This window comes from Tamandua tetradactyla, chromosome 17 (genome assembly GCF_023851605.1).
Source record: "Tamandua tetradactyla isolate mTamTet1 chromosome 17, mTamTet1.pri, whole genome shotgun sequence".
Lineage (NCBI taxonomy): Eukaryota > Metazoa > Chordata > Mammalia > Pilosa > Myrmecophagidae > Tamandua > Tamandua tetradactyla.
Window position 1 is genome coordinate 39,124,846 of NC_135343.1, and position 72,089 is coordinate 39,196,934.

Genomic DNA, 72,089 nt, shown 5'->3' on the forward strand with positions numbered 1-72,089 from the left:
CTAGACTCTACTCTTGCCTCAGGCTGGGCCTGGTTCCAAAGGTAATTAATCAACAAGGAGAATTTCTTTGTCCCCTTGTCCTTTGGTCTGTGGTATGAAAAATGTTATTTCAGCCGAGGAATTGCGATCACTTAGCATTCCCTCTGCATTTGGTCTCTGATATTGTTGTAAGATAGCGGAAAAGGTTTTCCATTTGATTTCTTGATTAATTAAAGTCAGGCATGCTCTACTTTTGTATTATTCTAGTGAAACTATTCCACTTTCCTTGACCCTGTACTCTTGTATGAAATGTTTTTCATTAAGAAGCACTCATTTTTTTTTTTCAAAGTACGCTTTGCAAGGAAGGACCAACATGTCATAAAACAACTCAGGAGATGGCGACTTTAATCCTTTAAAACACACTAAATGTATCTGATGTATGTAATTTTGGCCATATAGAAAGTCAACAGGAGTTGACTTTTGGCCTTTTGAGATACTTATGGCCTATTTACTATATGAAGTTTATTCTACTAGGTGGTACGATAGGTCAGACATGGATTGTGTCCTCAGGAGCTTGTGGTTTACTGAGAAAATTGAAACACGTTAGCTGAAAGACATTGCTGTTTTTCTAAGAACATAATTTATATCCATCACTTATTCGACAAATGTTTATTGAACATCTACTATGAGAGTACAACAATGAATCAGCTAGCCAGGAGGCTTACTTCTGTGCTGAGTACTTTCTAGTGGTTTATAAACATGAAGCTGGGACCACAGACTAGGATGGCAGCATAATTTCATGTGTTGACCTATCCTCATAATGATTATATGTACACAATGGCAATTATACAAAAAGTTAAAAAACCCCATAAAAGTCATAGTTAGTCTTGAGAACAAGACAGACATTTTTGTAGATCAGAAATAGAATGATCCCCCTACTGGGCATCAGGTTGAGAAACAGGAAGTAGTGGCTGGGAGTTAGGTTCTAATCAGGACTAAACAGTACTCATTGGAAGATGGGAGGTTAGACTCAGGCTTACTGCTTAAAGCCAAATGCAGAGGAACAGTTATTTCTATCCCTATACCCACTTGTGAAAGAAGTGTAAAACACACACATACACACACACACAATCTGACAGCTGCTATAGGGGCTACAGCTTATAAAGACTTATAATCCTTGAAAAGAGAGGTGACTTAGACAGATCCTTGAGACCCGGAACTAAATTAAATACTTTTTGGCTGATGTTTGTATCTGTAAGATCCCAAATCACTGAGGAACAGGGGACTCAAGCTTTTTTCCAGACTGTGCATATAGGAGGCCAGATGCAGGCAAACACAGAGATGGGTGAGGTCAAAACAGGGGAATGAGAACAAAGCAATCATAAAAGTCATCTCACTTAAATGAGCCTGAGAAGCTAAAATTTAAGTCACATAAAGAAGCTGAAGGCTAAGGAGATAGTCACCAAAACCAACAATCAGAAAATTAATTCATTCAAATAAAATTTACTTTTTATTATAGTTGAAATAGATATTTAAGTAAATCTATTTAGAAAGTTCAAATTAATCAGGAAAGAATTAGGAGTCATAAAAAGAATATGATATTAGGTAAGAAGAATAAGCAGAAACAAAACCAGAAAGGTTGAATGCGAAAAAGAATCAATTCCAAAATTGGAAGTAAATCTTGGAAGTAAAAATATAATCATCAGAATAAAACACTCAGTAGATGAGGTAAACTCTTGACATGACCACTGAGGGGAGAATTAGTGTATTAGAGGTTAGTGCAGAAGTGTCATACAGAATGTAGCAAGGAGAAATAAAAGTTAAGAATATTTAAATAAAGCAATACAGTGAAAAGACATGAAAGATGGATTGATAAGCTTACCATGTGTGCTAGTTTGAATTATCTTCCTCAGAAAAAAAGCATGTTCTTAATTTTAATCCACTCCTGGGAATATGAACGCTTTGTGAGTAGGGCCTTATGAAAATGCTATTTTTAGTTAAGGTGAGGTCCAAGTGAATGAGATTGGGCCTTAATCCTGTTGCAGAACGCTTTATGAAGAGAAGGTCATGTGGGGGAGCAGAAGCTGTCCAGAAAAGAAAGGAGACACTGCCACATGCTTTGCATTGCCATGTGATGGGAAAACCAGGCCTCAAGGACTGTGGGCAGCCAGCCCCAGAGCACCACAGTGTTCAGGGAGAAACCATTGCCTTGCTGCCCCCTCGAATTTGGACTTCTCCTAACCTCAAAACCATGGGCCAATAAACTCATATTGTTAAGCCAAACCATTGTGCGGTATTTGTATAGCAGCTGGAAAACTAAGGCATCGTATATCTAATTAGAATTCCAGAGGATATGAATAAAAGATATAGTGGAGAAACAATAATTAAGACAATACTTTTTTCAGTATTGAATAAAGACAGTATAAATTTATAAGCATAATTCACATCTTGACATATCCTGGTCAATCTTCAGAACATCAAAGATTTAAAGAAAGTCTTAACAACCTTCTAGAAAGAAGAAAAGAGATTAAATTTAAAGGAGGTATAAATTTTCAGACTAATGGAACTGTCCTCATCAGGAAAATCAGGGGCCAGAGGATACTTATTATATTCAAAATGCTTGGGGCAAATAACTATCTGTCTATATTTTTGCATCCAGCTAAAATATCATTCAAAGTGAAGGCAAAAAAAAGCAATGTTCAGACATACAAAGACTAAGGAACTTTGATATTTCTAGAACTATTGAAAGTTGTACTTTAGCAAGACAAAAAATGAGCCGGAGGGAAGACATAGGATGGAAACATTAGTTAATACAGAAATTGATAAAATATACTGGTAGATTTACTTAGCTATTGATTAAACAAAGCCCTCATTTGTGTGTCTGTGTGTGTATTTAAAACAGGTCAAAGTAGATATTAGAGAAAAATTGATATGGAGGTTGTTTCAATGGGTAATTCAGCAAAGTGAAGTCTGTGGGTTTGGGAAGAGGATAGGAATTTGTTAGAAAGGTTTGTAGTAATAGGTGATCTGTTGGGATTAAAATCCAAACGAGACAAAGCCAAAATCCAAATATAAGAAGCATAAAAGAGCCACACTGAAAGGTGAAAAATTGAAGAATGGAATAAAAGTACATATGAGGTGAATACTAATGAAAAGAAATCTTGTATGATGATATTAATAACAAACAAAATAGAATTTAAGATAAAAGCACTAATCACTATAATAATGGAAATTGCATAATACTAAAGGAACAATCCATAAAGAAGTCATAACAATCACAATTTTTTATTTAGTAATATCGTCTCAAAATATATGAAGGAAAAGCTAACAGAATTACTAGAGAATTTTTGACAAATCTTTAATTATTGCGGGAAATTTTTACATTGTTTCATCACAAATGTACCTACTGAGTAGACAATGTTCACATGGATATAGAAAATTTGTACAAAAAGTTATACCCAACAAATAGGAAATATACATTATTTTCAAGTATACTTCAAATATCTACAAAAATTCTCTATGTTCGAGATAACGGAGGATCTCAGTAAATTTCAAAGAATATCATACAGATCATGTTCTCTGAAATTAAGTTAGAAATCATAGGAATGTAGTAAAACAGTAACAATGAAATTCACTTTTAATAACATGTTTCAAAGAGACAATCATAATGGCAGCAAACCAGAACAAGTGATCCTCTCTACAAGCAAGAAAAAACCCAGCAAAATTGAAGAAAGTAGTGGGAGTGATATAATAACGATGAGCATAAATTAATGAATTCGAAACAAAAGGGATTATCAACAAAATCAAACGAGCTCAATGGTACTTAAAAACCTCTGACAAGTCTCCTCCAGGGGAAAAAAGATAAAAAGGCATAAATAAATAATTACTATAGACGCCACAGAGATTTACAATGGTAAGACAATACTGTGAACAACATTATGGTAGCAAATTGTAGACATAGAAAAAAACGGATAGCTCTCAAGAGACATGTAAATGAAAAACTTTTAAAAAAGAAATAGAAGGGTGCATGAGTGGTTCAGTGGTAGAATGCTCGCCTTTCATGCAGGAGACCCCAGTTTGATTCCTGGACCATGCACCCCCTCCCCCCCAAAAAAGGAGAAATAGAAAACCTAAAAAAATCAGTAACCATCAAGAAATAGAAGGCTCAGATAGTGTCATAGGTGAGCTTTAGTATACTTTAAAGTTTTGAATCATCTTTTCTTGGTATGAACACTTCAGAGGATAAAAAGAGAGAGAATGCTACTGAATGCAATTGGGACTCATTCTTAGCAAAAGTGGACAAAGGTCTAACAAGAAAAGAAAATTGTAGGCCATTCTATAAAGGAATAAAGAAGCATATATATTTTTTCAAATTAAATTAAAAAATAATGCATCATGACTACGTTTTTTGCTTGCTATGAAAATAAATTAAAAACCTGAAAATCTATTAATATAGTATACCCTGTTGTCAGATAAAAGGAGAAAAGTCATTTTATCTGATCTATAGATATAGAAAAAGTATTCAGTTTATTCAATACTAATTTATAATAAGAGTTCTAAGAGAATTAGGAAAAGAAGGGATCCTCCTTAACCTCATAAAGTTCTTCAAAAAATTCACAGCTAAACTAATATTTAATGGTAAAACTAGAAATTTCTCCATCAAAGTTAAATACAAGACGACGTTGTACAGTAGCAATTATTTATTCCACTATTATGACATCTGTTAACATTGTACTGGAGTCATAGCCAACGCAATAAAACAGGAAAAAGAAAAATATATAAGAACTGAGAAGGAAGAAATAAAATAGTCTCATTTGCAGGGAACATGATTGCCTACAACAAAAATTCAAGAAAACATGCTGATAAATTTTCGAAACACTGAAGAGAGTTAAGCAAGTTGTAAAATCCCAAATCAATACGGGAAATCAATAGTGTTCCTAAACTCTATCCTTTCCTGAGCCTTCATAGCGCTAAACCATTATGATTTCTTTCAAAGGCAATGTAGAAGCAAAGTAAGGGTTTTTAACTTAAACAGGTACTGGAAAAGAGAGCTCCGGAATGAAGGGCAAAGGTCAAACCATCAGAAGTAGACATCTATTGCAGAGGTGCTCAAACAGTGGTACCAATTAGAAAACAGAGTAGCGAAAAGTTCCCAGTTACAAAAGTAACAGCATCGGTGAGTTAGGAATAAATATAGCAAAAAGTATGCAAGGCTTTTATGGAGAATTTAGACAAATGTTATTTAAGGATATAAAAGACGTGCATAAATGTAGAATTATACCATATTCCTGGCTGGGAAAGCTTAATATCATAAGGATCTTAATATATTCCAAACTTATCTATAAATTCAATGCTATTACAATAAAAATTTGGTCAGAATTTTTGTAGAACTTGATAATCTGATCCAAAATTTTCTGAAGAAGAGTTAAAGCCTAAGATTGGCAGACAGTTAAAAAATAAAAGAAAAAGAAGGTGGGGAGACATGGCCTATCAGTTATCAAGACTTATTATTAGCTTTAGTAATTAAGACAATGTGATATATGGACAAATACATCAATGGACTACAATGGAGACCAGAGAACAAATCCAAACATATATAGATACAACATTTGATGAAAGTGGTATTTTAAATCTTAGGTAAAATATTCAGCTACTGATGATAAGGCAAGAGGTTGTCCATATTGAAAAAAGTAACATTGACTCGCTACCTTATTCTGTGTAAAACAGTGGATAAAGCAGATCCTTAAAAACTTTAAAAAGTAAATATTTGACAATATATTTTGTAGTTTTGAGGTTTGGAAATGTCTCTTAAACTGGACACAAAAAGCATAAATCATAAAAGAAATACTTGTTAATTTAACATATATATGTATATATTTATATTTATAGATATATTTATAGATATTTTTATATCTATAGATACAAAATATAGATATATTTTATAGATATTTTTATTTATAGATGCAGTTATGTTTATAGATATATTTATAGATAAAGGCACACATGCACATGCATATATATATATGCGTATATATATGTATACACATACATGTGAATAAACTTCTAAACAATGACTTACACAATAAATAAATTGGAAAGAAAAGCCACAGACTGGATGGAGATATCTGCAAAGCTCAAAGCTGATGGAGAGTTGATATCCTTTGAAACAAAGAGGAGCAGAAGACCATGCAGCCCACTTCCCACCCCCACCCGATCTGGAGTCCTGGGTCTGATCTTGGCTTCATCACTTAATAACTGTGTGACCTTAGGTAAGTTATTTAATCTCTCTTGACCTCAGTTTTTTTTTTTTTTTCATTTTTAACCACTTGGATAACAGTTTTACCTACCAGAGAGGACTGTGGGCTTAAATGAGCATGTGGAGTTCTCAGAATAATGTCTTACACTTACTAGGCATTACAACATGATCCCAAATATATTAAGAAAGCCTATAAATTAGTGAGACTAGCAATCTAGTAGAAAAGTGATCAAAGGATATGAATTCATAATAGAGGAATTCTGAATGGCTGATAAACAAAAAGATGCTCATTGTCCTTGTAATGGGGAAAATGTAAACTAAAGCAATAGTGAGATACACTTGTACACCCAACAGGTTAAGGAAAATCTGGAAGTCTGACAGTACGAAGTGATTGCAAGGGTACGGAGTCATGGGAGCTCTTATACACTGCTGGTGGAAACATAAATTCTCAAAATTGGTGATATCTAGTAAATCTGAAAGCACATACTCGGTGCTTCTATTGCTAAGAATGCATTATAGAGAACCTTTTGCAAAGGTACAAAGGGCATTTATTGAAGTCTTGCATGTAAAAGTGAAGAAACTGGAATCAACCCTAATCAAGAGGGGGATGGATAAATGAGTTGTTACACAGACATCAAATACAATACGGAATTCTAAAACGATGTCGTGCTGCATTTATCACATGGATAAATCTCAAAACTTAAAGTTAGATTACAAAACAGCAAGTTAAAGAATAACAGATATGGTTTAGATATTAACTTACAACTTTAAAACAAGCAAAATAATGTTATGTATTATTTATGGCTATACACATAAACAGTAAAAGAAAGAAAAGTTGTGAGGATGATAGATACCAAATTCAAGATAATGGTTTTCTCTGAAGAGGGCTTCGGATATGGGTACACAAACAGTTTTAAGTACATCAGCAATATTTTATTTCTTTGAAAAAAACTAAAAAAATCTTAAATATGACAAAATGTAAATGTTCAAGTTGGGGGGTAAGAATTGTGTCATTGTTCTTTGAGTTTTTCTGTGTCTTTGAATTATTTCATAAAAGGAAAATACAAAGAAAAATATTTTAAATTCACCCAAAATGTATGTATACATGTCCATTTATTTTTTATTGATATGTATTATTCATTCATGTACTTTGTGATCATCCAAACTACATGTACATTTATTTTTAAAGATTTTTCTCTTTAAAAAATTTGTAGCATATTAACTAAAGTCTAAATGACACAGATTTGTTAGGGTCTGGTATCCTTGCACTAATATTGTGTTAAGCTCAAATATAACTTCACATAACTCAGAATGAAATCAACAACTAAGCTGTTTAGATATTTGCCCCCATATTTTGAGTTAATTAGGTTGATCACAAGGTAAAAGTAAATGTACTTATTTTCCTAGAATGCCCAGACCACAGGCCTGTGATGTTTCTTGTGTCTCTAGAGGAGATCAGGTTGACCAAAGGATTATAAACTTGCAGCATTTAATATTTCTATGTTGAAATATGGGAAAATAAGTATGAAGGGAGCTGGGGTAAGAGGAGGGGCTCAGGGAACTGGAGAAAGCTCAATGACAAGAACACAGCTCTCACCTGGGGAGGTGTGACGTTCTAGTTCCCACTTATGAATTGGGAAATGGACTGTGTGGTCTCAGTGGCCCCTCAGAGCTCTTAAATTCTATGTTTCCATACTCCAAGTACTCTTTTCTGAGTCATTTTCAAAAGGAGACATAATTTGGTACGATTAGATGCTCACCTCTAGTGGCGTGTTTACTGCTGAGTGTATTTACCTTCCCCCTGGAGCCTTCTCACACTTGGGTCTGTGGCTCACTGCACGCTCAATCCAGGGTGCATATTCAATTCATTCAACTAGATGCATAGGCAATTTGTCCTTGGGTGACCTTGGTGTTCTCATCATTTTTTTCTGTGGGACTGATCAGAGTTGGTGTGACCTTAACAAAAATGGCTTTCTAACTAATTTGGTTCTTAGTGAGCTAGTGTGTAAATTATGTGCATTTTTGAGAACTCGGTTCTATAAATAGACCTCAACCTATCTTAGAACCAAAGACATTTTAGTATAAATGGAGTATATATCTGAAAGTGTTAAAGCTGCTGCCCCTGTATAATAAACACTAAAAATAAAATCCATCTAACCTGATTTAGAATTACATTGGAAATGGGCCGACGTGCCACAAATTCTATATACATATATATACACTTTTGGATGATAGTGATGATGACCTTTTTGTGCTGAGCTATTAGAAGTAAATGGCATATAAGGTAATTAAAATAACAGAATTCTGGGAAATGGTGGACTGAGCGATTAAAAGCTGTGTTACATTCTTGTGGAAATCCATTGATCATAATTAGCACATAAAGCTAAATCAGAATGAATGGGGGGATTCTAAAGTACAAGCGTAATATTGTAGGTTATGGATAATGTCTTTTCTTTTTGTTTAATGGATATATGATTGGTTCTCAAATGCTTTTCAGTTTGGTAATGGAAATGGGTTTCCCTTAAAAGCCCTTCTCCTAAGCTTTTGTAACACCAAGACATTAACGCTTTCTTCAAACGCGATCTAGATGCAACGTACGTGCTGTCAGCTTAAACAGGTACTAGAATAGACAGCTCTGGGGTGAAGGGCAAGGGTCAAATCATCAGAAGTGGCCATCTATTGCAGAGATCATCAAACAGGCACACCGTCAATGGACTCAGGCGCGAATGTGAGAAATTAATCAGCTCAGCTCTCAGTGTTTAGCCAAGCTGATTATATATGCCCTGGAATGTGAGCATGTGATGACAGGCCTGAGATACTAAAGTAATAGGAGCTCATTCCCAACAAAGGCTGGGGAGACAGATCAATTTGCAATATTCTTTTCTGCACCCATGCAACAAAGCAGAAACATGAAAGCAGAACATTAAGGGATGCTCCCTATGAACTGGACAAATCAATAAACATCAGTGGTAAAGAAAAAAAGTTTCTCATTCTCTTGAGTACCCCGAGGGCTTTTCCATCTTGGGGAAGTGATGAGTGGAGGTGGCCTCTGTCACGTTGCTTTCACCTAGCCGGTGTCATCTCCTGCCATCTCAAGGTGAACGCGGCTAAGCATCGGCTAAAGGAGAGTTTTGTGGGGGTGTTCAAGGAAACGACTGTCTCATGTTAGAAAGACATGTGCTGTGCTGGCTGAGAGGCAGATGGCCAACCGAGTCTGTGGCCTTGGGGGCTCAAAGCCCAGTAAGATGGTAGGCACTCCACTCCCCCCATACTGAAAATACCGGTGAGTGTTTCCTACTGTCAAGATTGAAGGGCCAAATAGTAGTGAGGGTCCTTGTTATTTTCCTGAAATTGAGTCAGTGGAGGAGAGCTAGAAAAATAGCAGATAGAGACTAGCCAGGAAGTAATTTAGAGGTGGAAAAATATGCTTCGGTTTAACACAGTCTGTTATTAGTCTTGGCCTAAGGTGACAGAGACCTAGATTTCAGTGCACATGTGTGCACATGTGTGTGAGTACTGTGTGTGTGAGTGTGCATGAGTGTATGTGCATATATAAGGATGAGAAGAAATAGGACAAGCAAGAAAGGGACTCTCAGGATAAGCACTTTCTAAAACTTATGAGACTGTCAGACCAATTCTTTTCCCTCCTAAATCATTTCCTGTAAAACAAGGAGATGATTATCTGACTACTAGAGGAAAGCAGGGGTATTATATTTCATTTGGGGGGGAATGTAGATTTATGGCAGATGGAATGACTTTTTTTTTTTAAGCCAACAACCCAACAATGGCAGAGTTCATAGCATAAGTTAAAGCACTTGCCTGTGTTTTGAGCTTTAAGCTGATGGAATTTACGCGCATGGGTAGTGGTTTTGAGGGTTGTGCCATTGGAGGGACTCCTGCTTAAGGAGTACAGGGAGAGGGTGGTGGTGGGGGAAGAGCATCCTGTACCTGTTTAACAAAGTCTGTGCTTTACCAATTGTCGTCAGAAGTACTCTGCAATTAGAGACATCTGCTCATCAGGAAAGTGGGTAAAACTGGATTTTGCAAAGGCAGTGGAAATTCAGTCATTGGCCAGCAGTGACCCGGCATTGTTCTGTGTCAGACAGTGTGCTAAGTGCTAGGGTGAGACAATGGGCCGAGAGGCTCCTGGCTTCAGGACACTCACAGGCAGTGGTGAAGGCGGGCTAGGCAAGCACAACACTCCTTTATGAGGTGATATTTGCCTGTAGAGGCCACAACAGGTGCCCTGGGAGCAGAGGAGGAAGGTCTTTGGGGTGGTTATGGGAAGCTTCACACACAGGGAGTCTTCAGGAAGGAATCACCTGTGCAGCGGGGAAATTCTGGGGCTTGGGACCAGCACAAGCCTGGAAGAGCAGTGTGTGTCTGAGGGTCTGTAAGTGGCTTGGATAGCCCGGGTTTCAGGAGCAGAGATGACAGGTGGAATAGTGAAAGTGGCAAAGGCCTGCAGCCAGGGATGGGGTGAGTTCAGTTTCAGGCATTCTGAATTTTGAACAGAGAGGGAAATCTGCCACAAGAGAATTTAGAGGGGAGGCTACTTTGGTTGGGGGAAGTTAAGCTCTCTGACTAAAAGGAAAGGCATCCAGCCCTCAACTTTTTTAACTAGATGAAAGATTAAAAAAAAGTTACCTTTTAATAATGCTTCTACTCATAGTATGAGAACTGTAGAAATGTGCAGTCTTCTCCAGGTTTATGATTCTTTCTTCCCTCAGTAGCTCACTTCGCAGCAGAATTATGTCTACCGCTGTGGAACTGAGGTGGTCCATGAGACCATGGCCCAAGGTGCAACCTGGGAGAGCTAGAGTGGTCTAAAGTATGGACTGATGTCAGTGAGAGCAGGGGGCAGGTCCGTCCTGCATTGCTTTATTAGCACATTCTAGACTGTTCTCATGTTGTTGACAGCCACATTGCTCTGTCCACTGACCTTAAACCTGCAGAAGATAAAACTTCCAGATCTTTCTCATGCCAGTGGCAGGAAGCCATTTCTTGCTATACAACCCAAGCTTTGTGCTTTAAGAGTTTTACCCTTAATAAGTCTTAACCTTTCCTTTTCTGTGTATCTTTCCGATCTTGATTGTGTCCCACACAAATATGATAAGCCATATTTGTTTAAAAGTGTCTGACAATTAAAATATTTTTATTTTAATAAGTTTAGAAGTAAAAATGTAAAATGTTTTAAAACCCACAACATCCCTAACAAACTAATGTTCCTATTATCTCTCTTGTCTTCATTCCCATGCAGGAAACACTACAGATTTGTAACCAAAAATATACAAATATTCTGTCACGCTTTTAAAGTAACATAGCTGCACAATCTTCAAAATGATCATATAAAGCAGTTGTATAATATTCCATAAAGTGGTTATGCCATCATACTCTATACCATTTTTCTACTGTTGGACATAGGGTTGTTTCCTATATTTTATCAGTATAAAAACACTGTAACAGTAGTCATTTGTGCATATTTTCCATTTTCTCCTTTTCTGTATTTTCACAGGGTAAATTTCTAGTAAAAATTATAGGGGTCAAATCACTAGGTCAAAGATAAAGAGCATTTTTATGGTTGTTGAAATGCAGTGCGAAATTGCTTTATAAAACCTAATGCCACTTCTACCAGAAACGTGATAAACCTTCCAGTTCTACATCCTCATTAGTGATGGCAGATGCAAGACTAGTTATTGGTTATTGAATCAAGCATTACAAACCCAACTTAATGTGATGTGATTCCACCCTCATTTCTCCATTCAGTGTTATGAACAGAAGAATATTTGTGGGCCATGTAAAGACAGGGATTTTGCCTGCTACCATATTCCCAGCATATGTGCGTGGCAAAGGCTCAATAAATATGTGTTGAGTGAGCAAAATTTCCTCTGAGTCTCTGTAACATTTCTCTGATATGCCATTTGTTAACCTCATGAAAAAGTAAGAATTGTCATGGAAGGGGTTGTTTTATTGGTTAATCCTCTATCTAGGCTCCTAATGTTTACCATTTTCTTTCTTCAGGACCCTCTCAAAACCACTTAGCAGTGGATTTTATTTTTTATCATACTGTACTATAAATGAAATTGACTATTTAAAAATGAACACATCAACAGAATTAATTTAAAATGTAAATAAAAATGTTTCCATTTTTTTACATTATACATTACCCTACACTTATGCTTGGAAAAGAATATGTGAATACTTTTAGCAGTTTGTGCTTATTTTCCTGTATGCATTGTACATCATACACTTCTTAATAATGTACATTCATACATTGTACTTTCATGCATTTCTTAATAATGTACACTATAATGTACATTTCTTAACAATGTACATTATTAAGAAAATGTTTAATGAAGACCTATGATATACCAGTCACTTGGGATATTGTTTAGAGCAAAACAGTTTACCTATGAAGAATATAGTCTAATGGGGAAGGCAGACATTGAGCAATAGTAATGAAAATGCTAAATGGCATAAGTACAGTGTGCTAGAGGAGGGTGTTACAGGTTGACATAACTCCCCTAGGGAGAAGGTATTACAGGTTGACATAACTCTCTTTGTGGAGGAAATGAAATTTACTGAGTCCTACTGCATGACTAGGGTTGTCTAGTGGTGAGTGGACTGGTAGAGAAGAGCCATAAGGTTAAAGGTATCAGTATGTGCAAAGGTCCTGATGCCAGTGGCAACTACATGTGAGGAACCAAAAAACCAAATGAGGCCAAGTGTGGATGGGTTATGAAAGTGACACAAGTAGAGACAATGCAAAGGATTTTGGTTTCTCCCCGAAGGGCAACATGAAGCCACTGAGTTTGAAGCAGGGGAGTGACATGGTAGACCACAGGGAGAAAGCAATCTTCCATGTAGATCTTTGGTTTACACTGAACATTGATGGCAACATAAGGTAGTCCCTCTGTATTGCAAAATAGACATGAGTTGAATCAGTTCTGAGTTTGTTCTTGCCTTCTTATTCTTTTTCTTCAAACTAGTTCAATTTTGTCGCCACTATAAAGAGCTCCTGAGCTGGTGGTTTCCACATTCCCCATTTCAGAGATGGAGAAATTGACTTGGAAGGAGGAAGCTGGCTTTCTGTTATATTGGCTGGTAGACAACATCCTGTGATGTTGTAAAGCTAAGACCAGGCTGCATACTTTTTTGAAGAACCCAGTTCCATTTTGGATCTGGGTCTCACTTTCTCAGTGGCCATTCTTTGGGCCCCGGAAAGAGATTGCAATTACAAAGTGCAGTAGGAAGGGGGTTGGGGGGAGATGAAGGGTCCTGAGTATCTCCTTTCTCTGGTTCTCTAGAGATTTCTTCCAGTTGCACAGGATGGATTAATATTTATCCTCATGTCCAGCTAGTTTATTTACAAAGACCACCATAGAAGCCAACTATTTTGTTGACATATTTTTCTGGAAATCCTCCTTTCTCTTTTGGATGTATTTGTTCATGTAGTTGCTTTGATGGACTTGGCTGGCTGCTGTTTTATCCGAGATCTCCTTGATAATGCTAGGAGCCAGGTACATAACTATCAATTGAATCTAATAAATAGTTATGAATTAGAGGAACTGGTGAATTTTGTTTAACCTGCTTGTAACTGAATATATAGCCCTATATGAACAATGACGTAAACAACTCTTAATCCCCCTGCCCCCACCACTATTAGTTGATGCCTATAATGTGCCAGATTCTATGCTAGGTGCTAGCATATATTTTTCTCTAATCTTCCAACAATGTTGGAAGGTAGGTATTCATATTGTTGTCATCTACCATGTCAGTAGGGTCCAAGCAGCACACAGATGGCCCAGTCAAATTAGGATAATTCGAAAAGAGTTTCATAAAGAGACTGTAAAAGTGTGGTCAGGGTAAAGGAAGTCCTAAGCATAGAGTGCCTAGGGCAAGTACCAGCAGGGCGCCTTTGTTCCAAGGCTAAGACCAAAGGACAATGGGATGGAGAAGGCTGTTAAGAGACAGCTATCAACAGAGTTGAGTCACTCTGTTAGGCATGAGGTTGGTCCACAGCAATCCTGCAACCAGTGGAGCCAGGAGAATAAGTCTCCCAAAGCCACACTTCTCCCTCCTCAAGTCTCCTGCTTTGACCCCATTGGCCAAATGCTATGGAAAGTCAGAGGACAAGGGAGCTTACTCCAAAGCTCACATTCATGACTTTATCATCACCATTTTCTCTGCCTTACTGAGAACTCCAGGTCAAGATTCCTTTCTTTTTCATGATCCATACCTGTCCCCATGCCTTCACTTCCTTCCTTCGCCAGCTAGAATTCCTCACCTCATCACTGGAATTAATACCATACTTATACCACTAACACCTCTTCTGTTCTCTGATTCTGTTCTGGAAAAACTTGTTTTGGTAAAACCAGCAAAGCGTCTTCATAATGTTGTTTTGGGTTAACCATCCAACTGCTTCTTCCATGTTTAGGCTTGCGTAGCTGAACCTTGTAGGAGAAAACATACAATTGGACAAACTGATCTTATGGTAAAATCAGGACCACAAATCTCAAATGAGCTCTCATTTGTCTACCATTCCTATGCATTTCCTTAGTAGGAAAATGCTTGCTTTCTCTTCAATTTTCTATTTAACACCTTCTCTCCTCAAATCTCTATACTTTTTCTTCCAGTTTCACTTCCAGATAAGGAGCTTTCCTTGTGCTTTACTATGAAAATAAAATAAATTAGCTAAGAATTCCCCCTACTTTTCACTCTCCAAATCTACCAACCTATCTGTACCTGTACTCACACCCTCTACCTTCCCTTTTGTTTCAGTGACGTGTTCTGTGTATGTTAAAATCTGACCCATCCCCTTGTGTTCTAGATCCTAGAACATTTCTTTCTCAAGGCTTTGGACTGTAATTTTCTTCCTGCTTTTCTGTGTCATTGTTTTTATAAACTCTATAATTTCCATGAGCATCTAAATATGTTCTAGTATTTTCCATCTTAAAACACACATCCCCTTTGTGTTTATGCCTCATTTCTCTGCCAGCAAAATATCTTCATAGTGTTGTCAATAGTTGCCCTCTCTGCTTTCTCACCTCACTTTCTCTTCTATCTGTGCCTGATTTTACCTTTCCATGGAAACTGCTCTTGTCAAGATCACCAATGACTTTTATGTTTCCAAATGAAATTGTCAGTAGTTTGTCTTCACCTTACAGGTCTGCTCAGCAGCTTTTGATACAGTTGCCCACTCTTCTTTTTGAGACAACTCTTTTTTATCTTTTCCATGACAGCTACCCTCTGGTTTTGCTCCTGCCTCATTGGTGGCACGTTCCTACCCTCCTTTGCAAACTCCTTCTCCTCTGCTTGACCTCCAAAGGGTGACATGACATAGGCCCTTTGCTTCTCTCTCTCATCTTCATCTCAGCTATCATCATCACTATGCAAAATTGTTATTTCAACTCGGACTTTTCCTCTGAACTTCAATTGCTATATGACCTCTCCATTGGACAACTAATAGATACCTGTATGAGACACTGCTGGGAGGTGACCCAACTCATTTTGTCCTCCTGGACCACACCTAGACTGCACATTACAGTTCTCCTTACCAAGAGGTGTGGTCATGTGACAGATTTCTAGCCAGTGGTATGAACAGAAGTGATGTACACTATTTCTAGGTTTGGCCCATTAAAACCTCCCTCATGGATCTTGTTGGTTTATACAGGGTAGCGTGATGTCCTGATATATCCAAGAGTAATTTGGGCATAGGATAAAAAACTATTTGCAAAGTCCCCTTGGGCGACTGGGGAGAAAGGAGGAAATATTAAACTTCTCCATCTGAGGAAATCCTGATATTCTTGCAAGCAGTGTGGGGACAACCAATTCAATAGGCTGAGCCCTCGATCTTGGGGCTCGCTCCTATGAATTTTATTCCTGTATAGGAGAGGCTAAGCCTACTGATATTTGTATCTAAATGTCACCCCTGGAAAACCTCTTTTGTTGCTCAAATGTGGTGTCTGTCTCTAAGCAAACTTGACAGGTGAACTCACTGCCCTCCCCACTTTGTGGAACATGACTCCTAGGGGTGTAAATCTCCCTGGCAATGTGGGTCAGGACTCCCAGGGTGAGCCATGACCTGACATCACTGGAATGAGAAAGACTTCTTGACCAAAAAGGGGAAGAGAGAAATGAGACAAAATAAAGTCTCAGTGGCTGAGACATTTCAAACAGTGTGAGGAGCTTATCCTGGAGGCTATTCTTATGCATTAAATAGACGTTCCTTTTTAGTTTATGGTGTATTGGAGTGATTAGAAGGAAGTACCTGAAACTGTTGAACTGTGTTTCAATTATTTGATTCTTGAAGGAGACTGTATGATCATATAGCTTTTACAATGTGGCTATGTGATTGTGAAAACCTTGTGTCTGATGCTCCTTTTATCCAAGGCATAGATAGATGAGTGGGGGAAAAAAGATAAAATAAATAAATAATAGGGAGAGATAAAGTGTAAAAATTGGGTACAGTGAAATACTGTGGGTCAATAAGAGGGACAGGTAAGGGGTATGGGCTGTATGAGTTCTTTTTTTCTTTTTTTAAAGTGATGCAAATGTTCTAAAAATGATCATGGTGAAGAACACACAACTCTGTGATGATATTGTGAGCCACTGATTATATAATATGATTGGACTGTACATGTATGGATATTTTTCAATAAAAATATTTTTAAAATTATAAAAAACAAAACTTCCCTGGCCTTCTTTCTGCCCAAGAAGGCAAGTCTTCACCGTAGGGCTTTTGCTCTGGCTGGTCCTTAAAATGCTCTTCCTTGTTCCTCTCACAGTCATTCCATCTTGTCATTCAGGTCTCCCCCTAAATTTGACTTTCCCAGAGAGGCTTTCCTTGGTCACCCAATATTACAAAGACCCACAGTCATTCCCTATCCCAGTTCCCTGTTTTGTCTTTATTACGACACTTAGAACTATTTGATATTCTCTTGATAATGCATTTTATTACCTTCCCTCTCCCCACAGAGACCTTGTTTATCTTTTTCAACACTGTTTCCTTATTGCTCAGAATAGTATCTGGCAGCTAGTGCATGCTCAATATGTGGCTTAGAAGAGTTAAAACATTTACCCAAACTCACACAAGTTCAAACACAACCTCCTTGATTTATTCAAGGTTCATACATGACCTGTTGCCAAGTTGGGTACTGTTGATTATTATTATTTTTAAAGTTTAAAAATTTTGCAAAAGCAATGTTTTCATTGCAGAAAATTCAGACACGTTAAAAAATTATTAAAAATTAGCTGTAATATAACATCCCTGAACAAACCATCATTAATATTTTGGTGCATTTCTTTCTTGCTTCCTAATTATCTATACATGTTTTAAGCAAATTGGTATAATTCTCCCCACAGGGGAATATTGAACATGTCTTTCCATGTCATTGTATTAGTCTTGCTAACCAAGTTTCTTCTTAGAGGGCACCTTTAGCCCAACTTCAAGTTTCATGGTAGGTGTTTCTTTGGAAAGTTTCCTTGTGTCTGCCAAGTGGATGCATCTCTGAACAAGTTATCACACTTGGGCAGGTGTTGGTTGGTGTCAATTATCACTGCCACTGAACTGGGGTGGTGTTAAAAGTCAAACAATACTGTGCTCCCTGTAGTTAATTTTTTTTGTTGTTGTTCTTGATTCTGAAAAAAGCAAGAGACCTATTGCAGAATTCTGTGACCCAGCTGGTTCAATGGTGACTGGCTAATGTCTCCCCAAGCGACTGTAGCAGCTTGCAGATTGGCGGTAATGAAGCTGACCTCCATTACATAGCAAAGAAATAGGAATCTTAATAAAAACCTAAACAAGAGAGAGTCAAAATAAGGGCTGAATCCTTCTTGCCTTAGGTGCTGGCAAATTGCCACATTGTTACTGAAGCCTCCAAAGACAAGGCTTTCAGTTGTGACTCAGTTACAATTTACTTTTCAAATGGAACCTTTGTAACTAATATATGCTATAAGACCAGAGGAGCAGGAAAAAGGCAAATGATATCAAAATGAATGCCCTAGAGGTAAAAAAAATAGTTTAACTTTTTAGTGGTATGTCTCTGTGGATTGTAGGAGGCCATTGGACCAGAGACAAATTTGGCTCTGATTTTGGTCAAGGGGTCACCATTGTTCATCAATCATTTGATACTTGCTGAATCAACCTCTTAGCTTATGTTGCTATGTATTCAGACCCCACAGAGAAATCTTAGCCATAAACTTCTTCTGTAGTTCTGCAAAGGAATTTGCGATGATATGTGTTGTGTTAGGCTGAAAAATGGCCCCCTAAAGATGTCCACTTCCTAATACCTGGAACCTGTCAATGTGTTACCTACAAAGGGACTTTGTAGATGTGATTAAGGATCTTGAGATGGGGAGATTATCCTGCATTATGAGATGGGGAGATTATCCTTCTTCATCGGAGTGGATCCAATATAACAAGGTTTCTTATCAGAGGGAGGCAGGGGAATCATAGTCAAAGAGAGAAGATGTAAAGACAGAAGCAGAGTAAGAAAGAAGAGACAATGCTACACTGCTGTCTTTGGAGAAGGAGGAAGGAGTCATGAGTGAAAGAATATAGGCAGCGTCTAGAAGCTATAAAGGCAAGGAAATAGACTCTTGTCTAAAGTCTCCAGAATGAATGCAGCCTTGCAGACCCACTTAAGATTTCTGACCTCTAGTACCGTAAGATGACAAAACTGTGTTGTTTTAAGCCACTAAACTCATGGTCATTTGTTATATTAGCTGTAGGAAACTCAGGGCAACTTATAATTCAGGGACCCTCTAGGCCAGGATGGCATGTCAACTCTGATCAATTGGTAGGTGGTGCCTGTGGCTCTGGGTTGAGACTGATTCTAAGGCTGGGTCTGGATTCAATGGAAAATATTACCAGATCAATTAGCAATAATTACCATGGGTTCAGGATGTGTACCTGTGCATCAGACCAAAATCTTTCTGGGGTGAGTGGGAATACAGTCTGCCGAGCCCAACAGCTGAAGGTTCCATGCAACTCTAAAAGATGGGTTCCATACTGGACACTGACTCAAAGGAGAGGGCCAAAGGCTTTCAATGAACAATGCAATAGAAGTTTCTTGAAAGGAGAAAGTTGTTGGCTTCACTCACCAAATATTCTGATTTTCTAGAGTGGCTGGTTCTACTCATATCTAGTGATCCACTAATTTGTAGTTGATTTTGAGGTATCTGATGCCCTGTTAAGCCATTTCCCCATCAGTGGAAAAGCCAACTAAGCAAAAGCTATTGTGGGATAAAGTATGAAAAATTCCTCATTTTTTAAATCACAGAAGTTAGGAAATTTTTCTTTAAATATAGAGCCACAGAATGCTTAGTAAAACCAGGGATACATAATTCTCTTTTTAAACCTCCTATCATTTACTCTCAACTTTACCTCTTCCTTCCCAGTCCTTATCACCTCGGATAAGGGACCCAGATACACAGCACCCCTATTAAGGAGACCAGAGTCTCCCAGGAATAGCTGTAAATACCTGAAGATGAATCACATCTTGAGTTTTGAGGACTGTCTTGGTGAGTTAGAACCAAGACCTGTTGTTTGTTATTAACAGACTGGCTGCTGTTATCCATCCTCTCCTTTCCAAGGAACAACTACTATCTGTGAACTCACAGAGGACCCCCTTGGCAGCTGCAGGACATAATTACCACATGCCAGAATATCTTCTAGGCATTTGGATCTATGGCTACCTCTCTGGATTGCTCCCCTGCTAACTAATATGTTACCGGCTTGACACAATTGACAGCCGGCTGTGCCGGTGGCTAACAGACTGCCTCTGGGGCTGTCTCAAAATGAGGGTAATGATGGGCTAGATGAGCTCTCTGGGTTTCTCAGACATCACCTACCTGAGAGCAGAATGCATGCGAGGCCCTGGTGTGGTGACAAGGGGGGCTCAGCACACAGTCAGATGTACCAAATGGGCCAATTATTCTTCTAGGTGGATCGTGGGGATTGTTTTCCTAATTTTGAACGTAATTAAAACAAAGCAAAGCAAAACAAAGCTAAACCATTCCTGCAACCCTGAAAGGCCCAGGAGGGAAAGGATTCAGAAGTGAACAAAAGCTGCCTCTTCTCCTGGAGGGTAGTCTCTCTTCCGCTTGCTCCCCTGTGTTCCCACACATCATTAGGACAAGCCACAGGGCTGTGGGACTCTGACTGAAAGGACATTTAGTATTTATTCTGATCAATGCACAAGTTTTGCAGATAGGGATACAAAGGCCTGAATAAGGAAAAGGCTTTTTTTTTTTTGATACTCAAAACCAGAATCCTCTTTTCCTGCCTTCTAGCTGGGAAAGGAGAATAAGTTCTTGAGATACAGTTGACCACTCATTGGGTTGGGAGAGTCCCACCCAAATACTGAGCTTCTTATGGGCAGGATTTATGCTTGCTCATGTCTGCATCCCTAGCCCTGGTGTCTGGGCAATAGGAGGCGCTCAATGAACATTCGTTAATGAACGAATACATGATTAAATGAATGTTTCTCAGATACTTCAAGGAGGCAAGAAAGTTGAAAGTTTCACCAAATCTTTGAAGCCAAAATTGACTTCTTAAGCATGAGATCGGCTTTATCTTCATTGCCTTGTTTACTTTTTCTTGACCTTCATCAATCTCACAATTACATTAAAAACAGCTCACTTGAGCACAGACGTCTAAAGTTCTGATCATCTCTTTAAGACCGCACTATCCAGTGTGGTAGCCAGGAGCCACATGTGGTTATTGGATTCTCTAACTATGAGTTTGAATTGAGATATGCTCTAACTGTAGAATACATAGCAGTTTTTGCAGACAGTGTAAAAAAAAGAATGTAAAATATCTCATGAATAATTTTAAAAATATTGATTGCATGTTGAAATGATAGTGTTTTGGATATATCAGGTAAGTATGTTATTAAAATTAATTTCTTTAGGTTCTTTTTTACTTTTTCTAATATGGCTACTACAGAATTTTAAGTTATGGAGATGGCCCACACTTGTGGTTTGCAATATATATTTACACTGAACAGCACTGCTATAGAGCATTCGTTTATGTGTTTACTGGGCAAGTGGGCTCTAAGACCAGATTAAGCAGGCATTTATTTGGTATATTATCAAATAGTTAATGGCTTTTAAGGGTTTACTACTAGGTTTACTACTAGCATTCAGTGCTGACTTGCTTTTTAGCATCCTGAAGATGTGCCTTCTTAAGTCAGTCCCATTAGCAAATGTCACAGTATGCCGGAGCCTGCACTCAGAGAGGCAAAGTGACACGGAGCAGGATTGAAATCCAGGATAATGGGACTCCAGAGCCTGTGCTATGTACCTCTGATTATCAAACATGGTGTCCCAAGATGAAAGTGTGGTATGTTCTGGACTCAAGTAGGCCACAAACAACGAATTATCTTCATTAGATACTTTCAATGTTTGTGATCGGCTTCTTTTTTTTTTTTAAACATTTTTTATTGTGAAATATAACATATAGGCAGAAAAACAATAATTTTCGAAGTACAGTTAACAAGTAGTTATAGAGCAAATTTAAAAGTTTGGTAAGGATTACAATTCTACAACTTCAGGTATTTCTTTCTAGCTGTTTTAATATTCTAGAAATTAACAAGAAATATCAATATAGTGATTCAGTAATCACAATCATTTGTTAAATCCTATCATCTCTGTTACAACTCCCCCCTCTCATTTGATCCTTCTCCCAATCTGCAAGAATATTCAGGCAGTGACCGTTCTGATTTCTTTTTTTGTTAATTTTTAATTTTTTATTGATATTTATTATGTATTCACGTACCATGTAATCAGCCAAAGTGTACAATTAGTGGTTCACAATATCATCATATAGTATTGCCTTCATCATCACAGTTGACTTTCTTTTCTTTTTTTGTGAAAAATAGCATATATACAAAACAGCAATAAATTTCAAAACGTATTGCAACAATAGTTGTAGAACAGATTTCAGAGTTTGGTATGGCTTACAATTCCATGATTTTAGGTTTTTACTTCTAGCTACTCTAAGATACTGGAGATTAAAAGTATCGATATAATGATTCAGTAATCATTCTCATTTGTTAAACCTTACCTTCTCTGTACAACTCCACCATCACCTTTGATCTTTCTTCCACTCTTTAGGGGTATTTGGGCTATGCCCACTCTAGCTTTTTCATGTTAGAAGGGGCTGTCAATAATATGGGATGGGGGATGGAACTAACTGATGTTCTGGAAAGGCTGGCCCCTCTGCATCTCAGGACTTATCTGGTCCAGGGACCCATCTGGAGGTTGTCAGTTGCTGGAAAGTTACCCTAGTGCAGAGAACTTTTGTAGAATCTTATGTAACACCCTAGGTGTTCTCTAGGATTGGCAGGAATGGTATTAGGGGTTGGCAAGTTATGATAGTAGCAATGTCTAACTGAAGCTTGCATAAAAGTGACCTCTAGAGTAGCTTCTTGACTCTATTTTAACTCTGTTAGCTACTGATACCTTGGGCTCCTACAATGCTCCTACAAAAAGCCCTGGATCCATCCACTGCTTCTTTAAAGTTAAGAAGGTCCACAGTGAATCAGGGGACCTGAATATTTCGTCTTACACTCAATACATTTAATTATATCAAATAACTATTTTAAGGGACACAGTCCTTTGCTTAATTTTACATATTTTTCACCTAATTCCTCATAATGGGGTGCAAGACAGTTTTAAAAATGAAAAGGAGGGTGGTTCAAGGATAGCTCCATGGTAGAATTCTCACCTGCCATGCGGGAGACCCAGGTTCAATTTCCGGAGCCTGCCCATGCCAAAAAAAAAAAAAAAAAAAGAAAGGGAATGGAATGAGTTTTGTCCTGAGAATTGTATCTAAAAAGTTTTCAAAATCAGGACTGGGAAAACAGTGGTGTCAACGTGGGAATGTTTCTGGGTAATCTGGGGTTCACCTGTGCAGGGCAGCCTTGTATAGGCTATTTGACATGCCATGGCTGTTCTGAGAAAACAGAGGAGCCCTTTCAAGTTGATATTCCCACGTGGGATTAGGCAGAATTTGGTAAACTGTGGGCAACAGAGTGGCCTTGGTGTGTCTGACTCTGTGTTGCTTGGCTGGCTGGGATGTGCCATTGTCTCCTACTAATATTGCACACCAAACCTCATCAGCCCTTTCCGTGCTGCTCCTGACTGGAAGGAGAGGCAAGTGTGGCTGCTTCCAGGGGAGCCAAGCACTTGTCCCTACCCTTATTTCCAAGCAGAAGCAGCTTCTAGTAAAGGCAAACCATAGGTAGGACAGACCAGCCTCCTGGTTACTTCTCAGTGATGGTGGGTGTTTTAAACCCAGACAGGCTGAGAATTGATATCCCATCATTTTAACTTGCAAGACCATCCAATGGTAGGCCACTGGTGAATCCAGTAGAATTTCATATCACTTGCCATAAAGATGCTGTGAGTTTTGCACGTGTGCATAAAGAGAGAGGGAAAAAAGAGAGATGAAGAGATGAAGTTACAGGTCCCTGGGCCAGCTGTCAAAGGAAAAACCCTTGATGCCAGACACAGGAGCTAGGCCAATCTTTTTTGTTCTTTTAAAGTGAAGGTGCGTTTGAGTGGAGAAAATCCTATAGTACTGAATCGTATCATCAGGAGAGAGACAGAGACTTTGGAATATAAATGAGTGCTAGTGAGTTGTAGAATTAAGATTCTCCCTCATCCTTACAGTATGGGCTTCATGTGGGATGAGCATGTGTTTCCAGATTAACTCCAACCTTCCAGGGCCCATTTACTGCTATTATTATTCATAGGATCTTTGATCCCAGCATATGTTAACCTTACAATCTGGAAGGGAAGGCAGCTGTTCTGATGGATAGGGCCTGGCTTGAGCACATAGGGGAATGTCAGGAGAGAAGTAGACGATTTTAGATCCCTTATCATGGTGGGTGAGAAATGGTAGGGGGGAAATGTTGGGTGTGAAGGGGGAGAAAATCTACGGAAGGATGGGTGCTTCTTATGATTATTCTGGGTCCAGGTTCAGTGCTCCGTTCGGGAAAAGTAACTAATTTTGGAAATTGATATGGAGGGAAACTGGATCAGAGAATAAATCTGGTGGGAAGAAGGAGGATAGTAGGTACAAAAATACATTTTTATGAGAGAAAGAGAGCTGTGTGAGAAAGAAAGAAAAATTTGGTAGGAAGCATGTTAGTGGAAAGGGAGGTCACGTGGTGGAAGGGGTGTGGCTGTGGCTGACCCTGCTCTGCCTCAGCCCCCTGCTTATTTTTCTAGTGGGAAGGGGGATTGGGGGAAGGAATGGAAAAAGTCTTCAAGGCATTAAGGGCCACACTTTCCCCTTCTCTTCTTCTTCCACTCTCCCTTCTCCTTACTTCTTCACTTGACTTGCTCCCTTTGTTTTTACTTCTTTCCTATATGCCAACTTCAAATATTCCCATGAAATTTAACCTGAGTCTTGGTGATCAGAGTTCTGTTTTTTACTTTGCTGCTAACTACATGTTTGGCTTTGAGCAAGTCTCTTAATGCCCCTGATTTTGAGATTCCCCATCACATGTACATATGAAGTGCTCTGTCCTTCAGAATGCGCACACTAGTGAAAGCTAACTGACGATGCTTTGTGTTGTCATATTGTGTGTGTGTATGGGAATCATCTTTGAAAATCAGAACTTCAAGATACAAAATGTATTTTTAAATGTATACCTAAAAAAGCAAAAGCTCGATGATAGTTCTTCCTTCCAGGTCACTTCAAGTGGACACTCAGTTAGTGTCTTAGAAATGGAGCATATTGGGTATGCAAGGAAAGATGAGAAGTCTAATTATTTTTCTGAGATGTAGGATATAGGGAGGATTTTGTTTATTATTATTATTAAGAAAAGAAGTCAAATGTATTTACTCTGAATAACAAAAATGAACAAACAAAAAAGATTACATGTTATTACTTGGCATTGCGCTACTTCACAAATAATAAACCCCAATAGACTACTCCTGGAAAACGTGAACTAATTTGCTCAAGACCAACAAGTGAAGCAGCAGGGCAGAGATTCTAATACCAGTAGATGCCAGAGCTCATGTCTGTGCTCTCACACCTCACTGTAGGAAAGAAAAAAAGGAATTAAATAATGCATCAAAAAGCAACTAGAGAGTCCTTCTGTGCACTTACAGAGCTGGAAACAGTGCAAACAGGAGAGACCTGAGTCTTGTCTGCCATGAAGCAGATTCACTCAACGCAACTACTTTGTAACGACATAAGTGGGTGAAAGAAACAGCAGAGCTTAACACCATGCCTACCCAAGACCAAAGAGCTGGATTTTATAAAAGTATTCTGCTAATTGTCCAGATGTCCTTCCCGGGGAAGGCTTTTATATTTGGTTACCAGGGGTATAAAAGAGTGTGGAGACTTCCAATGCAGTTTGAGATGCATCTAGTGTTGTATGAATTGTGAAGTGTTCCCCTCATTCCTTCTTCCTCTTTTCATGGTTGGAAGGTATGCCCTACCCTCTACCCAGGGACTGCAGAAGTTCCAGGTGGTGGAGAGGTTGACAAGATTTCCCCACACACTAAGACAAGGGCAGAGTGTCCCTTTGCTCATTGGAGCAGATGGCTTCGTACAAGCTCTTTAGAACAGTCCATGCCCTGGCTTTGAGCTCAAGTCACTGAGCTGGAAACATGCCTGTCTACAGAGGCACTCACCTTGGAACAGTAGTCATCTGTCTTTTTGCCTTTTTGCATCTCTCCTCCTTCTGGCATTTTGTCCTTGAAATGGGACTTCTGAGTAACGTGGTAGTTGAAGCAGATGGAATGGTGGTTGCCTGGACTTTCCAAGCCATAGGCCACCTGATTTTATTTTATAACCAGCTTTAGTTTTAAAATGACCATCAGCTTATACCCCAAGCATTTGTATCACAATGTAAGTTAAGGATGGCAGAGGTTATAAGGGTGCCTACTTGACAATTATACCTTTCTATGCTAGATGAAGAGGTGCTAAAATCTCTCAGACATTTCAGTATTTCAGACAGTGGGAACCATTTTTACAAACAAGTATGGTTTCACAACAGAGAAGACTCCTTACTTCAGAGAGAGATCAGCGATAAGAAAGTAATGCTCATTTGAGCATGAAGACGCGTCACTGACATGAACAAGCCTTGGGATTCTTGCTTTTTGCCCCTCTGTCCCTATATTTCTAGCCCCCTGACTGCAGATCCCTTTGAATTATTCCCATCACCAAAGCTAGAAGGTTCACCTTCTGATATTAGCAGGGCTAAATGTCTCCTACCCCATAGGGAGAAATATTCCTTTATTTGAAGAGGAAATTTTCTCATTCAAAGATTACGTTCCTTCTGTGACTGTGCCGTGATCAGAAGAGGGAGAGATTTTCACATTCCTTTGTGCCTAACTGTTATGGAAAACAGTGATACCAGAGTTTAGGTTGGCAAGTTGGGTGTCTCAGAAGATGTTGAGGTGGCCTTTTTTGCTTTTGAAAGGCAATATATCCATTTCCTCAGACTAGGGAAGATGGGGCGAAGAAGACGCTGCCTGGGGGGTGATGTGTGTTATGTGCGATCTCTCTGGTCTTTGGAAATCCTCCTTCTGGTTTAGTTGCAAACTTTTTATTTCTTGGAGAAATGTGACCTAGTTAGTTACGTGTTCAATGTCCCGTTTGGACACTCTTCTGACCTAAAGTGATGTTTTCTGAACTTTACACATTAGAGACATCAGAGTGAGGATGGAAAACAAAGAGATAAGATAGTCTGCTTGGATTAGATATTTCTCCTTAATATAACCTGAGATTTTTAGTGCAAAATGACTAAATGTACATATTCAAATAGATTAAACACGGTTTATACCTAAGTCACTTAGTAATAAATAAATAATGGCAAATTACAAATAGTTATAACTAAGGTGTAGTTTGGTTGTCAACTGCTAAACCCACCTCACTGGAGTTTGGGTAAGGTTTTTAGCCATGACTGTTCTGGGATTGGGAATATTTCATAAAAAGTCCAGAGTCCATGCATTTGCTCCTGGATTCTGTGAGGGTCTCAGTTCTGATGGTCAGCCCCCAGGGAAGCTAAGTATACCCTCTACCAGGGCAGGAGCAGACAATTGATTTTGCCTGTGTTCAGTCAGGTGAGGTCTCAGGATGGGTCCCTTTCTCAGGCAGTCCAATATCTGTGGGTTAGGTCTCGGGTCTGTGAAGGTCAGACCCAGGAATGATAACTACATAACAAGTGTGCCAATTCTGCTCACCCCAGTCACTGCAGGCATAGCTAATCACTATGACCTATTTTGCTGTGAGCTCGGATACAGCTCCTCTGTTCCCAGGCAGCTTCAAGGAGTGGCTTGGGAGAGGAAGCTTATCCCTGACCCACTGCCTCCTGATGTTTGAATGATATCCTCATTTCAGGACTACTCAGAAATCCTATTCTCAATGGCTTGAAGTATAGTCCTTAAAGTAAAGACTCTGACCGGTCCATGCCTGGTTGGAGTGATTCCTATTCCTTATTTCTATTCGGCATCTCCACATGACATGACAGTGCCCATGAGCGTGGTGGAGTAGGAAGAGCATTAGTTGGACTGTTTGATCTGAGCTTGAGTCCTGGCTATGCCACGTAGCATTGACTTTCCTCAACTATCTCTTTCAGCATTGGGATTTATGTGTAAAATAAAGGGGAGATTTAAGTGACAAAAGTTATTAAGATAAGAGATAGTATCAATCAAGAGCCTAGCAAAATTCTAACATGCATCAGGCGCTGATACATGGTGGCTATTGTAGAGCTAACACAGTAAAGGAGAGACTAGTGCAGACCCTGGCTAGCTATGGACATTCACTACATGTTGCTTTCTCTTTATCCTGCTTATTTTCTCTACAATTGCTGATAACTCTTACAATGACTTTTTTATGTCTTGGATCATCCCAATTAGGAGGTGAGTTCCTCTAATTGAGGAACAGGTTGATTTTGTTCATGGCTGTATTCAGAGCATAGCTCAATGCCTGACCCATGGTTGTCACTCAGTAAATACTTGTTGAGACTCTGACTGTGCTATCTTTCTTTTTCTTAGTAGAATAAAAATCTGCGAGAGAAATGTGGTATACCTCTCCTCTGCCATACATCCTCAGAAGCTTGCCAGAAGGTAGCATGAAAATACTGGCACTACTTGGCACTGTGGGGAGGGGAAGGATTAATAGGTTTCTGAGGCTTTATATCAGGCAGGTGTCTCTTAAGTTTGGCGGCTGCCAGGGAGCCTTTTCCCCACTTTCCTTACCGCTGTTGTGTGGATCTCACTTCAAATGCTCTGTCTGCAAAGGAGTTTCCTGATCATGAGCTGGACTTGGCAGGGCTTAAATATTGAAATATATAAACCTGTGCTGTCCAATAAGTAGTCACATATGGCCAATGAGCACTTGAAATGCAGCTAGTTCAAATTGAGATGTGCTGAAAGTATACACATGGAATATTGGAGACTTAGTATTAAAAAAGGAAGGTAAAGCATCTCATTAATAACATTTAATATTGATAGCATGTTGAAAGACATTTTTACATATGCTGAATTAAATAATGCCCATTATTAACACTAGTTTTGTCTTTTTACTTTTTACATATGTGACACTTTATATTTCCCTTGGATTAGCACTGCTAAGAGGGATGTTACATTTTCAGGGCTGGGTAGAGGAAAGAGCAGGAAACCAGTTGCCAAGAGAGCAGCTTTTACAGTAATTTGATATTTGACCTTGATTAAGCCATCTAGCCATTCTGTGGCTTAGCTCTTTGTGGAAAAGGTTGTTCGAAGGCTCTGATAGCTAAGAAGGAAAAAGTAGTTTTAAAGTTCTGTATAATAGTTACAAGATGCTCCTTGTCTACATTTTTATTCCCAAAGTCACATTGGAGGCTGTCTGGGGTGCAGGTACTTCCTGATTCTGGGAAGAATACTCCAAGGGGAGTTGACAGCTGCACAAGTCTCACTCTGCTGAGAGATCATAGAGTTCAACAAGCAGGGCAAGGAATTCTACTTTTTGGTGCTAACTAGACGATAACACTTCCTAATGAAGCTGAAATTCCCTCCCAAACTACAACTCTTATGAGATGGAGTGACAAACTGTAAAATTCTCATCCTTAACCCCCTTCCCTCTTAAGCAGTCCACGTTATTTTCAACTACCATAGACTCACTCAGAAAAGCCCCAAGGTCAGTCCTTGGATACTGTGCATGCACAATAAAATTTAATGGAATGACCTAGTGACCTGGAAAACAGAGACCTTTCTGTATATTGGAGACTCTGGGAAACCTCCTTTCCCATAATCCCTGCTGGGAAGGAATCGAAACTCTGATGATGTTGTTTATCTAATTGAGGTTGTGTCTATTTAATTGAGATTGTGTCTTTCTAATTTGTATTATGAGCCCTCTCGGTTGAAATGAAGTCTCTCTTAATGTTCTGTGGGTGTCTAGTGTGTTTTCTGTGCTCAGATAATATGAACAATAAGAAACATCTTAGAATCTTGATGTGTTTTTTTTTAATGTTAAAGTACTTTTATGGAGGAAAATCTCCCTAAGAAGTTGAGGACTTTTTCATTGTGATTGTCTATCTCCCAAACATTTGATGGAAAAGTAGAAAATTCAGGATCCCTGATTATCAACATCTGGACAATTAGCAGAATATTTTTATAAAATCCAGCTCTTTGGCCTTGGGTAGGCATGATGTTAAGCTCTGCTGCATCTTTCACCCACCTATGTCATTACAAAGTTGTTGCATTGAGCAGCTCTGCCTTATGGCAGGTAAGACTCAGGTCCTTACTGGTGGCACTGTTTTCAGTTCTGTAAGTATACAGAAGGACTCTCTAGTTACCTTTATTTTTGGCATGGGCAGGCTCCAGAAATCAAACCCGGGTCTCTTGCAGGGCAGGTGAGAATTCTGCCACTGAGTTACCATTGTACCACCCTCAAGTTGCCTTCTGATGGATTATTTGATTCCCTTTTTTCTTTCCTCCAGTGAGGTGTGAGAGCACAGACATGGGCTCTGTGTATCTACTGGTATTAGAATCTCTGCCCTGCTGCTTCACTTGGTGGTCTTGGGCAAATTAGTTCATGTTTTTCAGCCTCGGTTTCCTTATCCTACTTTAGGGTAAATTATTTCTAGTTTGCTATTTTTTAGATTAAATCAGATGACTTCCATATAACATCTAGAAGTTATTGATAGGCTTTCTCATAAAAGTCTTAAGTTAAAAGGACGCTTTTGCCTTTCTGCAAATTCATGGATTGCACTAGACAGCACCTACTCAGTACTTTTTTAATTCCCTAATGATAAATACTTTGGATTTAATTCTCAATATCTCTGCTAAATATATCCTCATGCCTTTGTCTTTCCATGCATATGTGCAGATAGAGGAAAACGAGATACATGAATTTAATCATGGAGCCCGGTGCTTTCAGCATAGGCTGAGGTGCCCTTTGCAGAATGACTGAAAAAATGAAAATGCTGACCTTTCCCTGCCAGTGAAGAATCTACTGAATACCATTTATTTTTAAATCCCTTGATAGGAACTGGAGATCCAATACCCAGATCAACCCTTCAACCATTAATAAGCTCCTACTGTGTACTGAACATTGAAGAAGGTTTCAAAGAAGATGAAGAGAGAGTCTCTTTCTTCAAAGAACTGACATCTAACTGGTGAGTCAGGGACCATAGATACACAGGAAAATACCAACATGGCCAGATAAATCAACATGTGTTTGTTGAATCCCCACTATGTGCAAAGGCATGCATTAATGCCTTGTGATTAGCACACAATAAATAGACAGGATTCAGAGAAGAGAGGGGATGCTGAGTGCTGGATGAATGAGGAAAGTTTCCTTGGAGATAACTGTGGTTCTGAATTCTCCTTGAGCATCAACATGACCTGGGCCCCGCCTTCAGGAATTCCCACTCAGCAGGTCTGGGGTGGGACCTGAGAGTCTGCATTTCTAACTAACTTTCAGGTGACAGTGATCTGCTGGTCTATAGACCACCCATGAGTTGCGAGCCTAAGGGATGAGCTATTGTCAGCCCTGGGAGGAGCATTAAGAAGGTTACAGCAGGGAGGATGCACCCATTTTGCTTGTGTATTCTTGGCCTTTGCCTTCCTCAGGCTCTGTAATGGGGGCGCCTCCTCACTGTGGTTCGCCAGTGACACGTGGTTTCACCAAATAGTGGAGTGAGGCTTCTTTTGCTCAAGATATTTGCATTTGAACACTAATACACTAATTCCGCCACTCCGCCTTCCACCCCATCTCTTATTTTGATATCAATGAAGTTGTACAGCTTCCCATTTGAAAAAAAAATTTAAGGACTTAAAGTGAAATAATCCCACAAATTACAAGTACTAGTATTTACTCAAGTAAAACCCAGCATCCTGTTGCTTTGTAGATAGCAGGGTCCAACTACCTGACGGTTGGGTGAGCAGTGGCTGGTAGAGTTGAGCTGTCTCACCGCGGGAAGAGAGAGGCATGCACACTCAGATATTTAACACTCCTTAGCAAGGATGGGGGTTTATATTTTCTCCCTGGCAGGGAACGCAGCCCTTTGCTGCAGTGTTTCAAGTTCGCCTCCAATGCTATCCGATAGAAGTGCTTTTATCCCCTGAAGACACTGTACAAAATACAAATCATCATTGGTTTTATCTCAGCTGGAGCTGCTACTTCTCCAAATACGTTTACTCTGTGCAACTGCCCATCGGGCCCATTTTTCATCCTTCATCCCCGCTCCTTTACGATAGCTGGGTTTAAGGCCTTCCTTCTGTTCTTTGTTCCTTTAGCTCCACGAAGTAAACAGCAGGATTGATCTGACACTGCATTTTGGTATTGTTCCAAGTGCTCATCAATAGACATGGCTGGGAATGCACTGACTGGAAAGGAAGGGCAGATGGAAATGCACTTCTTGTTCTTTGTGCCTTTTAGTGTGCAGTGGAATGTCCCTAATCTGAGGTCTGCTACACTGGCTACCGATCGACTTGCAAATTCATCAGCAAATGATGAGTCCCGTATTAATTCCAAGGAAAGTCTTTAAAGGTATCAGTGAGGGAAGAAAAGAAAAGAAAAAAGAATAAAATGGGGCTTTTCTTCACTATCTCTGTATGCTAAGGTCGTTAGAGTGTCTTGGGAAAGAGGAAGGGAGATAAGTAAGCTGTTATGCGATTGTGTTTCTTTTTTGCGTTGCATCTGTTCATAGGTACATGAAGAAGTTATTTTTGAGAGATAGTAAGATGTGGGGGAGTTTGTGGAACTAATTATCTTGTTTCAAATATTCCTTAAGAGCTGAACACATCCCACTGTTGATCAGGTGGTTGGCAGAGAGATGGCTTGACCTTGCATTGATCACTTGCAAGACATCTCTCTTTGAAAGGGGTCCTCAAATTTGAGGGCAGCTGGGGCAATCCTATATTCTCTCTAACTCGGCTTTCAGAAGGTATGGTTTGTCTTTCACTTCCATTTCAAGTTGTATCAGGATAGTTTCTTCTTTGAGCTTTTCCCCAGCACCCACTACCCATCATGGCTCCATCTAATCCCACCTTCCCAATGACATTGACCATCCCTCCTTTGTTCTGGGAAAGTACCAGGTACATGTTTTATTGTATTCATGTTGCTTATTTTTGATGATCTTGGTTTTCATTAGCCATTTGTGAATTCATTGTGCTTTTGAAACATATGTATAAAAGTGTTACAATGATAAGTAGTCCAATGCAGATTTCTCTTATTTAGAACTATGAAGGTGCTAAATTGACCACTGAAATACTGGATGGCCCTCTGCCTTTCTAATTAAACATATACCGTACATCATTAGCAGCCAGTTGTGCAGATTGTAATAGTGCAGTGTTAGTGAACAGTTGTATGCTTGAATATAATGAAGCTACCCAATAATTAAAACTTTGAAGTGTAAAAAACAAGCTATGCAATACTTAACATACTGCAAAAACTTTAAAATTGGGGACATAGAGCAAGGGGTGTAAGTGGTTTAAGGGTGAAAAAAAAAGAATTAATTTTGTTTGGATCCATAGTGAGTCCATCAAACTGAATGAAAAAAAATGGCAAAGCCATGGAAAAAATCCTCATACAAAAATCTCTATAAGACAGCGTTCATTTAGTTTCATTGGCAGTGGGCAAAAAGAAAGTACCAGATTGAGCTATGAAGGATGAGCAAAATGTTTCTTTGATGTTCTCAGAACACAGGGTATCCTTGATTCATCTTTTACTGGTTCATTTCAAACAGGGGCCAGAGACTTAAAAACTGGCATTTGAGACACTTGACAACAGTGACATAGTGAGTGACATGGAGGATACAGTCTGCAATAAGGAGGGGAGAATTTGCACAAACTAGATCACACTGGCGCATTCTGAGCTGCTGATGGCTGACCTCTGTAAGAGATGTGGATTTTTTTCTTTGCATGCAAACAAGTTTACTCATGTAAATGAGTTTGCATTTCGTTTAAATATCAGTTTACATTAAGGCCATTTTGCATCCTCTTTCAACTAGTTATTTTCAAATCTGTGTCTTGAGTTATATATGACCTTTTTCTCTCCACCCCAATTTCTTCAAATATTGTGACCCTTTGAGAAGTAACTGTTTATGTGTTTGGCTGTGAGCTTCTGAGGGAAGAAAACCTTTTCATTCAACTTTGTTTTTCTATTCCATAGCACAGAGCAAGTGCTCATAAATGTTTATTGAATGAATGTTTGAATGAATAAATAAATAGATGAATTAAGATCTCTTAGCTCAGATGACCTTGCCAAAGGCATTTATCACAGATCTAGGAGAGAGCTTAAGACATAAGCTAATTCAGTCCTTTGCCTCCAACTTCTTCTGCAAATTCCAAGTATCTGTGTTATCCCCAAACCACTGGGGCTGTTAACTTGTTTTGAGACTCCTGGTTCATCTTCAGTCAACATTCCTGGCAACTGCCTGTGCTCCTTGTGTTTGTCAAAAGGAACTAAGATTTGGGATACTGAGAATTTGATGTTTGCTAAACTGCCAGAAAGGAACATAATGAAAATGGGTTGGCTTTTACAATGGGGATTTATTAGCTTACACATTATGGTTCTTAGGCCAGGAAAATGTCCAATTCAAGGCATCATTAAGATAATAGCTGGACTCTGAAGACAGGCCGTCAGCATCTGGGACACCTCTGTCACATGGGAAGGCATGTGGCCAGCATCTGCTGGTCCTTCGCTCCCTGGTTTCATTGCTTTAAGCTTCTGATTCCAGTGTCTTCCTCTCTTATGCTGTGGATCCTCTTTTAGCTACTCTAGGGCTTTTCTCTCTTGGCTCTCTGGGCTTTTCTGTCCTGTATCTTTACAAAGGACTCCAGTAAAAGGATTAAGACCCATTTTGAGTGAGATGGGTCACATCTAGTTGAAATAACCTATGCAACTACAATATGACTGCACCTTCAGGAATGGGTTAAAAGAACATGGCCTTTTCTGGGATACATAGCAGTTCCAAACTACCACTCCCAAGTTGCTTGTTGGCATGACAAAACACAATGGTGTCCTGTGGGAGTAGCTCAGTCAGGTTACTAGTGAAGAGTAGAAGGCAGGCTTGACGGCATGCTTTGATGAGCTCTCCAGAATCATCCTAAATCTAGAACGACTCTCTGGGTCCAACTCTTCCTGGGTCTATCTCTTATTTTTTTTTTAGGAGATCTCTATTTTTCTAATGTCTTATCGCCTCCCTCCCTGATACCTTTAATTGAGCTAATTTCAATGTTCTATGCAATAAAACTGAATTCAGATTTCTAAATAAAACATTTGGGCAATCTCAGTAAGCTAATCTGAAAATCTTTTATATCTAGAGATGCTGTGTACAAGTGAAAGACATTTGTGTTCTCTTGAGTTTCATCTGCTGTTTTCTTCCTTATATAGGGGAAATGTCTTTATTGAAGCCATGCTTATAAAATAATTTCTCTCCTGAATCAGAGTAGAAGACAGAAACTAAGAAACTAAGAAAATCAAGAAGCATTAATTTTTGAACTGAAAAGCAACTATAGGTTTTCACTCACAAGTATCTCAATAAAAACCATGTCATGGCTCCCAGAATGTTAGCTCTTCTTATTTCAATGCCACTGATGCCTTCTCTGGTCTGGAAAGTGCTGTTGTCAGTGACCATATAGCCTGAGCAACATCAAGTGATATGTGGAAACTGTGGGTATGTGGCCAAGGGAGAAGATGGCTAGATGATTTATGCAAAGTTCAGACTTGGGCAAAAATCATTATTTCACTAGGAGCCCTACTTCTGCAAACGTGGCCAAGTCCTGACCATTTGTGTCCTGACCAGTTAGTTTTGCTGGATTTAATGGCCACCATGTTACTATATCTCCTCTATTGATTAGGGTGCAGACTAAGCTAAGCTGCTGTATCAAAGAGATTCCTAAAGACAGTGGAGTAACTGTGATAGAAATGCGTTTCTCTCAAGCACAGCAGTCAGAGGTCCATCTTCATTAACTGGTTTCCATCTCTTGGTCCAAAGAGGATATACTCCAGCAGGGGCTGTCTCTCAGTCAAGGGGAAGGGGAGAGAGGAAGGGGGAAAAGAGTGCATGCCCATTCATCTTAAGACACAACCTGGACTTATCGCTCATAGATCATGGGCAGAATATAGCGTCATGGCCACACTCAACTGCAACAATGTCTGGGAAATGTACTATTTTTCTGGACAGCCATGGACCCAGCTGAAAGTCCCAAGCTTTATTAAATAAAAAAATGTGAAAGTGGATACTGTGGATGATTAACAATCTTTGTCACATTCCCCACTCTTTGCCACAACCTCCATACCTCAAATACATTCAGCAGAGAAATATAAACCCTTTCATAGAAGAGCACAGTGATCTGAGCTGGAGAATATGGCTAAACAGTAGAAATCTATATGCCCTGAGTGTGGCCACACTGGTTTTGAGTAATCTCTCTACATTCTTTGTGCATCTGTCAACCAGTCACAGACCTGGGTGAGCAGTTAGGGCTACCTCCCCCTGATGAGTGAACCATCTTTATGACTTCCCAGGGAAGTTATCTCCCTACATCTGCTTGAACACTTAATCTAAAGTTTATTCTGGACTTCCATGTGTAGAGAATTACTTGTAAAGATAATTTTGAAATCTTGAGTGGAAAAATCCTTTATTGCTATGTTATCTGCCATTCCCACCATACTCAATAAACAAGAGGAGAGATAACAAAAATGTTGAAATTCTTTACTCTTCTTTGTACATTTAAGTTTTGGAACATAAAATGCTGGTGCTTGGCTTACACGTAAAGTTGTGTGTATGACATACTCTGAGATGTAAAGGATCTCAAAAGTCTGGAAATTTGAGGTGGAAAATTTTCCCCATTATTGGATAAAATTCCCTTAGATTCTTTAGAAAGATTTTCATTACTTAAATTTAAGATTTTAACAGGACCTTTAGATACCTCACATGGTGGTTTTTCATATTCCCCAATACTCCTGATATTCTTTCTACATAGCATATGTTATGAACAGCCTCAAACGATAGCCCTTAAAGATGTATGTCTATCTCTTATTTGACCAGGCACCTTAAGGAGAATATTCACTTAAAAGTCTTTTCTGCTCCCCTCAGCAACCAATCACTCTCCCTTCAGTGGAGCAGGTACACAATATATACTTATTGTATGCATGAGTGAAGTAAGTGCTAAGAGATTTGAGCTTGATCCAGCTTTCAGATCAAACATCACCTCCTCAGAGAAGCCTTCCTTGACTCCTTGTTTACAATAGCACACAGACCCCCTCCTGTGAGCTCATTTTCTACATAACACTGACCACTGCCTAACGTGGAACAGTGACAGGCTTAATAAATACCTATTGAACAAGTGAATGAGTGATTACAATGAGATGAAGACAATTTTACTCATCAAAATTCCTTTGGAGAGTTCCATGTATGTATTTCAAAAAAAGACTTTCATCAGCCACTGAGGTTGGGGTGGGGGGCTTGAAACAACAAAGAACATTCTCCAATAGTTGAACTGCCTTCTTAAGAGGGCAATTCTGTTCATTGAAGCCTTCAGTATTTACTAGAATGAATGGAGTCATGCAAGTCTGGGATTACAAGTTGGGGGCACAGCTGAATTTTTCTGCCTCTCAAAGGGAGAAGAACTTGAAGCTCATGAAAGTTCTAGAAGGAGAAGGGACTGGAAGGAGGAGGGTGGCCACTGCTGGTTCAGAGAAGGGGAGAGAAAGAAAAGCTCTTTCACAATGTGACCTCGGAGGTATTTGGGGAAAATAAAATGCCTAATGTAGAGTTTATAGAATGCTATGTGACACAATATGGTACCTTCAAGAAGCCTTCCTTTTCTATAGGAAAAGTTACAAAACTCAGCAAATGCTTGGAATTACTGTATTTTTATTGGAAACTGGTAAGGAGCTGTGTTCTGCCTCTGAATATGTACAGCTCCAATGCAGTTTGTACCCCTGGCTGAGAGGACAGGAAGATGTTTGACAGATGTCTGGATTATATGGAACATACTCTAAAGAGAGACAGTATATCATGTGGGTGTCCTGCCTCTCTTATTACACTTTGAGTTTTCACAGCTGGGTCTTGCATCCCCAACTTTCCTTGAAGACTCCACGTGGAGAAAGGCACAATGATCTGGGTTTAAGGCTAACTTAGTGAATGCTGATTGTATCAGTCAGCCACTACTGTATAACAAACCACCAAAATCCCAGTGGCATTCATAGTAAGCATTTATTTCTCCTATGTCTGCAGCTTGGCTTAGGAGTCATCACTCTAGGCTGGGCTTGTCTGGGTGGCTTTGCTTCCAGTTGTGGGTTCAGGCATAGGCTCTGGTTGGCTCCATGTGGATTTATTTGGGGGGCTGGACTGAAAGGGTCTCTTCTTTAGAGGTGATGGAAGAGTCACAAGAGCATTAGCTGAAATATAAGATGCCACTTAGAAATTAGACTGGGAACTGGCAAATTCTCATCTCTGCCCACTTCCCATAGAATAAAGTAGCCTCATGTCAAGCCTAATGTCAAAGGATGGCTTCTTCTGCCTTGTGTAGGAGGAACTAAAAAGGTTGTGTATCTAGGGGAGCAGTAAAGAAATAGGTCCAATAATTCAATCAATTACCTTAACAGACCAACTGACCAGTCAATCAATACGATGTTGAGAAGTTGGGCCAAACAGTAAGCCTATTCCCAGCAGATGTTGGTGTGGCTGTGATTTGAGGGACTCATACGGAGTTAAAAATTTTTCTTTTTGTTTTTCCTCTTTGCAAAAGTGGCCATTAAAGTTAAAAACCTCATTTTTGTAATAGAATGCACACAACAGTACACATATTGACTTATGTTTTCAGTCAATATCAAGATTTATCGTCCCTAGAGTCAAATAAATCGTGATATTGACTCCATCGTAAGCCAATATCTGCCTCATGCACTTTTTTTTAAGTATTTTATATTCATTTATATTAATAGGACACAAACAATCACTTGCAGTGTTGCTTTGCTTTCCCATTTTTGCTCCTTCTCCTTTGTTATTTTCTCATCTGTCCTGGAAATTAGTCCACGGTTAATGCTGGAGTTACTGAAATTGTTGGCGGTTCGGGAAAGACTGTCGATAGCCAGCACCTCTGCACCGTACAGAGAGAGGGAAATTTGTTTCCATAGAGAACTTTACCTTCTCTGATTCTGGATGGTGGAAATAAATTCTGTTTTCTTCAGAAGTTTGTTGTTGTTTTTTTCCCCCTTCCCCGAGTTTCCTCTGCTCTGTGATGATCTATATACATTTCCTTTGGGTCAAACGGAAAATGGTTTGGAGGGAGTAAGACAGGAAGGAACACGAGGGAGGGATTCCTCAATGCCCTTCAGTCGGTTTCTCTGGCTTCCTGTGTGTGCTGCTCCATTCTCGTTTTCTTTGTCTTTTTCTTTCTTTCTATTTTGTAGCTGCATTTACATTTTCTGGAGGAGCAGGGAAAAAATCTTTAATAGTGAATTCCATTTATCTCCATAAATTGGTTAGGGTATATGATCTAAAGGACTCAGCTGTTTTTAAAATAGGTTTATTCCCTTCCTTGAAGATTATTTCCACACAGTATAGACGAGTTAGAAGGAGGCTCATTTTGTAGACCTCTGTGAGAGCTGCGCATTTGCAGGGCATCGTCTCAGATGTGGAGTTTTTGAACAAAGAAATTAAATTTATATGTATCACCTAAATTATTTTGAATTCATGGCTCAGCCAAGAGTTCAGATCCTAATCAGATATGTAGTTTGCATGGGGACTACTCCCCCTTTTCAATAATAACGTGGTAGTTCTATTTACAGTGCTTACCAGATTGGCAGGGTGTGGGGGTGGGATGACGGGGCATGGAGAGACGGCTTTAAGAGAATTTACCTTGGCTTCTGCAGTTGGGCCTGTATTAAATGCAAGGTTTTTACCCAATAAAACTTTCCAGACAGGTAAGTGAGAGAACTTTTCCAGCATATCACATATTCTATAAATAACCAAAGCCGCCCCCCATCCACCACCTCTCAAGAATCTTTAAAAGGAAACAAATTCTTCAAGTCTCCGCTCATCTTCCTTTCCATTTATTAAAATGCAGGTCCCCCCCAGATGCCTGCATCCTCCACGCACCTTCCCCAGCTGCTGCTCTGCTCCCTTCTCATTTCAACCCCTGCTGAGTGGATGGCCCGTGTCACATAGTCAGTGCCTCACTGCGCTCTGGGTGGGTTGCGTTTTCCTGTTCTTTTGGTGTCAACCTTCTCACACAACAGGAGACCAAGGATAGAATGCTTCTTTAAAGATAGGACCTGGGAAAAATGATGATGATGGTGATAATGATAGCAGCTAACATTTATCATTGCTTACTATGTGCCAGGAACAGTCTTAAGTCCTCAAATAGATGAATTCATTTAACCTTACCACAACCCTAGCAGAATCAATTATTATTACTACCTTAGCACAGAGGAGCAAAGAACTGGCCTAAGGTAAAGGGTAGACCAGCATTCAAAACCCAGTTATGGGTCTCTGAAGCTCACACTTTTAACCAGAATGCCTGTCTCAGTGGTAAGTTTTGCAGTAAGCCACAATTTCTTGCTTGAACAGAAAGGAGATTAGAGAAGAAATAGAGAAGAAATCTTAGAAAAAACCCTCAGGTCCTGCTACCAATGCAACTATATCCTGTATCCTAGCCCAAACCCCAAATGGACAAGAAGTCCAAACTAGATTTCTTCTGGTGCCATCCTTAGCAGACTGATGTATAATGCTAAGAGGCGAGGCTCAGGGGTTTCTGAAGCTTTAACGCAGAGAAGGTATGAACAGATTTTGCCCCAAGCAGCTGCCATAGCATGTCCCTGTGCAGGAAGGCAGTTTCCCAATTCCTGCTATAGAGTTTTCTGGGACACAAAGCAGAATGCTGTGTGGCAGAGGACACGCCCTTTTCCAGCCTGGCGGGCAGCCCTCGTGTCTTCAGCTCTTCCCATTTTGGTGGAGAATACACCCTAATGCTCCACTTGAGCCCTGTCTGGGCTTGGAGGAGCCACTCTCCTCCCAGAGGTGTGGGGGACCCTGGGCGCCACAGAGCACACAGAAGCAGCTTTCACCTACATGGCATTCCCAAATGGGTTCACATCACAACAGCTTGGTTTGGTTTTCCTTCACAAAACTAAGGTAACACCATTTGGTCATGCTTACTGCTGTCTTTGGGACTGAGCACACATCTTCTATTTGGTATTCCAGTGGTTAAAAACATGAAACCCGTCCATTTTAGTTGTTAATCTATGAGAATAAGGGGGTGGTGGTGGTGAAGGGTGGAAAAGAGGTAGAGACATCTGTGGGCCACATTGAAGCTTGCAGACATTTTTCTTGGCTCCTGGTCTTGAAAGTGCCCCCCTCTCCCCCTCCCCTCCCCTTCTCTCCTCTCCTCTCCCCTCCCCTCCCCTCCCCTCCCATCCTATCCTCTCCCCTCCCCTCCCCTCCCATCCTCTCCTCTCCTATTCTCTAACTCCATTCTCCTATCCTCTTCTCTCTTCTAACACCCTGCTCTGGTATTCCTGCACACCAATTTAGGGTGTTTGGGCATCTGATGTCTCTAGATATAAATCAGCTGGTTCATGTTCATAGCTGGCAGGCAGATGTTTCTCTGGCTATTATTTCCACAAGAACAAGGTTAAAGGATTGGCTTGGGGACACCGGGCTCCTCCCACTCCAAATGGCAAAATATTCCTTGTTCAAAACACACCAAAATCTAGACTATCACGTCCCTCTTCGATGATTCTGAGTTTATAATTAATGAAGTGCAGGGGGTAATGCCCTCTGTTGCTCAGCCATTGAGCTTCAGTTTGAATTTAGTTTCTGGGTGAAATGAAACCTCTTGAAGCTTGGATGTTTTGGTTTCTTTAGTTTTGTTTCTTGATTGGGTTGAAGTGTGGAGAAGGCCTTGATGAGAAAGGGGTGGACAAAAGACATTCCTTCACATCCTCAGGCAAAGGTTTAAAATGGAACAATCTCATGTCCTCTAAGACCATGTCTGAAAGGCTTCATATTCATATGCTTTTATATTCCCAGTCAGTCTAAATTTCCTGGGTTTCAGTTGGGCTTCTTGAGCATTTCCCCCCTCTTACTTCTTTAGGAGTAGAATTTTTCCAAACTCACTCATTTCTAGAGCTCTCATTTCACCATGTCAAAGAATAGTACCAATTGAGATACGCATTGATTCTGGAATTAAATTTTCAAGGTTAATCTCAGTTTAAACTCAGTCCTCCAGAAATTCTTCTCTGTAGTGTTTGACTATAAAAGGGCGTTTATGGTGACTTCCTAGAGAGGAAAAGCAGAGATCCTGGAGGCAGAAGGGAAGAGAAGTGGCTTAGTGGGTACACAGCAGTACTCCACAGCCTCTTGCCAGCACACTGGCTGAGGCACACAGGCAGGTTTCACTGTTTTACTAAGTAAGCTTTGGGCTTGGAGGCGGGCCAGTGGCCTGAGAGATTGCAGAGGAAATTTATGTGGCTGAGATCGATGCCGCACACTTGGTTGGATTGAATCTTGGTTAAAAGATTGCTGTTTCTCCCCCTCTCAGAGGTTGTTTCTACATAGTGCTATTAATAAATAAGAGCTCACTGAGCTCTTTCGTGTGTGATAAGCATTGTGCTGAATCAGGTGGGAGACACAGAACACGAATTAGATTGAACCATATGAAATTGCTGCTATTGGGCCATTTTTACATACATAAATGTCAATCTCATATAATTCATCCTAAGACAAAGGAGCGTCACTTATTCAACAAATAGTTATTAAATAAAATAAGGCATATAAATGGCTTAGCACACTGACTGGTACATGGCAATCATTCAAAGAATGGTAGCTATTTTTAAAAATCACTATCTACTGACTATGGACAAAGATTATAGATTAATAATCATTCAATCAACTTTAAGCAAATGCCTAAAAGTGATCTTTTTGGTTGGACTGACAGGCCGAGTTGATCTAAGAACTCATTTTTATCCATACCCCTCCCCAAGTTTGTTCAGTTACTTGGCTGAGGGGACCAAACCCCCAGGTTGCTTTGGCAGTATGGACAGCTTTGGTCTTGTTGTTCCCTCTACCACATTTCAGTAAAACAGCCGGTACTGAGTGTCCAACATCTGGGATAAACTCCAGTATTTTCTAAGGTGTTCTTGTAACCCAACCTTTTGAGGAATATTAACCTTGTCCCTAATTTGTGAAATCTTCATTTTTCTCTGAATTGTAATCCACAAGTATTTTCATAAAACTGCAACATTGAGAATTATAAATTGAATTTGATGGAGATGACAAATTGCAGTTTGGGATGATTATATCTGATATAACAGCTGGAAAAAGAAAGCCAGAAATACAACAGAGGCCAATAAAAAGCCTTCATTGGCATGGAGTAGCATATTGTCATAATGTTTCCCCCAAATAAAATCGCCTTTAAGAAAAGAACTGTAGGAATATTTGAAGAAATACAAGTATTTTCTAAAAGGTTAAAATAAGCTCTTTTTGTGAGGGAGTATTTTCAGCGCCATCAGTTTTCAACCTTCAGAGTTTTCTGGAGAGCAGCTCCTACACTGAGAGAAGAAAAACTTTCAGAGCTCTAGGAAGCAATTTCCAAAAACCCTCCATAGACGTTCCTCTCTTTCCCTGGGCATTTTCCATTTGGGATCAAAATCAGAAGCAAGGGTATTTATGAACTACTTGGCACAAATGATAAATCATGGTGCTTTGAGTCAACATCCTCCCCATGTTTTTAAGCCTTCAGACTTTCCAAGCAAGAAGAATAAGAGGTCCTCAAGCAATGGCCTTCTGGATTTGTAGGATGATGGTGGTTATACTGGTGGTGGTAAGAACTCCCGTATCCATTTCACCCATCAGTGTGGTAAGCGATGGCTTCTCTAAGATGGTGACCTTTGAGCAATGTCTGGATGAAGAGTCCTTGAACATAAGAAAGGAATGCATTGGGGCAAGTTTAAGGGGCAGAAAAAGGCCAGCGTGGCTAGAGCTAAGGGACCCAGATGGGACGGGAACTGTTAGATAATGTAAGAAAGCCAGACGGTGTGAGCTAGGTCTAGGGTCTCTCAGGGAGAGAAAGGATTTGCACTTTATCTTGGCTCCTGCACTACTAGGTGTGTGACCTTCATGTGTAAAAAATGTGCAAAGAGCTTAGGTCTGTGCCTTACTTAGAGCAAGTGCTTAACAAATTAAATATTTTAAATATTTTTGGAAGGCATGGAAAGATTCGGGCAGGAGAATGATGTGATCTGATTTTGGCTTTAGAAAAGGTCACTCTGGTTGCTGCATGGAGGATGTAGAGAGATGAGAGAGGAGGCAGGCAGACCAGTTAAGAGGCTATTGCTATGGCCCAGCTGAGAGATGATGACTTGGACAGCCTAGTAGAAGAAGGGGAGAATGGTCAGAGTTGAGATATTTTGGGGGTTATAACCGACAGGTCTTGATGTTAGATTGAATATGGAATATGAAGGGGATAAAAAAATTCAAGACAGTGCTTAGCTGTTAGCCTGAGCAGCTGGGTGGATGTTCGTGCAATTTACCAAACCAGGGAACAATTACCCTATATGATATCAAAATGGTGGCCGATTTTGTCAAAGATGGTTAATTCAATGAAAGGCAAGCAAAAAAGCGTGTCTGAAGCTTCTTTCCTGTTCCTGGTGCTATACCAGACACTTGGGGTATCTCATTTGCTTCTCACAGAAGGCTATGTGCTACCACAGTCCCATCATGCAGAGGAGAACAGTGGGGCTCATGAAGGTAATCGATTGACCTGGGTCACTGGCAAATACTTGGCAGAAGTAGGAAAAGAAGCTAATGCCCATATACCATACCAGAAGACCTCTTGAATCAAATCATCAAAACTTGTGTGTTGTGGGATGGAGAGAGTGCATGCAAAGGAGGGCAGTGGCTGTGCCTGGAGCAATACATTCATAAATAATTAGCTGAATTTCTCACTTTTTAGCCATTGTTATAACGTTGGTTAGAATAGGGCAATGATGTTGGATGTTTCTATATTTGCTTGCAAGGCTTTCTACTCAATATTTCATAGGATTGCATTGACATTTTTTTTTTAAAAAAATAGTATGAAAGCATCTAAGCACAAATACTTGTCAGAAGATCTAGGAGTTTCAGTTTTGAAGAAAGTGTTAGCTCTGTTTTGGGACTGATTTAAGGGCAGAATTACATAATGACTGAGGGGTGCCTGTTATGACTTCTCAAGAGAATCAACTCTCAGTTCTGATGTGTACAACAGTAGCATTTTGAAAGTAAAAGATGAATTAGTGTATTGTAACTTGGGGCCCATTTGAATCCAAAGCACTGAGTTACAGTATTGCGTTCTGGTTTCAGCAATTTCTGCAAATGGTTTTGAATTATAAACCTTGAGGGTTCTAGGTCTTGTCTTACTTTGCCCTACTGCTATGACAAATACCAAAAAACAGGTTTGCTTAAACAACAAAAATTTATTGTTTTACAGTTTCAGAGGCTAGAAGTCTAAAATCAAGCCATCTGCAATCAGGCTTTCTCCCCAAAGTCTGTTGCATTCTGGTGCCAGCTTGTCACAATCCTCGGGGTTCCTTGGCTTGCATCTCTGTCTCTGTCACAGGGTGATCTCTCTCTCTTTGAGACTGCTTGCCCAGTTTCTGCTGACTTCCTGTTTCTCCCTATTTCCTTCTCTGCTGAATGGGTCCAAATTTCTTCTGCTTATAAAGAACTCCAATAATATGGACTAAGATCCATCCTCTTCATTGGGGGCCACACCTTAACTAAAAATAACATCTTCAGAAGGTCCTATTTATAAATGCATTTGCACCCACAGGGATGCAGACCAAGATTAAGAACATGTCTTTTGAGGGGACTCTACCTATACAAGTAAGTCTTGTCTTTGGTCCTTTGTCACTTAGCACTCTACTTGAAATACTTTACCTGAGTCATTATGCTTTTAGCATTTAGCAATGATGTATAATCAGAACTGCTGTAAATGTCTGTAATAGAACTCAAACTTCCTTGAGCATAAGTAACCACTTAAGTAACTGGAAAGTCCAGGGATGACTCTTTCAGAGTTATCCAAGTGGATCCAGGTGTTCAACAATGAGGAATCTGTCTTTTTCCATCTCTCTTCCCCCTGGTTGACTTTAATCTCAGGTATATCCTCCTCCTCCAATTCAGTGGCCAAATAACCTCTGGCAACCCCAGGCATTTATTCTATCCATTTAGTAATGCTAGTAAAAAGAGAAGCGTTCTTTAAAAATAGTTTCTCAATAAGTTGCATCAGCCTAGAGGGGACATCATTTTCTAATTCAGAGGGGGTGCCTTTTTCTAACTCTTACAAAGGTACCTCTGGACCTGGAGTGGTGGAAGAAGGGTAGGTATGGAAACAGTCAGATCCTTTAGAAGGCTCTCTCAGTCACCCAGGTAAGAGAAGGTGATGGTGCTTGGATTAGACTGTGGGTGGAAGAGATGGAGAGAAGGGAATGGATTTAGAATGTTTTCAACTGAAATAAGCAAAAAGAACAGAACTCATTGAATTGTTCATTTACACAACATACAGAATAGTGCCTACTTTCTGACCGCCTCACATGTAAACCAAGAGATAAGATGTGAATACCATATGCCCTACACTAAAATTGCTCACGGTTTATGGGAGAGATGGATGTGTAAATAGATAAGTCTTGCACCACAAGGTAGGTGTGATAATAGACAGCTGAAGAAAGTGCTATGAGAACCTGGAAGGGAAAGTGATTTGGTCTCCCAGAAAGAGTCAGGGAGACTTAAAAGAGGTGATGATGTTTCAGTTGGACCTTGAAGTATAAGTAAGAGTTTTGCAACTGAATAAAAGTGAAGAGGCAGTTCCATGGAAATAGCATGTCCAAAGCATGAAATACGGTGAGACAAACAGGGTATATGGTGTCATATTGGGAAGAACCTTGAATGCCTCTTTAAGGAGTAGGTTTCAATGTAGGAATACTGAATCCAAAGTACATTAGTCCATGAGCACAGACTTGTCAACCAGAACATGCTTAAGTGTTTCATTCTATATTTCAGCTTCAAACTTTAATGCCATGTTTACTGTATAGAATTTTTATGTAGTAAATTTTGCTGTATGTAATTTTCTCATATCATGACACTAGAGTCTAAGAAACAACTCTGTAGAATTGAGTGGACATTGTATTATTTAGTACTCAAAGTTGTGTGGTATATTCTCAAAGTATCATGGGAAATTCGTAGAATTATTTTACTTGCAAAGTGAAATAAAACTCAGCTCAAATTGATCTAAACAATGAAGAAGATTCATGGTCACACATCATTGGAAAACCCAGTAGAAGGTCAAGCTTCAGGTATCGTTCAATCGGGGTTTAGACTCTATTCTCTGAGTTCATCCTGACTCTCTCCTTCGAGTGTGGGTTGGATTTCATTCTCAAGCTGGCTTTCCTATGGCTGCAAGTGACCGACAGCCACGCTGGGGTTACATGCTTCTAATTTCCATCCAGGATATTTCCAATATCCCTTCCCAAGAGCATCAAACAAGAATCCCAGGCCTTATCCCAACTGCGTCATCTCTGAGCCAATGGCCCCGTGCTGACTTGGCTGAGGCCTGGGCGCACTGAATGGCAATGGATGGGCGTCCTTAAACTGCTTCCAGGAGCTGAGGTCTAGACATTTCATCCAAACCTCATGGGGAGGGTGAGAACAGATGCTACGGAGACAATCACAGAGTCCATTACAGTCATATATATAAAAAACACCCCAAACTCAAAACCCTGAATTATTTAGTTAATCAAAAAGACATCATGGCATATGTTATATACGACACAAAATTAAAATCTTAGAAGGCAGTTTTGTGTATGTGGCGTGGTGTTGAGAGTATGTGGTCATTAAATTTTGGTCTAATTGAATGGGGGTTGGATGAAGATAGCTTTTTAAAATTAGGTATGAAAGAAAGGTTTTCCAAACAAATTAGTAAGTAAGATGGCAGAGAGGAGAACTAAATTTATGAGAGCGAATTATTTGCAAATGGCCTTGAAAGATGGGTTTATATATAAGTGGCATGTGCCAATCACAAACTACTGTTAACTGCGCATTGAGGTGCAGTCATCTATTTCTACTCGACAACACGTGGTTAACCTAGGTTAAAGAGTGTTACCATAAAAATATTAAGAACTGCATTTCTCTTCAAATGCTCAGTGAAGTGGAATTTTCATCCATTCAGAAGTCCTTTCTTAGTCATTGATATCAATGAACTTTCTATGTAAGACTTCCCTATTTTCCATTTACTGGGCACTGACAGTTAAGTGATTTTGGAGTCATCTAGACCTTGGTTCAGGTCCCATGTAAGACACAGGACCCTGGATGTCTTCTTTGGCCTCGCTGAAGCTCGTCTCCCTCATTTGGAAGGTGATGATAATACTTACCTACAATATCAGTGCTTATTCAAATGAAATGTTTGTGCACACAGAGGTGCCCAATAAAAGTCAGTGGATAATAATATTGCAAACTCATTTGTGAGCAGTCCTCAGCCCAGATTTTCTTCCTATGATTGTCCCAAGCACGATTTACTCACTCTGTGAGCAATGAAATGAGCAAATAGCTCACGCCGAATTTTGTAGTTCTCTGGCTGGTTTTCAGGTGGAAAGGTGGGTATGGTCAGATAAAATGGTGTTTGGGGTAAGTGGGTGGTGGTGGGTGGAGTGCCTACCTGTGAATTCAGATTCAGGTATCCATGCATTCTTCTTTGTAACAATGGAGCATGTGGGTGTTTAAAGCTGTAGCAAAGGGATGTGTGGTTTTGTCCCCTCTTCCCCTCCCTCAAAAATCATTTGCTTTTGTTCCATTGGTTTTCTGAAGGAGTCCTGAGACCCTTTTGAGCTGTTTTAGTTTTGATGCCCAGATGTTCAGATCCCGGGTCTCCCAGCCTGAGCGTGGAGGCCGTGTTCCCCACACCTGGGTCCACCCTACCCCATCCACACCAAAGCCTGAGTTGAAAGCAGTGGCTGGTCCTACTGTTCTCCCAGGGTTTTAGGAACCACCTGCCTAGGCACATGGAGAGAGCCAGAGACCCTGTTACTCTACTTCCTGGGGCTTATGTGCCCGAGCTGTTGTCAGAAACTTAGTGTTGTTTTAGCGTAATTTTGTGCATATGCAAGAATCCATTTTCTAGGACTGCTGGTGATGGGTGCTCACACCCATTTTATGACTGCAAACCAGCTGAAGATTCAGATACACGGCTCACTCTGGAACAAAATGTGGGGCTTCTCTCTCTTCCTCCTTCACTGGCTATCAGCTCTTTAATCTTTCACCTGAAAAAAATTTGAATTTATTGTAACTGGGGTATTTTTCAAAACTAGAAACACTTCAAAACAAGTTTAAATATAAATGGAATCAATTTCCAGATGTTTTATATTTATTATATCATTTTTGTTTTATCACCCTGCAAAATGTTACAGCATGGAGTTTTATTTAATGCAGTGGCATTTTGAACAGCAATATTAGACAGCTGTATTTGCTTCATATTTGGGGATTTTTTTCTCTTTGGCAGGATATTAAAATTGAAACTAATGCAACATGGTGTTTTGGAAAATATGGACAGGCATTTTGCTTATTGGTAATTGAAAATAACAACCTTCTCCCCTAAAAATGCACACCTCGAAAATAAATTTTACTGTTTAGGTAAGTGATCAAATGTTTTCAGAATGCCAGGAAGTTCAAATAAAGCCTTCAAGGAGAACTTGGCCCCTCGAGTGCAGAGATGGCATCTTTTGACTTTTACTGTGTGGTGCCAGGCAGGGCCTGACAGATTGATTGTATTGTTGATCTGTTGGTTTTGCTGGTTTAGGGTTTTGAAAGGGTGCACAGCACAGATACCCATCACAATACAGCTAAGAACGGAATTATTTTCGGGCACGGAATAAGTAAGTCAAATTCTATCCCCATTCCCCCCCCCCCCGCCCCTCCAATTTATACTTCTCAGCTCCTTCCCTACCTCTCTTTAATTTGCTTTTGCAAGATGTTCCACTGGTGCCCTTAATAAGGGAATCAATCTGATGTTCACAGCTGAAAAAATGCCAGGGTTTTTTTTGATTGTTTGTTTTGTTTTGGTAAAATTTTCTTCCACAGGCTCCAGCAGGCTTCTAGCTCTCCCCTAACCAAATTGCAGGTTCTCTGGTGGTTCTCACACCCTCCGGGTCACAGTGAAATCCCCTATTAATTAAACTGAAATTATATCTGAAATAAATCACTCAGTGAAAGAAACCCACTGTGGCATTTTTCTAAAGATGTTTGCAATAATTAATGAAACATTTGGTGACTCGTGACATTTTTGATAACTCTTAAAATGCCAGAAGATGCTGATATGTAAATAATCTCCGTGGACTCTGGAGCAAGAAGTCAGATGATTTAGCAAGGGCTGAATATTACATTTTGGTGTTTCTAAAGATCTTGTTCCTTTTAAAGGGTGGGTTGGTAGGCCAGTGGGAGCTACTTTTTGATGAGACTTTCATGGAGGCCAGGGATCATAAACAGCTTGTGTCTGTTTTTGTAAGAGAAGTTTTATTGGAGCACTCAGCAACAGCCGATCATTTAGGTTTAGTCTATGGCTGCTTTTGTGCTACTTTGGCAGAATGGAGTGAGAGACCACTGTAAGGTCCACAAAACCCAAAATATTTGCTATTAACCCTTTACGTAAAAGAGACAGTGCAACCCCAGATGTAGGTTAAGTGGTAATCGTTTTGTATTAATTAGAATAGCAGGCCTACTCACAGTAGAATGCCATAAGGATCAGGAATGGCACATGTCTAGCATGTGTGTCACCACTTCCCATGCTCTGACCTGTGACAGACATTACAAGTCAATCACAGCACTTTATCCCACGGAACCCAGGTCTAGTCTTAGAATCCTTTTCAACAGTGTCCTGGTAGCCACTGCCCATGGATCAGAATTATCATGGCAGATAAAACTAATTTTCCATCCCCATCTTGCCCTTTTTCTCCTGTCTAAAATAAGCCCAATCCATCCAAAGGTTCAAGCCTGCTGGAAGTTTTCTGTGATTCTTTTTACAAGGGCTTGTGACTCTGAAGGGCACCAAGCACTGTACAGATACAAAATGTTTGGCATGCATTCCCTCATCCAACAAATATCTCTTGAAGCTCAGTCTGCTGCATGCCAAGCTCTGACCTAGGCACTGGAGATTCCCTAGGGAATAAAACATGTAAAATCTCACCTTTCATGGAGCAAAAAACCTAGTGCAGGAGCCAAACAAGGTAAGCAAAAATACAAAATATAACATCTGGTGGTGCAGACAGCCGTGAAAAAACAACAACACGGCAGGGTGAAGGGGGAAAGAGAGAGCCTGGGGTAATGGTATTTTACATAGGAGGGTCAAGGAGGACCTATCTGCAGAGGTGACGTTTGGGCAGAGACCCAGGGAGGAGGAAGTCCTGCATGTAGCCCGGGAAGGGCGGCTCCGGCAGAGGAGCAGCAGCCACGCAGCCCTGAGATGGGAAAGGGCTGGGTGCGCAGGCAACGTCACGGCTGCCGGGGTGGCCGCGGCGGAGGGAGCCCGGGAAGATGGCAGGTGTTGACTTTTGGCACCCATGGGGTGGAGCCTGACAGCTGAAGCCCCTTCCCCACATCTCGCCCCTCTGGTCCCTTCACAACCCTCCGGAGAAGGTGGGGCTACCTTGTGTGTTTCCGGAAGGAAGACTGCAAGAAGCCTCTCTTAGAGCTGAGTGGTGTGTTCTGGGTCCCGTAGCTGGGACACGAGCCCAGAGTCCTGTCTTACTGGCTGTGCTTTTTTTTCTTTTTGGTAACAGATTTCTATTTCTTATTGAGAGGCCTGTCCTAAGGCAGAATGTGCTAAATAATGCTTTACCCCTCTTGAGTGCGGACTGGAGTTAGTGTCTTGCTTTGAAAGAAAAGAGCTTAGAAAGGGAAAATAGCGATGTTACGGTGGAGGAAGCTGGCAGCTAGGACCTCACCAGGTGCTCAGGGTGAGCAGCCCAGTTGGCCCCGTGGGTGTGTAACCAGGTACCGCCTGAGAGGAGGTGCTGACTAGGGCGCTTCACCTGCGTGAACATGAAAACCCAAACCCAGAGGCCCTCGTGCAACTATGAGAAAACATCAGAAAAACCCAAATTGAGGGATGTTCCACAAAATACCTCACCAGTACTCTTCAAAAGTATAAAAGTCATGAAAGACTAGGCAAGACTGAGAAACTGTCACACGCTAGGAAAGACCAAAGAGACCCGATGACTAAATGTATTATTTAGGATTGGATCTTGGAACAGAAGAAGTGTATATATAATGGAAAAAAAAACTGGTCAAATCAAACTAAAGTCTAGAGTTTAGTTAATAGGAAAAAAAATGCATATGTAATCACCTATTACTTGATAAGTTTTGTTCCTTCTACTCAATAGTAAAAAAAGCAAACAAAAAACTCTACCCACCATGGGTGCTTTGGAGGAGACTCTGGAGTTATAGGCAACCTTGGGGTGTCCTTGGGGTGCTGATGCTGGCTCAGCTGCATCTCTGTCACCTGATTGATCCCCAGGAAAACGCTCCTCACTGGGCACTTGGAAGGCACCTTCCAAACCCCTGATGGATGGGTTTTAATGTCCGTAGGGGATGTACCCAAGAACTTCTCCCTTTCCTCTCTTCTCCCAGCACTCTCCTGCCTGCACAATGATCTGATAAAGCAGGTAAGAAAAAAAAAAGGACTTAATGTATGGGGCCTGAAGGAGTTAAATATAATCAATACTTTTAAGTAGAAATGGTTGACAGGAGCAGCCCTTCCTTACCTCATGCACCTTGCTAGCCTGCTGCGCCTTGGACAGTGGGTCCTGGTGCCAAGACGAGATGTGAGGGGGCAGGAAGCACTGCGGGTGGAGGGGGAAGGAGCCATCTGAGCTGGGCCCAGCCACTAGGTTTAGAAATGGACCTTCCCCACCCCACTTCATCTTGAGGGGTGGTGCTTCTCACGGATCCTTGGAAACCTCAGTTAGTGGCGCGAAGCCCGCTTTTATTGGGGGTTAGCACACGGCTTACTCTTCAAAGGGATTAAACGAGGTAGCAGACGGAGTTGCCTTTCCCAGAGGGGAAGCTGGAGGACCTTTCCCAATCACAGTTCTCCCATCCAACTCTGTTTCCAAAGAAAGGATCTGAAGGCCATTTGGTTGGTAAGGGCCATCCCTTAAGGGGGCTGGTCTTGGCCTGTGGTTTCAGCCTGTGCAGCTCTGCAGATCCAATTCTCAGCCACTCTGGGGACTTAGCAGCTGAAACCCTCCTCAGACACCCCTGAAGCTGGGCAGTGCCGCTTCCTAACTGGTGGCTTTGGAAAGGTTCTATAACCCAAAGTAAAAGTTATTTCACAATTTCTATGAATTTTTAAAAGGTATGAAGCAGGGTTTGTTGGCCCTGTTCTTTGGGCGTGGGCTGTTTGGCAGCAGGGTTCGCAGCGTCACCGGCGTCTACCACTAGGTGCCGGTAGCACCCCTATCCTCAGTTTCCAGACACTGCCAGATGTCCCTGGTGTGTGTGTGTGTGTGTGTGCGCGCGTGTGTGTGGCCATGTGTGCAAAATCACACCTGCTTGAGAATAACTGGTCTAAAGAATGGAATGCAGTTTGCATGGTTCATGGCACTTAGAAGTAGGTTGATTGAGGCTTAATTCCTTACCTTCCCTGGATGCGGTGGGGTTTATAACCTATAGAGTTCCCATTTTCAGAAATTTAGAATCCAATTGGGAAGAAAGGACGAAGTCAGATGAAAAGATACTTAGCAGTGCAAATTATGGTTGGGATATTGGTTCCTTGAGACCATTACATTGATCATCAGGTTACTGGATGCAGGGAGGAGTGAGTTTAGAAATAAGCCATTTGGGGCAGGAGAGACTCTGCAGAGAAGCCAGTGGGTAAATGCCAGGGTGGGAAAGAGAGGCAGAAGTAGCAGTTCTGCTGTGGTGAAGACCTGGCTGTTGATGAAATCTGAACACAGCTACCAGCTGACCACTCTGCATTCAAGGGCAGACATAGACAGAAAGGTTTGAACCAGTTACTCTACACTTTGAAAAAAGACTCCTTTCATCAGATAAAAATATCTCCTGATAAAGAAATGAAACATTAAAAACAAACAACCATTGGGCTTACATATTTTTTGCAAGTTCCCTATTAAGACAGTTAAGAGGTAATTTTATCTGATTCCCCCCACCTCTTCCTCCAATTACAAAATGACATTATTTGTATGTAGTGATTGGTATGGTTTGTATGTCCATGAAAACTTTAGAATTGACAAATGGGGCAAAAGAAAGAAAATAAAGAATTGTGGACTTTGGAGTTGAGACAGATGTAGTGATCACCTTTAACTCCCTGAGTTTAATGAAAAGGAAACCAAAGCCCAGAGAGGTGAAATAACTTGCTCAAGGTCACACAGTTCATTAGAGTCAGAGAGAAGTCTTAAACCCAGGACTCCTGGTGCAGTCAGTTCTTCTGTCATGATGCTTCAAGTTCTCCCCTTTAGATCAGCTTCCAGTATTTCAAGGAAGAGTGTAGGCTCTTGATTTTTGTCTTCTTGTTGTTTTTTAGTCCTTGAAAGCAAAAAACACATAAAATATTAAATAATTTTCATATTACCAGTTTTTTGTTCGGTTTTAAGTTCTCTTGTAGAACCTTACTTCTAAGGTTACGTTCAAGACCTCAGGAAATCAGAAAGTGTGAGTCTTTTAACTTAGTTCTTCTTTTTCAAAATAGTTTTGGCTATTTGGGATCCATTGCCCATCCATGTGAATTTGATGATTGGCTTTTCCATTTCTGTGAATAAAGCTGTTGAAATTTCGATTGGGATTGCACTGTATCTGTAAATAGTTTTGGGTGGTCTTGATATCTTAACCATATTCAGTCTCCTAATCCATGTTCATGAACTTGTCTTTACATTTATTCAGTCTTCTTTAATTTCTCTCAGCAATGTTTTGTAGTTTTCTGTATACAAATACTTTCATCCTTGGTTAACATTTATTTCTAGATATTTGATTCTTTTAATTGCCATTTTAAAGGGAAGATTTTCTTGATTTCTTTTTTGGATTGTTCATTGTTGGTGTATAGAAACACCACTGATTTTGTGTGTTGATCTTGGACCCTGCCATTGCTGAATTCGTTTATTAGCTCTAGTAGTGTTTTGTAGATTCTTTGGGATTTTTCTCTATATAGGATCAGTTACCTGAAAATAAATACAGTTTCACCTCCTCCTTTCCAATCTGAATACCTTGTATTTCCTTTTCTTGCCTAATTGCTCTGGCTAGAACTTCCAGTACAGTGTTAACTAGCAGTAGTGACAGTGAGCATCCTTGTCTTGCTCCTGATGTTAGGGGGAAAGCTTTCTGCTTCTCATCATTGAATATGATGTTAGCTGTGGTTCTTTTATGTGGTTCTTGTTTTTCATGTTGAGGAAGTTTCCTTAGACTTCTAATTGTCTGGGTGCTGGATTTTGTCAAATGTCTTTTCTGCATCAATAAAGATGATCATGTGCTTTTGCCCTTCATTTTAATAATGTGGTGTATTATATTGATTAATTTTCTTATGTTAAAGCACCCTTGCATATTTGGAATAAATCTTACTTGGTCATGGTACATAATCCTTTTAATGTGCCATTAGATTTTGCTTGCTAGTATTTTGTTGAGGATTTTTGCATTTGTATTCCTAAGGGATATTGGTCCGTAGTATTATTTTCATGTGATATCTTATCTGGCTTTGTTATTGGATTCATAGATGCTGGATTCATAGAATGAGTTAGGGAATATTCTCTCCTCTTCAGTTTTATGGAAGAGTTTGGGCAGGGTTGGTGTTAATTCTTCTTTGAAGGACTTGTAAAATTCACCAGTGAAGCCATCTGGTCTGGATTTATCTTTGTTGGAAGATTTTTTATTACTGATTCAATCTCTTTGTTTCTTATTGGTTTGTTGAGGTCTTCTATTTCTTCTTGATTCTAAGTAATTTGTGTGTTTCTAAAACTTTGTCCATTTCATGTAGGTTATCTAATGTGTTGATATACAGTTGTTCGTGGTGTTCTCTAAGGATCCTTTTTATTTCTGTGGGGTGGGCATAATCTTCCTGCTTTCATTTCTGATTTACTTATTTGTGTCCTTTCTCTTTTTTTCTTTGCCAGTCTAGGTCAAGTTTTGTCAATTCCAATGACAATGATCTTTCCGAAGAACCAACTTTTAGTTTAATTCTGTCATTTTTCTGTCCTCTGTGTCATTTATCTCTGCTCTAATATTTGTTATTTCCTTCCTTCTGTTCATTTTGGGTTCAGTTTGCTCTTCTTTTTCTCTAGTTTCTCCAGGTGTGAGATTAGGCTACTCATCTGAGTTCTTCTTTTTTAATGTAAGTATTTCCTGCTATAAATTTCCCTCTGACCATTTCCTTTTCTTGCTTCGCGTAAGTTTTGGTATGTTGTGTTTCATTTTCATTTGTCTCAAGATATTTCCTAATTATCTTTGTGATTTCTTCTTTGACACATTTGTCGATTAAGAGTATTGTTTTATTTCCACATATTTGTGAGTTTTCCAGTTCTCCCTCTGTTATTGATTTTTAGCTTCATTCCATTGTTGTCAGAGAAGACACATCATGCATCATATGATTTCAACCTTTTAAAATTTACTGAGACTTTTTTCTGTGACCTAACATATGTCTATCCTAGAGAATGGTCCATGTGCTCTAAAGAAGAGTGTATTTTGCTGTTCTTGGGTGAGGTGTTTTTATATGTCTGTAAAGAACTTTTGTTTATACTATTGTTAAAATCTCCTATTTTCTTGTTCATCTTCTGTCTTTATGTTCTATCCATTATTGAAAAAGTAATATTGAAATATCCTACTATTACTATGAATCATCTATTTTCCCTTCGTATCTATCAATATTTGCCTCATATATTTTGAGGCTCTGTTGTTAGGTACATACATAGGTTTATAATTGTTATGTCTTTTTAATGAATTGACCCTTTTATCAGCATATACTGCCCTTCTTTGTCCCTTGTACAAGTTTCCGACTTGAAGTCTATTTTATCTGGTATTAGTGTAGCCACCTGAGCTCTCTTTTGGTTACTCTTTGCATGGAATATTTTTTTCATCCTTTCACTTTTAAACTACTTATGTCATTGAGTTTAAGCTGATTCTCTGGTAAACAGCATATAATTGGGACATATTTTTTTTCCCATCTTGCCAATCCTTGTCTTTTGACTGGACAGTTTAATCCTTTTATATTAAAAAAAAAAGTCCAAATAAAATTTACTGCAACTTTTGTTAGGATTTAAGTTGTATCACAAGAGATGTTGCATAGGAAACTATTTGAAGCCCCTAAGGAAAATTATCCATGGTTTAAGGTGCAACTGGTTTTGTTTATTTCTTGGGGAAAAGGTGAGAGATGTTTCTTAATCCATTTACATTTAAAGTACCTAGTGATAATGCAGGACTTTCTTCTGCCATTTTATTTATGTTTGAACCTTATATCTATTTTCCCTCAATTCTTCCATTGTTTAGTTGATCTTTTGAAATGAACCGTTTAGAGTCCCTCATTTCCTTCTGTGAATATTTTTCAGATATTCTCTTTGTGGTTACCATGGTGTTTAAATTTAGCATCCTACAACTTTAACAATCATATTTGATTTAATACCAACCTAACTTCAATAGTACACACAAACTATGTTCCTAAACCTTTCCATTCCCAAACGTGAAGTTGGGGGGAACTTTAAATCCATCTTTATACATTGTCTGTTCAAAGCCACAGATTTATCATTACTTTTTATAATTTGCATTTTAGATCCTATAAGAAGTAAAAAATGAAGTTACAAACCAAAAGTACAGTACTGGTGTTTGTAATTACCCATGTAGTTGTTTTTACTGGGGATTTTTATTTCTTTATGTAGCTTTGATCTTCTTTCTAGTGTCCTTTCCTTTCAATCTGGAGATCACCCTTCAGCATTGCTTGTAGGTCAGGTCTAGGAGGGATGACCTCCCTCAGCTTTAGTTCATCCAGGAATGTCTTAATCTTGCCTTCACTCTTTTTTTGCATGGGCAGTCGCTGGGAATTGAATCCGGGACTCTGGCATGGTTGGTGAGAACTCTGCCTGCTGAGCCACCGTGGCCCGCCCTGTCCTTCACTGTTGAAAGACCATTTAACCAGATAAAAAATTCTTGACTAACAATTATTTTATTTTAGCACCTTGAGCATGCTGTACTACTGTCTTATTGCCTCTGTGTTTTCTGATGAGAAATCAACACAATCTTATTGAGGCTCTCTTGTACATGGACATATTGCTTCTCATTTGCAGTCAGGATTTTCTCTTATGGCATTCAACAGTTTATTTAATATGTCTGAGGATGGATCTCTTTGATATTATCCTGTTTGGAGTTCATTGAGTTTCTCGGGTGTGTACATTCTTGTCTCTCATTAAATTGTGGAAAATTGTAGCCATTTTTTCTTGGAATATTCTTTCTTTACTTTTTTCTCTTCTTCTTCTGGGACTCCCATAACCCATATGTTGGCAAGTCTGATGGTGCCCCACAAGTCTCTTAGGCTCTGTTCACTTTTTTTTTTCCTTTCTGCTCCTTATACTTACTTGGTCTACTGCTCTAGACTTGTGTTGAACCGCTATAGAGAACTTTTAATTGCCGTTATTGTGGTCTTCAGCTCCAGTATTCTGTTTAATTTCTTTTTATGATTTCTATCTCTTTAATGAAATTCTCATTTTTGTACTTATATCATTTTCCTGCCATCCTGTAGTACCTTGTCTGTGTTTTCCTTTAGCTCTTTATGTATATTTAAGACCATTTTTAAAAAGTCTTTGTCTGGAATATCTGAAGTCTGTTATTCTTTGTGAAGATTTTTTTGGTATTTTATCCTGCCCCTTTGGATGAGCCATTATTTTCTGTTTCTTTGTATGTCTTGTAATTATATTTTGCCTTTTTTTATTAGAAAATCATGCAGAAAGTACAGAAGTCCCATGACTGTCCTACTGTTAACACCTTGCATTAGTGTGGTGTGTGTTTTACAATTCAGTTAAACACATTTTAGTAATTGTACTATTAGCTATAGTGTATCATTTACTACAGGGTCCACTGTATTGTACAGTCCTATGGTTTTTAAAAAATTCTATTCTAGTGACATTTTGTTGCATAGCACCTTTTAATATTTTAATGTGTTAACTCGGGAATTTAGTCCCTGAGGTGTCTATTCTTTAGGTTTGTGTTGATGTAGGGAGATGACAGATTTTATCAAATGCCGGCAGCTAACAAACAAAAGCAAACTTTTTGCTTTGAAAGATTAGCTCTGTGTTGGCGGGTTCTCTCCCCAGAGCTTAGCCCTCCTGACAATGAGGATAAAGAACAGTACAAGGTGAAAGCATTGGGTTCTCTCCAGTCTTTCTCAGCATGTATCTTGTCTTGGGCAGGCACTTATGGATTTCGGAATTCCCTGTAAGCATGGATCTGAAAGTCACCTCTTCTTCCAATGAAACAGTTCTTCCTCTTAGTCCTGTGTACTCTACCGTATGTCTTAAAGCCAGTCATTCTTTGTCCTAGGCCACTGAAATTTAATTGTTTCTTACATTGATTTAACTATCCAAAGGGGCAAGATAAAATATCAAGACAATATTCACAAAGAATAACAGACTTTGGACATTCCAGGCAAAGAATAATGGTCTTAAATCTACTTAAAGAGCTAAAGGAAAGCACAGACAAGGTACTACAGGATAGCAGGAAAATGATGTAAGTACAAAAACGAGAATTTCATTAAAGAGATGGAAATTATTAAGAGAAATTGAACAGAATACTGGAGCTGAAGATCACAATAACTGAAATTAAAAGTTCTCTATAGAGAAATTGCTTCTGTGTACAGGGCAATTCTAGGACAATAAGCCATAGATGAGTGTCACAGTTCAGTCTTTCATGCTGCCACCAGATAGATTGGTCCAGACATACATGCATCCCTCTATGCACATAAGGCTTACTTGATTCCCTCAGGTATCAGGACCAGGAACCTGCACTGAAAGCGTAGGCTGGCCCTGCACTGAGCTGGGGAGGGGTTGGGAAAGAGCCAGCAACAATACCATGAGGTTTTCCTACCATTTGAAAAGTTGTCTTTTTCTTGATTTGGTGCTTACCCAATTACCAAAGTCCTTCAACTGTTTTCCAGAACTCTGAGAAAGATGGATCTGCCAGTTTCTGCTAGTTGCTTAAAGATTCAGTGGGGGGATGAAACCCTGGGGTATCTCACACCACCAATTTGGTAATATCACAGCCCCTGTGTCTATAATATTATCTCTCTGAACAAGTCTTGCAAAAGCTACCACTACTGCACCACGGAGAAGGCAGTCCTTGCCCTAGTACTCATGGTTGAACTTTTGTTATGTGGCATGTGGGTGTCCTGGCCACAGGTGGGAGTGTTTATGTCACAGGGGGCCTTCTTATGGGAATATCTGACTGCATGCAGTACCTTCTGGATATTGGAACTAGACCACTTTGCCATATGGAAAAGCCAATAGGCACATTTCTTCAGCCAAGGCTGCAATTGCTCATTCATGGGCCATAAATGTTACAAGCCATCACATCTCAAAGTGGAGCTACGAGATTCCCACTATTCTACAGGAGACCCAGACGAGGGCTTTGCCACTTGCCTAGATGGAGGCCTATTAGCTGGAACATCAGGTCAGTATTTTAATTACATGCATAGATCTCAAGACTCAACATCCGTGGCTCTAAATCTGGTTTATACTCTAGAGTCACTGGCAGAGCTCTCAAAAATGCCACTCCAGAAATTCTGACCTAATTGGTCTAGGGTGGGAACATTGGGGCCAGGTGATTCCAGTATGCAACCAGGTTTGAAAACTGTTTGAAATCTTTGCATCTATTTTCAGAGGAAGCCATGTCTGCCTCTGGTCTATGGTGGTGATTATAATGATGACACTGGTGATATTAATCAGAGCTACCATTTATTGATATATGCTGTGTACCAGCTTTTGTACCTCATCTGAGGTAACCTTTGCAGCAAACCATATGAAGCAAATGCTGTTATTGCCCTTATTTTAGGTATGAGCACACTGAGGCACAGAGGAGTTCAGGTCACCCTGCTAATATGTGGCAGAGCGCAGGAGGATCTTGGGCTGTAATTGTGCACTGTGAAGGGTGGTTGGGCTGTTAGGCTGAGTGCCGCCTTCTGAAGACCCTCCAAGGTGGAGGAGCCCCCAGTCTCCTCAGACAGGGCTGTTATAGTCCTGTCTCTTTTCCTCTGTGCGACTGGACATGGATATTGCCGGGCACAGAGAGAGGGTGGCATCAGAATGCAGAGCATAACCCTTGACAAAGGTCTAGAGCTCCACCGGGGGCCTCTCCTGTGTCTGAGTGGGCAGCCACTGCCAGATGGAAATACCTGTAGTGATTTCTGTGTTCAGATGAAGTGCTTTTAGGAGGAAACACTAACGAGTGATTGAAGGCAAGGATAAAAATGCTGAGATATTTTCCTGACGTGGCATTAATTGGAGGACACGGAAACTCATCTAGTTTCTTTTGTCTCCTGTGGCTGCTTCTAAGGGTATGAGGTTGGGTTTTGGAAACCCCCTTTGGGGATCATTTCACATCCCAAGTGTTTTGTAAGTCACCAGGCTGTCCAAAATACCAGGAGTTTTTACCATGGAAATGTGCTCTGGGTGGGTCTGATTTATGCCACCTCTTTTCCTACTGTCCTCCTGGACTGCTTTCCATTTCCTGCTGCTTCCCACAGGTTTTCCCCTTGGTCCCTCTAGTGAATCTAGTGCTCTTCTCTTGGTGCATCTAGTGCCCTTCTTCAAGTGGTCCACATCTTGCTCCTTTGCTAATGACTATCTGACCCGACTGACTCTCACCTTCCAAATCCCTCCTCTGAGCCTACTTTTCCTGTCAAGTCTGTGCAAAATATGATCCTACTTGTCACTACTTCCCTCCAAATCTTAGCAATGCCGGAAGGAACAAAGAATCACTAATGATACAGTTGTTATAAAGATAATTGATAACTGGTGTTTTCTTGAGCATGTAGAGGGTTTTTATTTATGGATTTTTATATCAGTCATTCATTCTCCTCTTTGGTGTCTGAACTTGGGTGGTGTGTCTCTCATACTGCCTCAAGAACTGCACCATTTCTTGCTTAATGCTTAACAGTATGAAGCTAATGATTTTTATGTAGGGAATCTTTACATTCATGGTATAGAAATTGGAAGCTGAGGTCTTAAAAATAATTAACGTTTTCTTAGATTATAGCCTGCCCTTCATCTTGTGGTTTGTGGATTTTTCCAAGTCATTCTCTTCTTCTATCAATTTCATTTATCAAACTGCTTGGTGCTCATGAGGCAGATGATTGGGGAAAATGTAGCCCAGATTAATCAAATCAGCTGTTTGGCGACTATTCCAAGGAAAGGCAATATCAGGCTGGAAGTTCGGCTCTAGGCACACTTGGGTTTTGAGGTCAAATGGGGATTTCATTTATCTATGCCAAGCCCATTGCCCCTTGCCCTCTGCCTAGTGATCTTTGCCCTCACCCAGTAACCTAATTTGTGTTTGAAAAAGAGCAGCAGTTGCAACAGCACCTCGAGTTCCAGCATTGAGTCAGCCTAGAGAGCAGATCAGGAAATCAGGTAGGGATCTGCTGGGATCCAACAGTGTGCAAAGAGACCCAGGTGCCAGGTCTCTTCCCTGGCCAAAGGTATTTCTCAAGAGGTCAGAGGCAAGGAGCTTGGTGAGAGAGGGAGGCAGGAAGGGGTAAAAGGCAGTGGGGCAACAGAAAGAAGGCTTTCACAAAGGGAAGTTGCTGATTCTGTCTGTGATCCATCACGCTTAACAAAGAGGCCAGTGACACAAGGCCTTGTTCTCCCCAGAACATCGCCATTCTGCCGTCCAAAGCCTATCAGAAGACGCCGGCGTTAATTTAAATCAACGTCCCCCGTTCTTGTTGGCAGCTTTTCCCAACAGGGTGGAGTTGACAGGCTGATGGCAGTGATTTTTTTTTTTTTTTTAATTCCCTTGATGTGGTCCTGGGTGGAAGGGACCACCTTCACTAGAGGCCACACATTTTCCTAGTTGCGTCCCCAAAAATGTCAACCTCAACTATAAAGCTGAAAAAGACATTTCACATACATAAAATATGTAATTAAAATGATGAATTATTGTAAGATAGAATATTAGCCTTGTGACATTTTAATCTGAACGCGAGAGCGAGGGAGAAGGAGAGCGCAATCTGAACCGCTCAATTAAATTTAGAATTTCCCCCCCCTCCATTGTTATGAATAAATAGAAAAGATTCTGTAGCAGTCGGTGCAATTATTAATTGCGACTGGTGTAGGAGGTGCATGCACCATATCATGAAATGGAATATCATTGTTAGTGACTATATTTCTTGGTAATTAAGGCCCAGACTAATGATGCAAGTTTTCTCCAGCATGATTTTCATCTGATTATGAGGCTGCTTCATTAAGAGCACTCAGCCTAACGAGCTGTAGCTGTAATAAAGTAATTTTCTGTCTTGTGCTCTGATTGATAAAGAGTTTCTATAGCTAAAAGGAATTGAAAATATAATTATAATTAGAAATGGTTGAATAAAGTTATTACAGGATTGCTGAAGGGTAGTGCAATTGACACCATAATGTTTTTTTGGAAGTGAGCATCTTAAAATTAGACTTTATAAAGCAACAAAACTCCTTTGCTAATAACTGGGCCGAATGTTGCTGCTTCCATAAAATGAACATTTAGATGAAAGGAAAATGAGACTTTCCCACATTGTTCTCGACAAGAAAAACATATGCAAGGAGAATGCCATCGCCTGTCTTCCCAGCATACTTCCCACATGAAGTAAAGCTTATGAACATACTTTTCACTCCACTTATAATAATTTTCCTCCTGCCATATGTTTGAAAAAGATCTTTTTGATTAAGCTGATGTCTTTCTAAGCATACAGTACAATTCTGGAATTTCTCCTTGCCAATGTGCAAAGAGTTATGCTTTTTATATATTTTTATATATTTATATTTATGAGGCAGTGGGTCTTATATAATAGTTCAAATTGTGTAGAGGGTTTTTCCCCCTGTGTTTGTCATGCATTGGTTGCTATCAAAATATCACCGGGGAGGATACAAGATTCTAACCCCCCGCCCAATGGGAAATGCTAATCAACTTTTTATCCTAGAAACCTTATTTCTTTTTATGATGTTCACATTTCTAAACTGTGAAAACTCCGTTAGAGCAGTCCTTGGTGTGTATGCCACTGGATATGTCTGCAATATTGACATATAAATCTGTGACAGTGGTTTTATTTAGAATTAGCTGATACACTTTGTGCTACAAATTAGTTTCATATATTTAATGTAGTTTCTTTTGTCTCATTTTAGCTCTTTGAACTGCATGAAAAACATGCACATACTTTAAAGCTATATGGTTATGTAAATCTGTCTTATGCAGACTCACCCAGGTATTACTGAGTCAGAACTGAGGAATGGATCTTTCTAGAGCCACACTTCTGACTGATTATTGCAAAGTTACTATTTCACACTGATTCTGACAACTGGAAAGATTTTTAGAATTTTTAAGAATCATTTCAAACATATTACTGGGTAATAAAATCTTGTTATTGGAATACCATTAGTAAGATTAGAGAGGAAAAAAAGAGCAGAATTTTATTGGTGGTTCATTGAAAATGTTAGCTGTGATTAGTTACATAATCCTACATTAACCTGTAAATTAAAATTCCTTGGTGCAATTTGATGGCTGATTTAATTTTGTCTTTCTTTGTTTGCCGCAGGCTAATTCCATTATGAATTCTTTATACAGCCTTTTCCCTCAATGATTAGCAGCTTCTACTCAAGTTCTGATTACTATTGTACACTTAGCACTACATAAAGCCGGGGATTAATATTCCCCTGAAGAATTGTTGCTATGGATCTGCTCTATTCCTTCTAAGAGATGTTTCTGCAGCTTCAATTGTCCATAAATTATGATCTCTAGTGAATTATCAGTGGGAGTGAGCTGAGCTTAACAAGCTGAAGAGTGCACTCTAGTTCGGAGAGAAAAAAGGCAAGGGAGAGAGAGAAAAAGAGATTCTCAATTATTAATTTTCAGGTTTGATCATTCAGAAAAAGTGCTGTTTTCACCATCTCTATCCTTATAGACATGTGCAAATCAGACTGAGGTTGTGGGTTAGAGCAGAAGCTTTTTGTATCTTTCAATATTTGGTGATCATAACATGCCAAGGGGTCTTAATTACCTATAAACAGGGAGAGAAAATGCTGGCTCTGCTCCCCGACAATGTAACGGGATTAGAGGGTGCGTTTTATTTTGAGAAGTGGCATTGTCTTCATTTTCAAAGTGTGATTTCCTCATCTACCAATTTAGGAATGTGTATTGGGGGACCATTGTTTTAAAACATTCCTGGGAATAATAGAAGACTGAATAGGAATTGATAAAGATTTTTCAAAATGAGGAAGGTTTTTTTTTTTTTCAAGAAGCTGATATTTCCAGGTAAAATTGACCCATAGCTTGCAAAAGGTCTCAACTTTGCTTTGCCAGGACTTAAAAAAATCAGAGTTTGGGTAACTATTGGGCATTCTTTCCCTCGTGCATATCATATCACAAGGGATTGTGTTCAGGGTTTGTTTGGGACATTAGCTTGGGTAAATCTGTATACCCATCCCTCCTGCCATACAGCTTTCTAATGGGTCTCAAAGAGTGAGCATAGGCTTTTCCTTAGCATGATTGCTGGCTGGGTTCTTGCTCCCTAGGAAGACATCTGTGGTCCTGCGGCATGTGGCAGAAGCTCTAATTGGGTCAGATGCTGGGAGTGAGTTTAAACTGGGAAACTCATTGGAATCGGGCTAAGACACCAAGCTTACTGATTTCCGTTTACCAAGACCTGTTCCAGTCCAAGAGAAACAAACATTTAAACAATATATTGTGAAAGATGAGTCTCTTTTCTGTTTCCTCTCATTTAATATCCCTCTTCCTTTTTACTTCCTTTCTTTTTCCTCTATTCTCCATTTCAACCTTCCTTTTTTGCTTTCTCTTTTTTTGTTTCTCACCCTTCTAGCCGTTCATCCCCAAAGGGCTAAAAATACTCTGCTGAAAATACTCTGGCATTTTAAAGTTGAAGCAAAAAAGGTGAATTTTATTGCTACTTGGAAGCCAGCTAAGGGCATTCCTGAGGGAAGTGAGATAAAATAATGGAGCCTGAGAAATGCACTTAACAGAACAGACACAGTGGAAAGAATCTTTTCCAGGAATTATCACTTCCCAGTTTTCCAACTGTAAAGAAACAAATCAAATACCAAGTCAGGGCAATTCCTTTATTAAGAAAGTGGTTCCTGTGAGTCATCCTTCAACTGTCCTCAATTTGTGCGGACCAGTTTCATGGCCGTTTTATCAGGAGCCTGGGTTCTGCAGCACAGTTCATGCCAATTTGGGTGCCTTCAGACACACAGACACACATTTGCACATACACATTTTGCAAGCATGTACACATACATGCATGCATGTTTGCATACACACACAAACAAATTCCTGTGTACCTCATTTGAGGCTCAGTGTGGGACATAAGTCTTAAATTAGGGTGATGATTTATTTATTGATTTATTGTCCAAACCACTGCTATTGTGATAGTGGAAAGGATGTTATAGATAATTCAGCCAGGACAACAGGCATAAATGAGATGGTCCCCAGGCAGACAGGACGCCCTGTGCCTCTGTTCTTAGGGGTAGTTGTCCATGACCTTGAAGGTGAGGTCTCTTCATGAGCCCTGAGCTGTCACATTTGCATTTCCTTTCAGTCAACCTGCATCTGAGCCTTCTTTCACATGTGATGATTCAGCTCCTAGTGGGCCTTGTAGGATTCAGAGACATCTTTCACTCTTTGTTTTCTCTGACCCTTTTGCCTCTAGACTACAGGCCCATGGAGCTGATTGGACTTTGGCTTGAGGATGAGTGATGCAAAGAAGTGGGGTCTCCCAGGAGCTGCTCGCAGGTCCCCAGTACAGCAGGGATGGCATCCTGCAGTGGCATCCAGAGCCCAGGGCTGGGGTTCTGTGAGGACCCGGACTGTAGGGAGGTTTTGGATGTGGTTCCTTGACATGTAGCATCCCAGTCTCATTCTCTAGTCCTCTTGTTGATTCTGGGGGAGCTAAGAGCTTATGATGAAGGAGGTGCTGTGAGAATTAAATGTGGAAACATATGGAAGACGGTGACAGGACAGTGGCCAAAATTCACTCCATTCTGAGAAAGGGTATTATCTTTCAGCTGCAGGGCAGGTTGAGAATGGAGAGCGGGTGATGAGAAGCTGAGGCATGGAGGAGGCTTGCTGGGGGTAGCCACATCTACTCTATTACCTGAAAGCTCCTCTCTAGCCCTGAATGGGGGTCCTCACTTCACTCAGTGGTGGGGGCAGGACAGGGCCATTAAGGGTTACCTCTTCAGAAGTCGTAAGCTCTCTAGGAAGAATCACCCACTTTCTCAAGAATGTAATGTTGTGTTTCTTAACAAGGGAGTCAATGGCATTTTAGACAGACAAATTCTTTTTTTTGTATTATTATCCCGCTTCCCACACTAAATGCAAATAGTGATCTCCCAAACATTGTAACTGCCCAAATCCCCTGCTTCACCCAATTCCAGACACCCATGGAGAATAGTACAAGCCCAGGTAATTGGATTAATTGGATTAATATATTCTTCCGATCACACACAACAGTGACCCCCAGAAGAGTTTTGACAAACAGAATTTTAGCCATTTCATGACATTTCTAGTAATGTTCTATGTCCTGGTGATACTTTAGTGTTGCTTGCTAATTGGTCCCTGCAGAGCTTCCCACCTCCATCTGCTCTCTAATCCAGCTCTGCTTAGAGAGGATGTGAGGTAGGGTACCAAAGAAAAACAAATCTCACCCATTTTCTTTGGTTCAAGACCCATCTTGAAACCAAATTTGAAGGACAAATAAAAGATCCAACACCTATTTTATTTTGGCTTATAGCCTTGCACAGCATTTTACATACTGAAAGTGAGTGCTATTTTAGAAGTTATGCCTGATTCTAGAACCTTCTTCCCCAAGCACTTGAGTGCACCCCACAGGAGTGAATCTAGTGCATGGAGACCCTGGAGGTGATGTTTGCTGTTGGAAGATGTGCTGACCCCTGGTGGAGGCTCATTTTGTGTTAAGGAACACAGAAGGTTCTGATTTATAGCTAGCTAGAAATCTAGAACTTTCTTACTCACAAACTTATGCAACTGTTTTCCCATGGAATATGGCAAATAATGCATATTTAATCTATAGAATGATAGAATATTAGAGAGGGCAGTAACTGGATTAGTTTCTTTTCTTTTTCTTTTTCTCAACAAGGAATGTGGAAGTTACCAGCTTATCATCTTCATAATAGTAGCTCACACATACTATGTTCCAGACAATGTTTGAACATTAGCCATTCTAAATATTAAGTAGTTTGATCCTCATGGCAGTTCTGTTAGGTAGATATCATCATCCCTATTTTATGGATGAGGAAACCGAGGAACAAAGAGGTTAAGAAATTAATCTATATAAACCACATAAACAGTAAGTGGCAGGGTCAAGATTTGAACTGGGGCCAATTGGCTCCAGAGTGTGTGTCTTCAGCCATTATGTTGTGTATCTCTGGAGGGGGAGATTTCATTGGAACTTAGGTTTGTTTGCTCTTAGGTATAGTGTGCTTTGGTATTTCTGTGAATGCCCAGTGTCCATTCTCATCCCTATGGCACCCTAGCATCCTCTGGGGATAGACCCCTCAATTGTTGTAGCAAATGCAATGCCTTCCTCCCACCACTAAGGCCTCCGCATCTGCAGTAGATGCTGTGGGGCCCATCCAGAACCTTTACTGGCTCATGTATCTATCCTCTAGCTGCTGTGCAGTTTCATGTCTAACAGTTCACAGCTTGGCTCCTTCTCCAGAGAACTGCCCTTGGCTGATGGGGGCCAACTCTCTGGGATACCTTTTTGGAGGCAACCCACAGCTAATGACTAACTACTACAAGGGTATAAAAGGCTCTTGCCTACAGGGGGGCAACTCTGTGGTGTGGTTTATGCTCCAGGGCCCACTGTGGAGAAGACCCAACACTAAACTTTATTTAAAACCATGTTCTTGCCCAGGTCTTTCTCTTCTCTATTCTGTTTCCTTCTTTCCCTGATAGATTTTTCCTGAAGAACATGCTCTCAGTGAGTCCTGTGCTCTAAGTCCCTGGTTCAGGCTCTGCTTCTAGAGAACGTGACTTAAGGTTCCCTGGACCAGTCCAATGAGGGTTGTTCATCATCACATTGCTAAGCTGTCTGAGTTGATCCTCCAGGAGACTCTTCCGTACAGTCTGTGTTTTTGGCTTACTGGTGCCTCTTGGAGTCTTCCACTTCCAGGCCAGTCTTCCTGATTATTTTCAGTTCTCTGAGCAGCTTGAGAATTTGCATTTCCAACCCATTCCCAGGTGATGCTGGTGCTGCTCTGGGACTCGCCTAGACCATTCCTTGGGGTCTGTTTCTCTAGCTCATTTCCTGGGGTGTGACTGGTGGGCTGCCTCTGTCCAACCTTACCCTGTCCAGGCAGAGGAGGGCAGGCAAGTTCCTGCACATGGTGGGGAATGTGGAGCCACTTCTGTGGACAGTAGAATGATAGCCATGGCATGGTGTGGGAAAGCAGATTCAGGGAAGCAATTCAGTGCAAACACATGAGCAAGAAAGCTAGGGAAATGGTGCATAAGTTTACCTGCTTTCCGAACTCCAGGAAACTGCAAAAAAGGTTTTGCCTCAATCCTATGTTGAACTCAAGAGATGGGTCTTGGAGTAAGTACTATTCATATCTTAGAAATAAAACTGTTACCATAAATGTCTGATCTCCTTCCTGCCTTTTTCCATCCTTTCCTCCTCCTTCTTTTACTCTCTTCTTTTTTTTTCTTTCTCTCTCTCTCCCCCTCTGTGTCTATCTTCTATCTATCTACCTATCTACTGTCTGTCTATCTATCTGTCTATCTATCTACCTATCTACTGTCTGTCTGTCTATCTACCTACCTATCTGTCATCGAGGGGAGGGTTCTGTCTACCAAGGAGCTCCTTTTGCTTCCTTTTCCTGCCTCATTCAGATCCTCGTACTGACATTTACATGCCCACTGCCTCTCAGTTTTTACTGCTGCTTTCTTGCCGAATACAAATAATTACTGTTCTTTTGCTTTTCCTTGTTTCTGGTGCGGCAAGACAATGAGGGGAGCACAGATAAATGTTTCACAGAGCATGGCCGTTGTGAGCCTTGAAAAGAGGGAGCCCTGGTAACAGACCCAGAGGTAGAGACAATTTCCTTTCTTCATTGATGTCTCTTCCAGGGAAGAGATTCTCAGTAGTGGAGCCAGCCCTTGATTCAGAGGAAGCAGCGGCGGTTTCAATGGTGTGTGTGGGTTTGTGTGTGTGTGTTCGTAACACTGTTTAAGGCATAAGTTAACATTTTCCTGTTCTCATATTGGCCAGTATGAGACAGTGAATGAAGACTCCAATGAAAAGGATCACATTCTATGGATGCCTTCTCTTTCCTTTTATTTCCCCTCCATTCTAGCCACAGCTCAAGTTTGCTTTTGAGCCAAGGAAGCTGAATAATGTTCCTTCTTTGTGGAAAGACTTGCTGTCAAATTCCATGCAAGTTGATTCTGCTGATTTGCATGAGAGGAAATATAATCTGATGAAGATGTAAATGTACACAATTGTTTTCTTATCTGTAGGCTTTCTGTTTCTTGTTTGGAAAGAGTCTGATTTAAATATTCCCATTTAAAGTAACTTAGAGGGGCTTATGCTGTGCCAAGTGATTACATTTTTAAAGACTTCTCATCGGCTGATTCCAGCTTTCCTTCTTTCATATTAATTCTTTTAGTCAGGAATTTTGAACATTTATATTAAAATATCATGAGAAATAGGACACAAAGGTAAGTAAGAAATAGGTCCTGCCTTCTAGGTGTTTGCAATAAAGCATATTTTAATTTTATCTTGAAGTTGTTTTGGAATTGGGAATGGATTTCCCGTAGAAACAAGTTTCTAGCACATTACAATTATCTAACACTTTATGGTTTGCAAAATACTATCATAATCCTAGGCAAGACAACAAAAGCTTCTTTAACTCCTTGTGTCATTGAACCAGTATAATGGGAAACCAGTTTAAACGTTGTTTCTTAGTTCTCTCAAAACCCAGAACTACCATCGTCAGGATCCTGTGCTTCTCCTTCACCCACTTAGGTCCGAAATGGATTACTATAGTGTCTAGTACTGGGACATAATCCTGCATTTCGGGTGAGGAGTGTCACAGGGTCTCAACTTTTGTACCCCTCTCACTTTTGCACATTATTTGTGGCAACTCTAAACTATCTTGTGTGGGTCAAATTTAGGCTTTCTTACCTCAGTCAATAGGATATTTCAAAAGTGTGATGTCACCTGCCAGCCTCTAAGAGTGTGTACAGCATTTCTATCAGTATCTGTTTAGGCAATTATTTAAATATTTAATGTATTTTTTCCCTGATTATTAAAAAAATGAGTCAGAACAGGAGAATGAAAATGCTAATGTGGTGACTTAAAGTCTAGGGGTCATCAAGTGAATTTTGATGTATATGAGATAGGTTGAATAGTATTTGGTATGTTCTAAGTGGGCGGATTAGCCTCTTTAAGCCGATTGAGTCGGGCAAATGTGATGATCAGTTGTGAAGGAAAATAAGAAAATGAGAAGATACATAAAAGATGATAGGTATAGATTATTAAAGAGTGCGTGGAAAAGACAAAGTATAATTAGGAATTTTATAAGATTTTTTTTAAGCTCTCGGAGAGCAGAATTGCTCTGCAAGTTTACAGTTCAACTTGCATGCCTTTGACTTTCTCGCCTATTTCAAGGGCAGTATGGGTGGAATTCGGGGGTAGTAGGACTGTGTAGGGTAGAAGGGAGTGGCTGGTGACAGTGGTGGCTGGAGCCTCTAGCTGCAGAGCAGTAGCAGAGAAAGGGAAGGAGGGAAGGAGAAAAAGAGGACAGCAAGGAGCGTGGTCTAAACCAGCAGCAGCAGCTTAGAGGAAACCATCCTGGGGCTTGTGGGAGCTTGGTAGGAGGGTGTGGTAGTTAGATTCAGTTGTCAGCTTGGCCAGGTGAAGGCACCTAGTTCTGTGGCTGTGGACTTGAGCCAAGGGTACGTGAACCTCATCTGTTGCTGATTACATCTGCAGTCGGCTAGGAGTCGTGCCTGCTGCAATGAATGAATTGGCTGGTGCTTAAATGAGAGACCACAACGTAGCACAGCCTAAGCAGCTCGGCATTCCTCATCTCAGCCCTCGCAACTCTGCCCAGGCCTTTGGAGATGCAGAAGGAAATCTTACCCCGGGGAAAGTTGTTGGA

At 40.2% G+C, this 72,089-nt stretch overlaps 1 long non-coding RNA gene across 2 annotated transcripts; it reads left to right on the top strand.

Moving 5' to 3' along the window:
* Positions 1-10,207: 10,207 nt before the first annotated feature.
* Positions 10,208-35,250, top strand: LOC143660917 (uncharacterized). Of its 2 annotated transcripts, none has more exons than XR_013164320.1 (3): positions 10,208-10,714; positions 30,732-30,861; positions 32,127-32,719. It is a non-coding gene; the product is annotated as an uncharacterized LOC143660917 (long non-coding RNA). The 2 variants fall into 2 exon arrangements; XR_013164321.1 differs by lacking the exon at positions 32,127-32,719 and adding an exon at positions 35,085-35,250 and having other exon boundaries at positions 10,214-10,714.
* The last annotated feature ends 36,839 nt before the right edge of the window (positions 35,251-72,089 follow it).